Below are 71,197 nucleotides of genomic sequence, written 5' to 3'. Positions count from 1 at the left end.
GAAGGGCTGTAGCCTTCTAGGCAGTGTATGGCATATGGCAAGGAAATAGTGAATATTTATGTAGTCCGTGCCACATGGAACATCTTGGAATACCTTCTGCCTGATAGTTAAGGCACTCATTTGAGAAACTGGTATGCTTTTGGTTCATTACACGTTTTGTTTCAATACAGAAATTTGACTCTGCCTTAGGAAAATGTAGACCTCAGGTTATCTGCAAAAAGCCTCTTATTCATTCTCATAAAAATCCTCCTTTTGTTGAAAAGCTAGCATTGTGTTTTGTGGCACTACTTACTTTTAAGATCCACTGATTAGCAGTGGATGACTACAGTATTTATGCTTTTTTAAATGGAAATAAAATTGAAGATTGGAGAGGTAAAGACTAAATCCATCTAAATTTCAGTGTCTGAAGTATCTGTTTCAAATGTGCCAGATACTAATGGTAGAATCCAGTGTGCTGGTGTAGGGACATCCCATAGTGTTTCCACCTGAGATTATTTAGGCTTTATCTGAGTACAGTTGTGCCCAGAGTTTTCACTCCATGCTTAGAAGTGGAAGTAAACTGGAGTTCTGCTGATGAATACTTAAATAGCCTCTGTATGGTATAAGTAAAATACTTAAAATCATGTATTTCAGTATTTTGACCTAAAATATGATTCTTGGATTGTCCTTTAACGGACATAGCATATATGGTTTGATGTTTTGTTTTTTGTTGTCTGTCTTTCCATAGTTCAAACTCCCAGCTGGTTATGTGGGCTTGGTATTCCTTGGTTTAGCACTCTCGTACTCCCTGTCTTCTCCCCTCCTTGGACTCCTAAGTGACAAACTGCCAGTGAGTACTACCCTACTGTTTGTACAGGGTTAGTAAAGCAGTCTGTGCATTTGGTTAAAACTGGACAACTTCCCATATTGAAGTGGTGGATATAGGCCTGGTACTGTAAGGAGATCTGTCTTTCAGGTCCTTGCACATACACCGAACACTGTCAACTTGAAGGTCTCTTTTTGCAAGGTCCAGGTAATACAAGAATGTCCAAAATAGTAAAGGATATTGGACAAGTGTCATGTAGTTGAAATGTGTTGAGCTTTTCCAGTGGACTAAGCCCAAGCTATTTCCAGCCAATATGGAATACAGAGTGGGAAAATACATCCCAGTTACACGTGCTATTGACCACATCTAACGTTATCAGCTTTTGAGAAGAGGAGTAAAGATGTTCTAGTTAGATGTATTGACTTTGTTTCTTTAAAAATGTAATATCCAAATTAGAACAGCACACTGGCTGTGGTTCTTTAGCTCTTAAATGCACCTCAGAGAGACTTTAACAGTAATACACTTCAAATGGCCTGGTTGACAGCCACCACTAATTAATTGATCAAGGAAACCTACACTTTGAATGCTGTGTGTGAAGGACAGTGCCATTTTTCTGACAGTTTTTTCCTGACACAGACTAACAATGGCCTTTGTACATGAGAATTATATGCAATGCTACATGATATTTCTTATACTAAGGAAGAGTAAGACCTAAAATACGTTGTTAATAGGGAAGCACCATTACTCAGTATCCTAAAGAAATCACTGTATTAAGCCGCTGCTGCCAGTGATTGCACTGGTGGTAAGGAAACATGAATTCAGTATTTCTTGATGGTGTTCAGAACTGGCAGAGAAATTGTGAATTCCCAGTTTGTGAGTAATGATGGTCTCTACGGGAGTTGTACTTTTCAGGAGATGAAGATTTAGAAGAGCGGTATTAGGAAAGGCAAAATAGTTACATTATAAATTCATGTCTTTAAAATACATACCTCTTCCTTTTCATTCACAGTACCTCAGGAAGTGGCTGCTGGTATCTGGGGGTTTAATGACAGCACTGTGCTTTTTCATGTTAGGACCTGCTCCTATACTGCACATTGAAAGGTACAGAACTGCCGCTTCTTCAGCCTGTCCCCTTATGTGATTTTTTTGTGATAGCTGTCATGACCATATCATGTATATTCACAGATCTATAATTAGCACCTCTGACCATGAAACAGAATTTTTTAACTTCTAACATGTGAATACAAATGTAAAGCAGTGGAAGCGTCTGAAAATGGAAATTTTACAGCTTTGTAAAACAGATCCTTTTCCTTTGCTTTTTACTGTTACTGTGTTTGCTCACATTAATGTGAGTGGTGGGAAGAGCGCTGCTTTTTATTTTTGTTTCTTCTCAATTCTGTAGCATTTCTAGTGCAGCAAAACAAAGTTCTTTTTTTGGCCTTATTTTTCAATTTTCTCTATTTCATCAGTATTTCTTAACTCTGGGTTTTATTTGCATGGCTGTGCAGCAGTATTGATTTTTCCTCTCTTTGTATATAGCTTACTGAGGAAAATGCCGGATTATGCATGAATTACGCATTATGATTATTAATGCTTTGTTTTCAGCTAGCTAAGTAAAGACAACGTCTGTTGCACCTGAACACTGCATTACCATATCTCTCAAGTTAATTCAGAGCAAACCACTCTAGTATGTTTTCAAAACAGCTATACAGTCCTTTTATCTTAGGTTATGTACTCTGTTAAAGATGATGATAGGCTTGCTAATGTGCAGAATTATTCAACTTCCTCCTAGACTTCTAATTTTTAAAGAAGATCATACATTTGAAACTGGTGAGGTAATATGTTAGAGCTGGTGAGAAAAAGAAATCAGTAAAATCTTCATCATTATTTTCTTTAACTAAGTCTGTTTCATTATAATATATTAGGCTACACAATTTTAGGTGCAAAATCCTTCACTTGTGCAACAAACCAAGCCTGGAGCTTGGACATAGGTATTGCCGAGTTAAGCTCATCTGTCTACCTCTTCTCTCTGTGCTCCTCTTAAAATTAACTGCATGTGATAAGGAAATAATTTGAGCACACGATTTTCAAATTATTTTACAAAGTCTTTTTTTAAGCATAGAATTGTATTTTTCAAGTCATAGCTTTCAGTTAAATTAGAATTCTTTTTGGCTTTAAGAAACCTAGTTTTCTGGTCAGTCACGGAGAGCTGATACAACAGCCTTCAGTCAGATGGGGTCCTTACTTGAAAAGAGTCTTCAGCAGCTAACTTCTTTTAAATGCCTCTTTTTTTTTCAGTCAGCTGTGGATGTTTGTGCTAGTGCTGGTTTTGATTGGCTTTTCCCTTGGCATGAGCGCTATTCCAGTGTTTCCAGAGATACTGCACTGTGCATAGTAAGTAACTGGGTCCAACAGGTCTTTCATGTTACCGACAGTAGGAAACTGCAACTAATTTTCAGGGGTGGATATGAAGTAGAATTTTGGCATGGCTATTACCGCCGTTTTTGAGGCAAAAGCAGTAACATTTAAATGCTTCCACTACTCTTTTGTCTTAGTTGTTTTTTGACTGAGAACCCCGGTCATTATACTCCAAATGTAATTTTCTAAATGTGTACCTCAGTACTGTGAACACACTGAAGTCCATCAGACTTTGGGTCTCATAGCATGGGGTGACCTGCGCGTGGTTTCATATACATAGGATTTATTTCAGCTTCTGAGGACAATTAATAACAGTTTTCACTGGATTTTCAGACTGCATTGTCACTGCATTGTCTTTAGTAGCTGCACCTACAGGAGTCATACTTGCTTAGAGTGCACAGCCTGTGATGTGGCTTGGCAGTAACGACCTAGAAGGGTCTTGGTTTACTCTAGTTAATATGTTCCTTTTGGAACAAGGTCTTTCTGTCTTAAGTCACCCGTCACTGTTTTACACTTGCCATATGAAACATGGGGATTAAGTGATGGTGTGATGTTAGGAGTCTTACTTGAAAGACATCAGAGATGAGTAGTGGCACTGCAGTCCTCCAGAGAGGCAGCAAAGAAGAAAGTACTGGGTAAACAGATATGATTCCACTGTAAACTTTTGCTTGTTAACTATTTATGTTGTATGTAAATTAAAAGGAGGGAAAAAACTATATAAGGGAAGGCTATAGACTGAGACACAATAATGTACTACTCTAACTGGTCTGTCTTTCTGCAGTGAGAATGGATTTGAAGAAGGTCTGAGTGTGCTGGGACTGGTGTCTGGGCTTTTCAATGCCATGTGGTCCCTTGGGTAGGTACACAGTCACCTTTTTGTAAGCATTTGGTTGTTTTATGCTACTGTCACATGAAAGCCTGATGCGTTACAACCAGAAGTCTTGCACTGCAGTCATTGTGTTGACCTTGATTCAAAAGATTCTTGCTAAACAGATGCCTGGTGGACATATTAAAACAAAGCTTTTTACCCAACAAAGGAAATGGACTCTGAACTTATCTTCCCTGAAATGTATTGCCCTGCATATCAAAACACTTCAGTGATTAAGTGGATGTTAGCTTGCACTTCTGTGTGGTCATTTTTGTTGTCACTGAAGTATTTAATGCTTAATACAGGGAGAGGTGGACTATTAATTTTTTACTAAGCTAAGTCCATCCACATGGGATGGGCTAGAAGGTATCTGCTCCCGACTAATTCTGTTCTTCCTTTTTCATTTTCCACATTTCCTCCTTGTGTCTGGAATAGCATAAGGTAGAATCTCCTTTTCTCTTTCAGCCATTATTTAAAGTCTGTGTTTGTGCATCTGTGTGTTTTACCCAGTGGTCATCACAGAAATGAGTGGAAGGTGCTACTGGCTGAGTGACTCTTCAGAGTTGTCACTCAGTGGGAAGTGACAGTCCCCCTGTTGACAGCCACTTTCAGGATTTTTTTTTATTTGGCCTTGTAGTCCTCTGTGGCTGCAGGCGAGTTTCAGTGGTACAAACTTGCATCATTTTTTCCAAGCTAACTGAAGTTCTAGCTGCCCTGTTCATTTGGCATAGGGTTCAGTACAGATCTAAGTAGTATAAAGTTACCAAAGCGCAGCTTTATGCTGTTACCAAGCTTGGCTTTATGTGACTTGCTTCCAGGAAGTCTCTCGAGTTTTACAGAGTTTTGTCCCTTTCTATAGCAAGAGACTGTATCGTGTAAGACCATTCATAAAGTGACAGCAGCTGCATAACCTTTCATGGCATTCTTCAGACAGGCATGAAGGTGCAGGGCAGTTACACACAGCTCAACCTTGCAGTGACTGCGTCTGTCACAGTGTGTCTCCCCACCTGTCTATATCCATCAGTCTTTTGTCTTGAAGTTTGGAAGGTTTACATTTTGAGGGAAGGGATGGGAGTTTAAATTTCTTTTATGATAGAATTGATTGGTGTAGATGCCCTGTTAGAACATGGTTCGTAATGGGGCCTCTAAGGTGTTCCAGATACAGAAGAGAGTGCATTCAGCTTTCTGATGTGGATCCTATTTCCAGCTGAGGAGGTAACTAAACAGGTTTGTTGGGGCCATGGCAAACAAAGCATTAATACTTATTGTGGATTATAGGAAAGTTAGGTCTGTAGAAGACAATCTTTTTGTTGACAAAGGAGAGAGAATCAATGGTGGGAGGCCACAAAATGCCATAAAAAAGTTCTCTGAGAATGTGTTATCCTTTCTGTTTGGGATACCAATACCTCATTTTGATTTGTGGCAGGGCATTTGCAGGTCCTACTTTGGGAGGATTTCTAAATGAGAAGCTGGGTTTTGAATGGGCCTCAGCCATCCAAGGAGGATGGGCACTGTTAAGTGTAAGTAATTACACATTTTTTGCTTTTTATATCTATTGCAATTATGAGCTATTGCATAAGGTTATTATTACAATTGTAACTGACTGTTTCCTCAAAGGGTCTTGCAACTGGAATATTCTATATCACTGAGGCAACAAGAAGCAGGTATGCTGAGATATTTATTCTTTACTTTGCTTGTAGCCATATGAAGCAAGCCTTTGAAAGCTGTGCTTCCAGTTTTTACTCTCTACCAATCTGATAATTGACAAGATGAGCATTAAAAACACTGCTTAAATACTTTGTCTGTATCCTTTCCTAAATCCCTACTGACCTGAACAGAGACCTAAACCAGGCAATGCCTGTTCTACACAAGCAACAGGACTGTAGCATTGACGAGCAAACTCCACTGATGGTTCCTCTAGGAGGGTGTCTGTGATCTTGAAGTGGTTGGATGGTTGCGTCCAGAGAGTAGTGGTCAATGGCTCAGTGTCTCTGGGTGGAGATCACTGATGAGTGGTGTCCCTCAGGGGTCAGTATTGGGACCGGTACTGTTTAATACCTTCACCACCAACAACAGTAGGATTGAGTGTATCCTCATCAGATTTGCAGGCGACACCAAGCTGAGTGGTGGTAATTGACGTGCCTGAGGGACAGGGTACCATTCAGAGGGACCTCGACAAGCTGAAGAAGTGGGCCTGTGTGAACCTCCTGAGGTTCAACAAGGCCAAGTGCAAGGTCCTGCACCTGGGTCAGGGAAACCCCCAGTATCAATAGAGGCTGAGGGATGAATGGATTGAGAGCAGCCCTGCTGAGAATAACCTGGAAGGTACCAGTGGATGAAAAGCTGGACATGAACCAGCAAGGTGCACTGACAGCCCAGAAGGCCAAACATATCCTGGGCCGCATCAAAAGAAGCATGGCCAGCAGGGTCAGGGGAGGTGATTCTGGCCCTCTGCTCTGGTGAGATCCTACCTGGAGTGCTGCATCCAGCTCTGGGACCCTCAGCACAGGAAAGACATGGACCTGTTGGAGAGAGTCTAGAGGAGAACTAGATCAGAGGGATGGAGCACCTCTTCTACGAGGAGAGGCTGAGAGTTGGGATTGTTTAGCCCGGAGAATAGAAGGCTCCAGGAAGACCTTATTGCAGCCTTTCAGTACTTGAAGAGGTCCTATAAGAAAGATGGGGACAGACTTTTTAGTAGGGCCTGTTGTGATAGGACAAGGAGTAATGGTTTTAAAACTAAGAGAGGATAGATTCATACTAGACATGAGGAAGAAATTTTTTATGAGAGTGGTGAAACACTGGAACAAGTTTCTCAGAGAGGTGGTAGATAACCCCGTCCCTGGAAACATTTAAGGTCAGGTGGAATGGGGTTTTGAGCAACCTGATCTAGTTGAAGATGTCCCCAATTATTGCAGGGGAGGTTGGACTAGATGTCTTCTAAAGGTGCCTTCCAACCCAAACCATTCTGTGAAAAGATAGCCATAAAAGCAATAGTACATGGTTCTGCACAATAGTGGGGAACCAAATCCAGTGATCCATGTAGCTATTTCAATGTAATGTGTGGCTTTTTTGCTGTAACGTTGATATTGCATAGAAGTATCTGGAGAATATTAAACCTGTTTCTTCCCTCCTGTTCTTTTCCTTGTGCAAACAGTTCCAGTTCCAGCCTGCAAAATCCTGCTGGTAATAATGAAGAAAGAACTCATCTGATGGGCAGTGAAACATAGCCAGATATACTTTCAATTCTCTGTTTACTATTGTGGTTTAACCTAGTGTTGAGATGAGTGTTTCATTATTCTGGAGCTGGGGTACGTGATCCCTTAATGAACAACCAGTTGTGGTTTAGTTGTAGCTGCATTACTGTTTTGAAACACTAAACACTGACTGTCTTTCTTTTGGAAGTCCTCCGTGGATTGGCCGAAGTGATGAGTAACCCTCAGATGTCAGCCTGTTTAATTGTGTTCCATATACAGTGCGCCACTGTACGTGAAGAGATACGTTTTCAAATGTCTTGTTTCTATACTTGAGCCTGCTGTGCATTATTCTTGGGTAAAGCTACTATTTTGCTACCATGATTTTCTGTATTTTTTTAAAGAAAGTTCAGTATCTTGTAATACTTAAACTGATAACATAAAATGTTGAAACAGAATTTGAAATTACAAAGCATTAAGCACAATATTGTTTTCAATAAAGCAACTTTTTTCCTAAGTTTTGTGATTTTTCTTAGACAACAAGAGTCTAAAAGACTTTGTGTCTACCAGCACTTGTATTATCTCGAAAGTGGCTGAAAACAGAAGGCAAAAGTAACGAAAAGTTAGCATCTCTATACAGAATTAACTGACCTTTGGTCCTGGAGGAGACTTTGCATCATGTGTATGTATGTTTGTATTATATATGAAGACTCGGCTTGGTATGTATGAGATCTGTTTTACTCATAAATGCCAGCTGGAATGTTTGTAACTGATTGCCTCTGCAGCAGTAAATCTATAAAATGAGGGGCTACTCTTTTCCAACAATGGGGAAAAAATGATCTCCTCATCTCCTCTGGATGCTCAGCAGTAAAACACATTGGGAAGTGAGGTAAGGGTATGACTGGCACACTTCTCAGCCTTGGCCGTGGCAGAAGTCTTTTCATTTGTCCTTGAGGCCAGAACTGGGTCCTAGAAGGGGTTCTCTGTGGGATCCATTTTCCCCTAAATGAGAGAAATGGTCTAGTCTTAGCAATTTCCAATAATTTTCTCTTGTGAATAGCTACTGGAGTTTACATGACAAGTACTTCTTTCTTTCTCTCCCAAAAAGGGCTCTAGCAAGAGCTGCTCTGGTAGCCAGCTGAACTGTGAAGCATCAGGGCACCAGAAGCTTCCCCTGGGAATATCCTGGCAATACCTCCCTTTCCTTTTATATTGGGTGTTAGACTGGAACTAGGAATGTACACCTCAGCCTATTATGAAGTGCTGACCCTGCCAGTGCTGATGGTGAAGCAGGTGAGAAGGAGCTGAGAGGACTGGAGGTAGATGCAGATGCACAAGATGCAGATCTGTAGACATGAGACTTAAATTAGCTCTCTTTGTGGAATGAGTTGTTCGCTTACCTGACTTGTGCTGTTAGGACTTGAAGTGGCTAGGATTATCAGGAAGAGCACAAATGTCATTGGAATTAATGAGCTGTCCTGCAATGCATGAACTTCATCAGACCTCCAGTGGAAACTGGACAGGTTTAACGAACCCCTCTGGCTTTCTGGCAACACATCTTCTCCCCTCTTCATTCTTTCATGTGCACAATAGAGGCAAAAGAAATCTGAAGAGGAGTCCTGGTGTCCAGGTTTGTTGTTCAAATGGACTCACAAGCACGTTCTCCTGCCGTGATTGTCCAGGGGTCCTGGAACCATGGTTAAAGCAGAGCAGTGGCAACTCCTATGGGAAACTCAGCAACCCCTTGGCTAGGGCTGTGCTGGCCTCCTGCATGGCAGGGCTCAATGCCCTGCTGTAACGGACACAGCTGTACGATCTGTGAAGCTGTGATGAACTACACTGACCTAGATGGGAGCAGCCCTGAGCTGGGGTGGCCCAGGCAGTGCCCATGCGGCAGCACCAAGCTGGGGAAGGGCTGCCTGCCTCCTGCAGCCCGTGCCCTCGGCTTTGGGCAGGAATGTGGCTGTGCAGAGATTTCACAAATTCTGGCTTGTTTTCCTGCTGTGACCTGGGCTTGCCTTGAACTGCATTACTACAGCCATGCCACACCTGAATCATTATTTGCAGATCTGGCAGGTGATGTGTTTCTTCAGCTGCAGCACAGCGGTGACTTCGCCATGACTTCTCTGCCAGTGGTGTAAGGCAGAATTGCTCAATGCTGGCGGCTCTCTTGCCTTTGACACTTGTGAGACTTTCCAGGCAGGGTGATTGCATCCCCAGGTGTTGGCTTTCTGCCACTCTGGGGAATTCCCAGGTTTCATGCAAGACTTTCCCTTTTAAGGCCCCCATCTTTGCTTGCCCCTGACATCTCCTTGGGTGACTTGGTTGCTCCAGCCATGGGTCTTCCTAAAGCCTATGCCTCTGCTGTGCTTTTGGTGCTGCCTGCTCTGGAAGCCTGTGACCTGGACAGCTGCGTTGCAGCCGTCATACGAGTACAGCATGGTCTTAGAATCATAGAATCACTGAAGTGCCAGTTTCTCCTGAGGAGGCCTTGATGACGATAGGGAAAAATATGGCAATTTTGGAAGCAGCCTTCAAAGAAGTAGCCAGACATGTATTATGACCTCCTTAGAGACTTCATTTTGGTAAACTGACCATTTATTCCTTTTCTTAGTAGTATTTTTGGGCTTTGCACGTTGGTACCAGGGTGCCCATATAATTGTGACTCCTGAAGATGGCATTTATGGCTAGGTCTTCACAAGGGAAACAATATATCCTTATCTTGAGGATATCCCAGAGCCACAGGTGGACTGGATTCCATGTGCTGATCCTGGAAGATACTGTCCCTACTGTGCATGGGGGAACAATCTGATGGGAAAGACAGCTGCCTTTAGGAGTGGTGGTTGATAGTTTTAAATGTCTTCAAACAACTGCTGTGAAATGAAGGCAGGTTAGGCATCATGTAGTTGCCATTAAATAGCTTCAGTTGACATCTTTTTTTTCTGTCATTTTTGCTTGCTGTAATTCTTTTTATTTTAGTTAGTATACTTGTAAAGTTTGAGATTTATTTAAAAGAAAAACAAAAACTTAACAGAATCCACATCTTAGTAATGCGTTGTAGAAAAATAAGATATGTGAATATTAAGAATATTTGTGGGTAAGATACCAGCTTCTACTGAAAGGATATGCTGCACAATTTCAAATCTGTCTTTTTGATTCATGAAATGCTAATCTTTTTATTCTGTTACTTTCCTTAATAAACTGTACCATTTTTTGAAGCTGGAATACTTCATGAAAGATAACAAAATGCACCATGGAAGAAACAAATCCTAAGCTACCTCAGCACAGCAGCCAAATCAAGAGCTGAAGCAGAACAGCTGAGATTAGCCCATGTGTCGGTGTAACATCAACGCTGTGCCACAGGCCGGCAGCAGAAGGAAGACTTGAAGGTGCAAAGATTCACTTTCACTGCAGGGAAAGCCCTGTATTCCTCAGTTAATGGGAAGTGAAGCCAGGGTTTCAGCACACGAAGCTTTGAAGCGCAAAACCGCTGCCTTCTGTTGAATAACAGAAAGTGACAGTCTTGTATTAGATATGACTAATTTACAGCTATCATCCTTGTGATCTGTAGTCTTAGTGTTGGCATTTTTATGGGTTGACTGGTTTTGATATTTTACTTCCTTTCTTCCTTCCCTGCTGTTGAGGTTTGCTCCCTCACTTGTGCTGGTAAGACTGAGCTGTCTGGCAAGGGGTAACTCCATCTGTGTGATTGTGAATCTGAGAGATAAGAAGCCACGTAATTCCAGTGATCCAAGGTGCCCGAGTGATGGTCACTAGCGGTACAACACCAACGTTGTCTTTGGCTCAGAAGGGAAACTGGTGGCTTGTTACCCACAGTGTTCGGGGAGCACGTGATCCTCGGGTGATTAAAGATGTGAGAGACAAGCTGCTTCCCAGGCTTAAATGTATTTGCACGTAGAGTCAGGTGTCAGAGGGCAGTTGAAAGCCACTGCCTCAAGATATCTTTGTTACTGCTATTCTGAATTCAATAGCAAGCACTTAAATTAATTACAACTCAATAATGCCTCTATTTTTACTGCTTCTCAATAGGAAGCAGCACATGAGATTTTAAAACATGAATGTCCAAAACTTGCTAATACAAATCCCCTTCACTATAGATCAGAACCATGGATATTTGTGCTTGACTCCTCTTGCAGTGGTATCAATTGTCCTTTTCAAAATTAAGATATAGCATATTCACAAAACATATTCTCCATTAATTGTATTTAAGTGAATGAGTATTATATTAGTCTGATTTAAATGGTTTGATTTCTTTTCTAATCTTTTTTTTTTCCTTTCCATGAGCAGTACAACCTTTTTGTGACAGTTTAATTGCCCTAAGGATCCAGAATTTGTAACTATCAATACTTCCTTTGGCTATGTTGGCATTTTCACTCGTGCAGATATCTGACATTCTGTCTTGACCCAGCTGTGGTCTTGGCAAGCAGATTTCAGGCTGACTCGGTGCTGTTCCCAACTGCTTGGGGTAACACTCTTCCACTGGTGTCAGCTGTCCAGTTTCACTCAGCCCATGGGAATGAGCGTCAACTTTCTTTCAGCAAATACACTCAGCTCCACTTTAGTTATGGCAGATAATGTAATATTGCTCTAATTGATCTTGTTTGTATGGGCAACATTTATATCTATGTAGTGCAATTGACCTGAGCAGAAATTCCCATCAGCTTTAGGTGTGCATGCGTGTCAACAGGACTAGGACGAGAGAACTTGTACAGGTAAGAAGAAAATTAAAATGTGATGTATAAGAACTCAGAAGCTCTTAAGTTGACTAGAACACCTTTAGTTACTTGTTAAATGGTCGGTCCTGGGAGTTTACCCATGTGATCCTTAATCTGACCCCGCTGTAGATGGATGTTTTGGTCATGTGAAGGCCCAGACTTTTTCTTCTCCACTAGGTGGAAACCTAACTCTGAGAAACGCGGCGAGCCCTGCAAACATCGCCTTTGGATGGGAGACCTTGGGCCTTCATTGCAGGCTCTGGTTCCACTGTGTATTTCCCCTGAGCAGAGGCTAGAAGTCAAGCACAAGTGTTTTGGGCATGTGCTTGCAGAAGTGAGAGAAACTTCCTGGTGTGGCTCAAATGTAGCCCTAAACTTTGCCTTCTGAATAAAAGCAGATATGGGCCGTTCCTTTAGTTCTCAGTCATGGATGACCCTGTGTTGTACAATCCATATTCTTTATGAATAGATTTTAATCTGGGCTTTAAAGGTTTATGTATTTATGTAAAGAGCTTGCGTAAAGATGTGACTTTTTGTAATATCTTTCCCTTATAGATTTTTTTGACTTGACAGTGTTACCGTTCATTTTAATCAGAAATACTGATTGCTAATGCAGCTAAACCCAATGAGGAACTTGGTCACTTCAGCTACTTAAATCACATATAATGGCATATAATTATTACAGTAATCTTGTCACTGACAAGACATTGAAACATCAGAGTTTGGTCTACTTTCTATTGCTTTCAAAAAGCATCAAGTTAGCTTGTAGTCTGTGAAGGTGTAGTTTTAAAACAATCTGGTAAACATTAGACTAAAATTTGGCACATGTTTAATTAGCGAAGATTGCTTACTTGTCCCATATACTTGCTTTCAAATTAAAAGTTTTCTGGTGTCATGTTTGCAGGGAATGGTATTTAGGCCCCAGGTGGTCCAAGAGCGTATTATTACAATACAGAAATGGAAAATGGTCACCTTTTGGTGACAGAACTGAGTTCACACCCACGTCTCTCTCCTGACTATCCTGCTGATGTTTACTGGAAATTGTATGCCAGCAGAATCGAACAGCTTCCATTAAACAACCACTATTTCAATGGGGTCATTTACGATGGTATCTTCTCCTTCATGGAGCTCACCGAACCCGAGGGAAATTGTGCCATTTGCCAGCAGGACCTCTGTTGCCATCTCAGTTACAAGATGGCAGAGAAGTGGAAAGATGACATTTATGTTCTGGGTGCCTTTGATGGGCTACATGTTGTTGAGGGAAAGTATTATTTGTAGGTAAAGGTTTTCTGTTCTTATTTGTACAGTGGGAAGGCTGCAGTACTCTCTTTGCAGCCCATTTGCATTTGTCTTATTATTGACTGACATTTTTAGACCCCTTTGAAAACATTTGTTTTCTTCATGATGCATTTATGCATTTTGAGTTCATTAGGGGTGTTGATTCTGCTTTTCTCTCTCTGTTATGAATGATGAAAGTGAAGACCTTGCATTGACACTGTTCTATAACACTTCAGAGAGGTTTCCATATATGTGTACAAAAGGGAAGGAAGATTGTAGAGTTCTCCCTGTGTCCTTAGGGATGCTCTTGTCACAACAGAGAGCAGTTTTCTGCTCGGTGGTATTTACCATTGTGTTGATGTGATTCTCTAACATGCAGTTATCTAAAAAATATTGAGAAACTAAATGTGTTTCTATAACATTTGTATCCACATGGCTTGTCAGTGTTTTGGTTTTTTTTACTATTCTTTTAGATTTTGCTGTCAGGCTTTTTTTTAATGTTCTAGATCTTTTTATCTTTTCTCTATATCTTTATAGAGTATTCTCACTAGAGCAGGCAAATAAATATTGATTCAGTTCTTTAGGAAACTCAGCCAGAGCTGAAGTAACTTCCCTAGGTCACAAACTGTTCTACATCTATGACTACATGCATATGCATTATACATGAAGACACACATAAACAGCATGTATACACACAGACACAGGGGTCTTCTGCAGTGCTGGCAAAGAACTGCCTTTTTGCAAAGTTTCAAGTGCCACCCACAGATCCTCTTGTCCTAAATAAATAAGATGTATTGGATCATTTCTTCACCGTGACAGCTTTTCTTACAATCAGACCTAGCTCTTGATTGCTGAAAGCTTAGCGGTGTTTTGCCTTTCTGTATCCTCCTCCCTGCAGATATGCACGCTGCTCAAGTGCAAGAGCACGGACCGGAACACATGCGGGCAGCCCGTGGAGACGGCTCAGACCAAGTTTGAGATGTTCTCCCTCAGCGGCACGTTTGGCACCAATTACGTCTTTCCAGAAGTCTTGTACAGCGGGGTGCAGCTGGCCCCTGGGGAGTTTGAGGTAATGGGACACCTTGTGATTTGTCAGACTTGTAACACAAATGGTCCAAAAGCCACTCCAAGACACAGGGCAACTTGGTAGCTACCAGTGTCCTCTGTTTCAGTAACTGGCTTGAGTTCAAGGGAGCTTTGTTTCTGCCTGATATTCCTGGTTTCATTTGTACAGCAGGCCCATTTTTCCGATTCTCTTCTTCCCTGTTCCCACAAGTGCCCTAGAACCAGATCTTGCTCAAAACAGAAGTGCAGTTTTTCACAGACTTTGTGGTAGCTCCAAGTGAGCTACTGAATCTCTCCACTAGGTGAACATTAAGGAATATATTATTTTGTGTTTGTCATACAATTGTACTGCTTTGCTGATGTTCCTGTTTATTTTACTTTTCCATAATGAGGTACTAACTGATGGACATTTGGTAAGCTGGACTTCAAAGCCAGTTTTGAGTGTAACACTCTTTGGGAGGTGGTATGAAACAGACCCTTCACACACACAGCAAGCTTCACCATGATTTCACTGCAGATCCTTTAAGATCTCATCTGCTTGTTTCTGTAATGCTAATTAATCATATTGTTAATTAATGTTAATATCCATAATTATAATGGCATTCTATTTCTCAAGTTGCCTTATCTAACAGCATAATCAGTGCACATGGGTTTGTTGACTTGATTTTGCAGAAAAAATGAACTACTCCGCTGGGCAGTTCTGTATGGGTTTTTACATGACACAGTTGGTCGTCATAGGCTTGACCTTGACACTGGGAGATAATAGAAAGAAATTCCTTTGACTTCAGTGGTGTAGCGTTCAGGCACATGGCAGTGGGTTGTGGCCCAATAACAACTGATTTTTAATACTTTGAAGAAATTTTTGGTGGACACACACTCGCACACACACACTTACTTATCTTTTACTTTCAAAAAGAAAACAAGCCTCAAAACACCATTGCTTAAACAAAACAGTTACTCATAGCACACAATGTAACAAGTTGTAGTTGGAGGAGTCTACTTGAATCTTTCTGGCCACGGTTTCGAGGCTTGGAAAATCTCCCTTCCACAAAACTATTGATAACTTTATCACCTTTTTCAAGCAGTCAGGTGGGTCCATATAAAAAATTCTCAAAATAAGCGATTTTGCAGGTGCATATCTGTCTTCCTGTTAAATGGTTGCTTGTGCTGGTGCGAGGGAGAGTCAGGACTGTGCAGGCAGGTGTTTGGAAAGGCTACTGAACAGCTTGAACAGATGGAACACACTGGCGTGTGTGTGGGTGCAGACCCTGCGGACTGTACTTTCTGAGCAAGCGGACTGGTTTATTTTGCATGGCGCAGCCAAGATTTCTATGCAGTTAATTCTGTTGCTTGTTCTGCAGGCTTGTATTGAAAGAAAAACTTTGTTCACATTTAATCTGGCCAACATAATAAAAAACCAGACTTGCAGGATGCAAAATACATTGATTTTGAAGAAAGTGAATGTTGGAAAAACAAGGTTTTAGTCTGTAAGTGTATTAAATCATAACTATCTACAATTCATATAATAGAAGTAATGGAAAATGCTCATTTGTGGAGAAAAATTACAGTATTTCTACATTTTTGTCTGTGCTCCAGGGCATGGTGTCCTGTTACAGCTAAGTAATGTACTATGTGTTGTTGCTACAAATGGGCGGCTTCTGATTTCCTCACCCCTGCCGGCAGTCCCCTTTGCAGTGATTGCCTGGTTGCAGATGTGACCCTGCGTGGGCTTCTCCGTGGCGCGACTAACCCTTTGCTGAAGGAACAGCCTTCCATGCAGCCTTTTAGCACAAGGAAAGGAACAAGACCGCAATATAAAGTCTAACCTTTACAGCTGAGCTGATTGCACCCTGTTTCACAACAGTAAGTCCTCAGATTGCCACCATTATCGGGCAGCAGCAGAGACTGGGACGAGTGAAATACAGGGGTGGGGAGGGTGGACTGGGAGGATGGAGGCATGAAAAGTAAAGGGAAAGCAGCATGAGCTTTAGGATAAACTTCCTCTTCCTCTTACATTGCCTGCAGCCCTGGTCCACTGTAGTTTTGTTAAGTTTTATTCCGTGGGTTTGTTTGCATGTTTGACTGGCATTAGTTCCTTGTTCTTGAGTGAACTCCCAGCTCTGCAGGCAGTAGCAGTGGTGCCTGCTGATAGAGGCAGTCAGGGATGCCTCCATCCCTGTGGACTACAGACCGCCCCCCCCCCCCCCCCCCGTCCTGGCAGTATGACTTGAACTTTGCTGGGCAGTACCCCAGCCCCGCACTTGTAACTTTTTCCACTCAGCCCTGCCAGGGTAGTTACCTTTCTGGGCTGACTGTTGCCCCAGCTGTTGCTAAACAAGGGAGCATTTACTGCTTCCTCCTTCAGACTTACATCCGGTCGTGGTTAATGTGACTCAGTCCATATTTCATTTGGTAAGAAAAACAGGGGGGAAGGGAGAAGGCTTCCAAGCTACATTACTTAAATTATTGCTGCAATCTCTATTGCAGCCTTTTAGAGGCTCGTATTTAAGGGTCCTGAATGAGCATGCTGTATCTAGTAATGGATGTAAAGAAGTCATTAGAGGTGAAAGTCACCAGATGCAAATTGATGTTTTTAATGGTTGAAACCCTCGATCAGTGCTACTTTTGCTGGGAACTCTCTGGTCCTTGCATTCACCTGCATTTCAGTCTTCTCTGAGACAGCTTTGCTGTACCTGAAGGCATGCAGCCTGTTCCGCTTCCCACTTTTCAGAAAACCTTTTCAAATGAGAATACTGCAACTGCTATAAAGTAAAAAAAATGGAAAATGTCATAGCAAAAAATGCATGTGAACTGAATTGAAGATTAAAAATTAAGGCCTGTCAATACACAGCATGGTCCTGGGGACAGGGGAGGTGAACAGAGGAGTAGGCTTGCCACCGCACCTCGTGAACTAGCCTGCTATTCTGCTTCAGGCTAGCAGCAGCCAGGCAATGAGGTACTTACCAGCCTGACTTCAAAGGAAAACATTCCCTCCAGATGCATATTTTCTGGTGGAAGGCTGTTAGAAAGTGATGTACAGCTAGACAAAAGTGACTAGGAGAGCCACTGGAATAAATGCAAGGGACAGTTCTGTTGCTGGAATTTTCAGTATATTACACCTAAGTACAGTGAGATGCTAATGTGATGACTTTGATCTAAAGAAATCCAGGGAAGCAAGCTGCACATACTGACAGGAACTGCATAGGAACTGGGGAATATGAAGACACTAGACCAAAGCAGTTTTTAAGACCCTCAGTTTTACCACTCAAACTTCACGGAAGACTAGCTCCAGGGGTGACATATCCACCTTTCACCTGCGTATCACAGTTGAGCCAACATAGATAGTTGTCTATTACAACATAGATAGCAAGTCTATTGCAATTAATGATGGAGAAAAGTGTAAGAAGAAAAACTGGACGGTTCTTTCTAGCCATGTGGTTAATGATTTATTTTTATATTGGTGCAATTAGTCTTGGCATTGCCCAGTTTCTTAGCCTCGTTCAGTTGCAACATCCTTACTGTTTACTGTTACACTTTCCCGTATGTCACCAGGGATGCTTGATTCCAAGGTAATGTTTTAACAGACTAGCACTTCCTCCCTCCTTCAAAGTTACATTTTGTCCCTCTTTTCTTTTCTATGCATGCTCCTTTTGCACTGTTTGTCCGTGACTCAGACCATTTTAGGAGCTGTGAGGCACCAGCCATGCTCCCCTCCCAGCCTCTCCTGCACGCTGCAGTGCTTGCACTCGCAGCCCTTCAGGCCCTTGCCTCCGACACCTTCATTGCAGCCGTCTATGAGCACGCGGTCATCCTGCCAGATGTCACTGATGAGCCTGTTTCTCCCGACGAAGCTTTGGCCCTGATGAACAGAAACATGGATGTCTTGGAAGGAGCCATCAAGGAAGCCACCCAGCAGGTACTAGGTGTATTGTGAGCGTTGCTAATGTTTTCTTCTCCCACTGTCCCTCCTGGTTATCTGCTGATGGGTGAATTCTTAACGGAGCCTGTTGTGTCAGGGCGCCCACATCATTGTGACTCCTGAAGATGGCATTTACGGCTGGCTTTTCACGAGAGAAACCATCTACCCCTACCTGGAGGATATCCCTGATCCAGCGGTGAACTGGATTCCTTGCACCGACCCCACAAGGTGATTTCTTCTGCAGTGATTGATGTGGTTCCAAGCCAGTGTCTCATGCAGTCATGAGCTGCTCCCAATAAATGCCTAAGGACTGCTAATGCTTTTGACATGACAGTAAGTTTCAATTAAATTTACATATGAAGATAAATCACATGCTAAAATATATAACATGTCCCTGACTAATTGACAAGGGAACCCTGTTAATAAAAACAACTTGGTTTTTGAATTAGACACTCAAAAGAGAAATTCAAACAATATACAAATTTGGGTTACTGAATGTAGAGGAAACATCTTTTTTTGCACTTGGAAAAGCTTTGGTGCCAGAATATGCTTCTTCTCATTCTGCTTTCAGGTTTTTTCACTCTATTTTGAATAGAACTGATTGTAAATTTTTAATGCTAGTTTTTATTTGTTTTGTTGGTTTGTTTGTGTTTTTACAAATGCAATGTTCAAACAAAAGCACACATACCGTTTTTGTTGACAGCCAAGAACTAGTTTCTGAGTGGCTAATAACAGAGGTGATGAGGTCAGTAGTCAAAATCCAAACTTTTCAGTGATACAGACCCAGAAACTTTTAATCTTAGTTTTTCACAGTTAAGATAGGATGAAGTAGGAATTGCTAAAGTCTCTGTGCTGTAGAACATGACCTGTCATTCAAGCATCATATTCCAGCAGGGACAAGCTAACCTATAATTGAGTGCTGGACTTCAGATCCATACAGCATGCAGTAAGTGCTCAGCCATGGCACTACAGCTGTGGTCTGCCTTTTTCACCACAGCTTGCTGCACCTGCCCGACAGTGATGTGCTTACTGCATGTTACTACATCTGCAAGGATGTAATTCCTCAACGGTCCCAAGGGGAGGATTCACAATGGGGAGAAGTGCAGGATGTGCAACTTTTTACTGAGACAAAAGCAGCTGAAATATACAGTCAGTGAATGGGGGGTGTGGGGTGGCAGCATGTCTAAGCAGGTCTTTATTCCAGTTAGTTTTTGTGAAGGTGATCTATGTGTCTCTTCACTGTTCTAAATCAGCATTTTCATTAGCCGGCTTGTGGGAACATAATGTCTGCCATCACAGCCTGGGATCACCTATTCCTTGGTGCTATATGTGTATTTTGCATGATGGCCCTCCTCTATGGCCCATGCACACATTGCAAAGCCATATGCATCACCACCTTACAGGAGGGGTATGTCTGCTCTCTTTCAGGCCTGGTATGGGTGCCTCAGAGGTGCTGCCAGTTTATGGCACGTGGCCTGTCACTTCTTGAACTGAGTATCCCACTATTGTTCATGCCATGGCTAGGGGACTGTGTGCACCCATCCGTGGGAGGAAATTAATTGCCTTGACTGCATAAGCTGTACTATTCCACAGCTCAACGCTGCTTGGTGTGTCGAGAGCCCAGAGCTATATACCTCAGGTGCTGTTATGCCAGACGCTAAGGTGTTCTCCGGTGTGACACCAAGTTATTCTTTTCCTCTGCCCAGCAATTCCTCTCCTTCCCTTTCCCAGCCCTAGGGTTATCTGCTTGCTGCAGAGCGTGTTCTGGGTGCGGAGGGGTGCTGGCGGGCAGCCCAGGGGCAGCATGGCCCTCTGACACCAATGGGAGGGCTCCAGGACCTACCCCAAGGTGCAGGAAGCAACCTGAGAGAGTGCTGCAGCAACTTTGTGTATCTGCCCGCCCTGCTGTGACTGCAGCATCGGAGGTGCTGCCCATGTGCCCTCAGCACTCTGGTGATGGACACCACTGGCGGTACAGATATTTACAGATATATATACATATATTTATATATAAACAGATATACAGATATAGGGTTTATTTGTTTGTTTTTTCTTTTCCCTAAAATGCATTAGATTTGGTCCAGCACCAGTGCAGGAACGCCTCAGCTGCATGGCCAGGAATAACTCCATCTATGTGGCTGCAAACATTGGGGACAAGAAGCCGTGTAACTCCAGTGATCCTGGCTGCCCAAGTGATCGTCGCTATCAGTACAATACTGATGTCGTCTTTGACCCAGAGGGGAAACTAGTGGCTCGTTACCACAAGGTAAAGTGGCCTTGGAAAGTCAGGAGCTATTTTTCCACAACTTCTAAATTGTGTCAGTTTGGCAAGAGAATTATGTGCCAGTCATTGTCCCACAGCAGATTTTTGCTTCTGTTTATAATTTAAAAGAATCTCTCTCTTGCTGTGAAGTGTTGACTCCAAATTTGCATTTGCTGTCATGTTTCTCAAAACAAGACTAGAATGAAAAATGATTTCTCAGGTCCAGTTTAGTGGCTTATGTGTTTGGTTGACTTTCTCAGCTTGTTAACACCCTATTACTGGAAATCCTGCTGCTTAAGCAGCTTTAGGTTTCAGTGCCAAGTTTTCAAGAGACTAGCCCTTCCCATTCCAGGATTTTAAAATGTTCATCTGCATCTTATCTTAGGTGAGTAGTCTGATTCAAGGAAGACAGGCTCTTTCCTATATTTTTTTCCCGATTATGATTCAGCACAGTTTTTGCATAGCAGGATTTATCATGGAAAAAACCCATGGACCTAAGTCAGGTGTAAAAAGAGATGAGAGCATTGAAACATTTGCACCCAATGAAAGTATCTTCTTTCAGTTTTATGTGCCTACCTGCAAACTTTGTTAAAGTTGTTTGGCGGCCATGTGCCAGATACCATGCCTATGTGGCCAGACTGAAGTCAGTTGTTTATTTAATGTTCTTCAGGCCCAGGATTTCACCTGGTTCTTCCCAGATTATGCCAAGATACTTCTTTGTGAGCAGACCGAGTGAGGGGGACACTAATAGGCTGGTCCCTTGTGTGCCAGCCTGGCATGGCCCAGGGGTTGAGTTACAAGTTCAGTAAACTTGAACCTCTTTCCTGGCTCGGTGCACATGTTTATTGTCCAGGCCACCTGGAGATTAAAGAATTCTTTTAGTAAACATGAAAGTGAAGGAAGAAGGAAAATGCTGGAAAGCTGAGAATGTTGCAAACTTAGATTATTCTCTTTGCTGAGATCATCTACCTTTCCCCCATCACCACAGCCTTTGTTTTCCTCTCTGCTTTGCAGTCTCCCAGTACTGTCTTGTGCTTCCTGCTGGTGCTTCGTGCTTCCGGTCCTGTACGTCTCCAACCAAGGTTGCCAATCCTGTCTCTTGGCACCAGATCCTCCGTGCTCCTCTTCCATTACTTCTCTTCTGTGTGTCTTTCAGGTCACCAGAATTATAATCTAGGTGGGGAGAGTGGAGATGATATTTTTATGGGGGTTGCAGGTGGCTGTCACTAACAAACCTGCAGATAGCTGGTGGCTTTCCTAGCTATATGCCAGGACAATATGTCTCCCGATAGCCACCTTTTGGGCACTACGCTGATCATAACAATTTTAGCCTGACTTCCCACATGTGAAGGCTTCAAACACAGGTCAAAATACTTCTCCAGTCATTCTGAACAGTTTTAGGGAGTAACTCCAGGATATTCCAGTGCCTTTAACTGGTTTCTCTTTTTTTCCTTCCCCTACAGTATAACCTCTTTATGTCAGAAACTCAGTTTAATTACCCCAAAGAGCCAGAAGCCATCACCTTTGAGACCCCCTTTGGGAAGTTTGGCATTTTCACTTGCTTCGACATCCTTTTCCGTGAGCCTGCCGTGGTCCTGGTGAGTGAGTTGCAGGTGGACACCGTGCTCTTCCCGACAGCTTGGATGAACGTCCTGCCGTTTCTGACTGCAGTTGAGTTTCACTCTGCCTGGGCTATGGGCATGGGTGTCAATTTACTTTCAGCAAATACTCACAACATCAGCTTGGCAATGACAGGTAATTAATTCTTACTCTGACTGAAAAATATTTTCTGAAAAAAACTGAAAAATAACCATGAATCTTTATTCCCTGTTCTGCAACGTGATTTTGCAGAGGAATACGATGTGTTTATCTGCAAGGTGAAGAGTCTAGTTACCAAATTTTAAACCCAACAAAACCTGTTCCTACTGGTGCCATACAAGGCACAGCAAAACTTGTGGTGTTTTCCTTTCTTCACTCTAGCTTCTTAGGATTTTCTTTTGTTTCTTTTAATGCCTCTAAACAACTAGTAAGTTACTACCCCTCATACCTGAGTAGAAACTTCTGAAACTTAGGCTCTTTTCCTCTCCACCTCTAAGTCCGTGACTGAATGCCACACTGTAAATATACTTGTAAATTGCATACATGTCTCCATTTATTCTAGTCGAATGAAAGACTTAGTTGTAGCTATATTTGACACAGTTGTGTTAAAAAAACAAATTTTCAGACCTGTTTCACTAACATTGCTAAGAAGCCTGAGTTTTATAAGAGCATAGCACTGATTTTCTAGAGCTTAGCTCATGGTATAATATATTTCAGCTAGACCAGTATCTTCACTGAGCTGTGAAACCACAGTATTGGCTTGAGGCTTCTCATTTGAAATGACTGACAGGCCACTGCTTGTTGTCCATTTTAGGTGGCTTTTCAGCAGTGATGGGTATGACAGATCTTTGATTTCCCTCTGTTGCTTGGCGCTGGTCAGGCGTGAATTCCCTATGTAGGGGCAAGTCCTCAGCCAGTGTGAAATGGGGCTGGACAGCTGTTATCTCCTGTGTTCACCAGAATGGTCCTGTGATACTTGCCTGTGTTGTGTTTTGGATGGTCTCAATTGGTAAATGGTCCTTTTACATTGAGTAGCCGAGAAGAAAGGAATTCTTAACTGACTCTGTTGTGTACAGGAGAAAAGAGAACTGGGGACACCATAAACACAACCATAACATAACATCCTCTGCCTTTGGCTATACTGAGCAAACCTCACGCAGGGAAATAAATGCTATCTTTTGCCAAAACATGAGCTCTGTGTAGTGCGTTGCTAACGATCACCTTTGGTGAGACTAAAATTTCTGTAACATTTATAAAATAGTGGATAAGCTAGCAGTAGGGACAATTAAAAGCACAATATGAATTTTTTTAATTCTTTTTGGACTGACTATTGTACTCTCCTCAGGGAGTGGTATTTATGCACCAGACGGAGCCAGAACATACTACTACAATATGAAAAGTGGGGATGGTCACCTCCTTATTGCTGAGCTAGATTCGCACCCTCGCCTTTCTCCTGCCTCCTCACCTGCTGTCAGCTGGAGCTCATATGCTTTGAGCGTCAAAAGATTCTCACTGAACGACCGTGATTTCAGTGGACTCATCTTCCATGACCGGTTCACTTTCACTGAGCTCACTAAGCCTGAGGGGAATCTCACCGTTTGCCAGAAAGACCTCTGCTGTCACTTGAGCTACAAGATGGCGGGGAAACGAGAAGATGAAGTTTATGTGCTGGGTGCTTTTGATGGGCTTCATGTTGTTGAAGGACAATACTATTTGCAGGTAATGATTCTTTGGAGGGGGATTACTTATTTTAGGAAACTTTACAGGGAGAAACCTTCAGCTCTGTGTGGGAAAAAGACAGTGACTTTCTCGTATGCTGGAGTCCTGGTGTCCTATTTGTTAGCGATGGGAAGTAGTTGCTGAAACTTCCAAGCCTGCTTACCTTTAAGTCCAACAAATACAGTGGAGAGTATCTAAACCTCTTTTAAGATCCCAGAGTGCACTCACTGCCTTTTTAGGCATGCAATATTGGCTGAATTTAGGTCCTCTTTTGTGATTATCTGCAGTAAGTGTTCTGAATCATCACTGTAATCTTCATCAAACAGTTCCTGTTAAAAAATCAATTTATCATATCTATCTTTATGAGTTGCTTTGATAATTTAGAGTCATAGAGATGTTAACTTTTTGTCATTACCCAAATCATAGCAATGTAATTTACAGAAATTGCATATGACTTCCACAGGAAAAATCCACTCTTCCTCTCTTTCAATCAAATGTTTGAGAAGACAGTGAGTTACATTCTGGTTGAATTTGCTTAAAGCCATATTAGAAAACATTCTTTGCCTTCCTGATTTAGTTATTGTGCCCAGCATGTGTGTGCCAGATTATTCTTTTTTTAGTTACTTCTGTCTGTCGGCGTGGCCTTTGTTTATCAGCTGGTACAGACTCCCGTATATGGGGGGAGGTCTTAGCCAGAAAACAGCTCATCCAATACATTTAAGAAGGCAGCTTGAATAAATTCAGTTCTTGGTGAACTCACTTGAAAAATTTATTTCAGTGATTGTGGAAGCAGCACATCGTCTCTACTAATACTGAATTTTCTAGAGGACAGGAATTTTTACTCTTCCTTTTTCCCTCAGTAGTTTTTTCATTCCCTCAGAACGTGCTGAGAGAATTTTGTTCTTTACTTCTCAGCTTATTTGTATTTCAACACAAAACCATACTTGCTGATGAATAATACTTCTGATGTTTGCAAATATGCTTCTTCTGTCTCCCAATACCTGACACATAGAAAAATTCTATCACCTGACAGCAAAACCAGCCAACATCCTTTGAATCTTCACAGGAGTGTTAGCCCTATTTCATATGTCTTCATGATGTACATAAATATTTATCAGCAGGATAAAAGAGCTCTTACGGACAAAAGGAAAACATTGCCGTTCCTACTTGCCTTTATGTACTGCAGCCACTAACACAAAACTCTAACAAAGGATGCTAACTTCATCACTTAGACATATATTCACCAGGGTTTGCATAGAGGACATCAGATTCAGATTTCCCATGGACTGCCAGGCTGTCAAATGAATTGTCGTTAGCAACGTGTACAAATACCAGTGAGAGAACCTGTGAATACAGTTGAACAACGTACCCATGAGGAGGACTGTGTTTCATGTGTCTAAAATTTCCATTCACAGACTTTTCTTACTAAGACATGTGGGAAAGGAACCTTCAAACAGGAAAACTGGCAATTGGAAGAATTACTGGAAGTGACAGGACTGGGTTTTAGGGATGAAATAAATTGCTCTGGCAGAATTTTACATCAGAAACAGGTTATTTCTAACTACTAAGGCAATGGAGGTCTGGAATACCCCCAGTCAGATCAAGGGGTGAAAAAATAAGCTACAACTAAAAAGAAGTTGCTTAAAGATTATGAAAGAGATCCTGTGATAGTCATGTGCTCTGACACACACTAGCTTTGATGACACAAGACTTTCCTACCAGAGTATTTCTGTCTTCCTAAATATGTTGTTGTCTTCTCCTCCCTGCAGATATGCACGCTGCTCAAGTGCAAGAGCATGGACCGGAACACATGCGGGCAGCCCGTGGAGACGGCTCAGACCAAGTTTGAGATGTTCTCCCTCAGCGGCACGTTTGGCACCAATTACGTCTTTCCAGAAGTCTTGTACAGCGGGGTGCAGCTGGCCCCCGGGGAGTTCGAGGTAATGGGACACCCTGGAGCTGTGTCATGCTAGGTTCTAAGTTCTCCGCAGGTGATGGGATAAATTCTCTCAAAACAGCCAATAGTGAATAATCAAATCTATTAAATACCTTCTAATGAAGTGACTGTTCTCAGTAAGAGATATGTTCTAGGTACCTTCTTCCTATTTTATCACATTTTTCTGAGCTCTTAGCATGTTTGTATGGGTACTGCTCTAATCATGTCCTTCTCTTACCTTTTTCAATTAGGTATTGAATGATGGGTGCTTGATAAGTAAGACAAGACCAACAAGACCAGTTGTCACTGTGACACTTTTTGGACGGTGGTATGAAAAAGATCATCTGAAACAAGACCCACAACCATCAGCTTCCCCATGATATTACCGTAACTGAAGCTGTACACTATTAATGTTGTATCCAAATGAGATACAGCATCCTCTACTACAACAATCCCATCTATGTTTCTTATTTATAGTTTCACAAGCTTCTTATCAATGTACTTAGTTTAGTAATAACACAGCAATATTATTTTATTGCTACCATTTATTGAGAAGTATCTATCTTTATATGATAAAATTAGTAATCTTTTATTAGTGCAAAAAAACAGTTGTAGTTCTCTCTCTGTTTTCTGGATTTTTATTTTTATAGCCCTCAAAAATGCTGTATTGTGGGCCAGAGGATACATTCTTATTAAAATAGCATATTTTATAATTGCAGATTATTATGAGACCAGTAAATAAACAGTGAAAGGTATGATTTGTGGCAGCTCTGTGCAAAAAAGCTCAGCAATGCTTTGCCTCTGATACAACTACTTATGCTGACCTATGCAAGTCTGCTCTTTTACCCCACTTATACAATTTTTTTCTATTTGTGTTGCTTTGGTTTTATTGCCATTATGCCATTTCTCCATGTCATGTGGCACATGTGTTTTTCTGATTGACTGGATACCAAGCAAAAATGAATTCCAAATTAAATATAAGAATAAATGCAGTTTATTATAATACAATATAATAAAGGAAAATAGCATGCCATATGATAAAAGGAAACAGTACTGGTTATTATGCACAATATGATAAAAGCAATAGGAGGGAAGCATCAAATCATTACTGCAAAGCGTTACAGAGACTAAGAAAAGGACACATCACCAATTACCACCTTAACGCCATTCCAGGTCCACACTCTGGCTGCGAAGCCTCACTGCAGCTGGTGCCAGGAGTCTCTTGGTAACTGGGAAAATTCCTACATGTTGCGTCCACCCGTAGGTGAGGCTTCTGCCCAGTCCCAGACCTTGCTCGCCTTTATCCTCAGTGAAAAACAAAAATAGTTTACACACCTAGTGTATGTAAACTTGTAAGTTTAGGCTAAGTGCAGGCATGCAGTATCTCATGATTCATAAGGTTCACACATGCCAGGGACATTGGCAGACACCCAAGCGTGGTGGAGTTACTGACGTGACACAGCTGCACACAATATTTATGTGTGGATGGTCCTGCTCATATCTTGCTTGTTCAGGGGGCTCAGGACAAACACCACCTGCTCGTTAAAGTTGTCCTTGAGCTTCCTGAGCTCACCGTCCAAGTTGAATGATTCCTAATTGAAGACAAATACTTTTTCATAAGCAGTAATCAATTTAATAATTTTCAACACAACATGGCAACACAAAATAGTGCATCATGGAGACTGAGCAAGGACTCCAATCAAAGAACCAACCCTGAAACAAAACCTGCCACCACTTCTTGGTCAGAACCCAACATGAATTATCATTTGATTGAAATCTCTGTTGAAGCAAAACTTCGAACTGAAATATTTTGCTTGCCAGTTCTAAACATCAGCTTGTCAACACCTGCTGGCTGCACTCACTGGATGCTTTTCAGTGCTGAACTGTTTGCAGCCAGTAAAGATATCACTGAGTGGCCTTGTATCATATAGCAGCTCTTCCTCCCATCTTCTTGATTTCTTTCTGGTCATATAACACCAACGTATGTGAAATAAGGCTTTTCCTTTGCTTCTTCATGATAATGCTGGGTGGTGCTGCCCTGCAAATGAATTTGCTGTAGGGATTAGGGGGTTCAGATTTCTACTTAAGACCAGCTACTCCTGGTGAGAAGACACTCTTGACATCTTTGCTTCCTCTTCTCCCCCAGCAACCTGTGCTTTGTTGCTGCTGCCGGACCCTAGTGACCTTCCTTCAGCATATCAGCGTATAAAGATGTGCATGTTTGTGGCTGTGTCTTTAAGAGTAGTCAGAAACTGCTGTTAGTTTAATTTATCTTTCCTTTTCCCCACACTGGCACCATTCCTGGTCTCAGTGCTCTCATGGTGTTGTCAAGATCCTCAGTCCCATGTACCTCTGTTATGGAACTGGTGAGATGCTGGGAGTGCAAATACTATCCCAACTCCAGCACTGATTATGCATGATGTCACCATATGACCTTTTCTGTTTTCAAATGTAAATAGGTACTCACATGTGACATTAGCATCATGTCTAACACAACAATATTTATCAAAAGCCCCAGAGAATGTACTCTGACTCATGGAAGATCAACTTCACTGCTGCGAGAGCTACGCATTCTTAAAACCTTGTTCACTGTTGGGAGTCAGTTACTGTCTGACTGCAGACTGACCGCAGTACGGCGAGGCATTATCCAGTGTGATCCTCTTCCCATGGGTACAGACTCAGTGCAGACACTGTACTTGTTCCCTGGGAACCTGGTGGGTGATACTGCAACTCTCTCAGGGAAAGGATCTGGCTTTAAGGGAGGCTATGGCATGGAAGGTCTGCTCTTGCAATGCAGAAGGGCTCCAGCAGGAATGCAGAGCCAGTCTCAGAGCTGAGGCGCGGCTCCTTCAGGTTTGTTCACTGCTGATACTAGTCCTCTGGCTGAGGGAATGTGTGTGCAAGTAGTGTGTGATCCCAGCCCTGAATCTGGTGAGTATCTTGAATTCAGGATTCAGTTCAAGGCTATTGTACTTTAGGTATATTTGCATGTTGAGTATTTTCCTATAGAAGACTGGCATAAGCCATCATGACACTAAACTCTTTTTGCTACAAAGATTGTGTAACATATATCGTTGTGAAATGTGTTATTGTGTCAAGTGAGTCAAGCATACAGAACGTAATCTGATGCAAATCTACCCATTATCCACATAGCAACTCAGTCTGCATAAAGACAAGCCTGTGTGTAACCACCGATAACAATTCATACTTCTCTGAAGGAAATGCAGTAAAAAAGCGTTTCGTTACCTGACAGCTGACCTCAGAACCAAAGAAGGTAAGAAACCTGGGCAACTAGATACAAGTGGTTTTTGTGCATGTGCAGCTATAGTTTCAAGATTTCTGCTGGAGTGATCCGTAGACATAAGAAAGCAGGTTGCAATATGTGAGATTTAGAAATTGCGGCTCCCATTCACGATGCTTTTCCAACGAACACCTTTGGGGACAAAAGATCTTTAGAGCTCAGCTACTGTGTGGTGTGCTGAACAGGTTTGCTCCTGGCAGCCCCCTGCAATGAGGAGCAGCCCCCAAAGGCCCTGCAACTCTGAGCTGGTGCTATGCTGAGCTGGGGTGGCCCAGGCAGTGCCCATGCGGCAGCACCAAGCTGGGGAAGGGCTGCCTGCCTCCTGCAGCCCGTGCCCTCGGCTTTGGGCAGGAATGTGGCTGTGCTGGTCTGTGCAGAGATTTCACAAATTCTGGCTTGTTTTCCTGCTGTGACCTGGGCTTGCCTTGAACTGCATTACTACAGCCATGCCACACCTGAATCATTATTTGCAGATCTGGCAGGTGATGTGTTTCTTCAGCTGCAGCACAGCGGTGACTTCGCCATGACTTCTCTGCCAGTGGTGTAAGGCAGAATTGCTCAATGCTGGCAGCTCTCTTGCCTTTGACACTTGTGAGACTTTCCAGGCAGGGTGAGACTTTCCGGGCAGGGTGAGACTTTCCGGGCAGGGTGATTGCATCCCCAGGTGTTGGCTTTCTGCCACTCTGGGGAATTCCCAGGTTTCATGCAAGACTTTCCCTTTTAAGGCCCCCATCTTTGCTTGCCCCTGACATCTCCTTGGGTGACTTGGTTGCTCCAGCCATGGGTCTTCCTAAAGCCTATGCCTCTGCTGTGCTTTTGGTGCTGCCTGCTCTGGAAGCCTGTGACCTGGCATATGAGTACAGCATGGTCTTAGAATCATAGAATCACTGAAGTGCCAGTTTCTCCTGAGGAGGCCTTGATGATGATGGAGAAAAATAAAACTTCTGGGTGAAAGTGCATAGCGAAGAGGAAGATACTGTCAGGATGAAGAATATTTTCTTTGGTTTTTACTGTGTGGTAAACGTTTAGCCAGGTCATGTCCCTTCACCCTTATAGACACTCCACAAGTTCTAACAAAGGTTTTTTTATGAAGCACCTGAAACTATATCAGGTATATTCTATTTCCAAAATACTATGCAAAAATTGCTTTCCATGAGAAAAAAACCTGCTTTGTATGGGTATGAGTGATTTCAAATGGCTTATTGTGCATAAAGTGACTTTTGTAACAAAAACAGTAAAAACCCCCAAACTGTTGTTTTAATTCTTTCTCACAAAAAAGCAAGGATGTTAGCCCTAGGCAAAGAGATCAGCACAGTTCAAGGGTTAGTTTATACAGCGATATGAGCCTGGGAGGGAGGACACTCTCAGGGCAGCTGCTACAACTATAGTAATCCATTGGCCAAAGGCAGGAGGCACGGCAGGACTGCATGCCTCATACACATAGGTGGATCAGCTGCACTCTGAGGCATGAGGGCTGTACTTCATGCAGGTGATCTGCCTTCAGCACTGGCTAAATTTTTAATTGATCCAGCCACATGCAGTAAGGTTATATGGAATAGTGTGCCCTGACCAGGGGAGTCTGGGTTCACCTCGAGATGGGTTTGGAAGCGCCTCTTCCGCAGAGCTCCTTGTAGATCAGCATTGCTTCTGACACGCTCTCTTAGCCTTTTGTTCACCTGTTATTTACAGCATTTCAAACTGGAAACCAGGTCCAATTCCTAGAAACGTTTCTTTGACTTCTTACTATAAATAAACATCCTGATTGTTGGCAGAACGATACTGCACCTTTACAGATTACTCAACAGAAGATTATTTCCAAAGCAAACTTATTAGCCTTTACTCCTCCTATTTCTACCCGGGTTTTAATCCCTCTGTTCAAACCAGGAGCTGTGAGGCACCAGCCATGCTCCCGTCCCAGCCTCTCCTGCACGCTGCAGTGCTTGTACTCGCAGCCCTTCAGGCCCTTGCCTCCGACACCTTCATTGCAGCCGTCTATGAGCACGCGGTCATCCTGCCAGATGTCACTGATGAGCCTGTTTCTCCCGACGAAGCTTTGGCCCTGATGAACAGAAACATGGATGTCTTGGAAGGAGCCATCAAGGAAGCCACCCAGCAGGTACTAGGTGTATTGTGAGCGTTGCTAATGTTTTCTTCTCCCACTGTCCCTCCTGGTTATCTGCTGATGGGTGAATTCTTAACGGAGCCTGTTGTGTCAGGGCGCCCACATCATTGTGACTCCTGAAGATGGCATTTACGGCTGGCTTTTCACGAGAGAAACCATCTACCCCTACCTGGAGGATATCCCTGATCCAGCGGTGAACTGGATTCCTTGCACCGACCCCACAAGGTGATTTCTTCTGCAGTGATTGATGTGGTTCCAAGCCAGTGTCTCATGCAGTCATGAGCTGCTCCCAATAAACACCTAAGGACTGCTAAATTTTTTATTCTATTAGAAATCCCAAGTGTCATAGAATGAGATGCATCAAAAAGAACTCTTAATTAAATGGGATGGGAATATGTAAGGGAAAAGTATTGCGACAGTCCCACTTTAAAAGTTGCAAAAAGAGGAAAATGAGGAAATTCTGGGCAAAATCAGTATTTTTAAAACATGTAAACTTTATCATTTCAGATCAATTGTGAAAATCTTCTGTAAGTATAAGCTAGTTTATTATCATGTCAGATGCACAGATTACACAAAGTGCTTCAGCCCTCGGCTCATTTGGCTGGGTCATTTCTAAACCAAGTTGCACAGAATATTTATCTAGAACCGAAAGAAGCCTGACTTTTAGAAATCCAGCCACTAACAGTCTGCTGTATTACACAGGGCTGCTCTAAATGTTTGCCAGCAGGGGACACAAGAGGGCCAAGTTCGGGTCTAAGGGGATTTTTATTCCCTTCTGAGGCTTTGCGAAGCTGGTTTTCAGGGGTCTTAAGTTCTGTAAATGCTGTGGCCACATTTTACTAAAGGCTTATGAGCACCGAGTCTTAACAAAGGCTAAAATAGTCTTTTGGAAACAAGGCTTGGATCTGGCTGAAAAAATATTTTAATGTTATTTTACGTTTATGCCAGTATACCATTTTATTCTCTCCCTTGTTTTCTGAAGCTGTCCATATCATTGTATGTGTCTTAGCTGGGTATTATATCCACGCAGAAAATAACGTAACATTGTTAAGGGCGTGGGAAATAGGAACACAGGGAGACCATTTTTTAAAGATAAAAGAGACCAGCAATTAAAAAAATATGCTATGAACAGAGAAGAAAATGAACAGAAACTATGATTTGATCTAGCCCTTTTTCAGGACCTGGAGATTTGCACTCAGAATAGTAATTTTGAATGCATTTCTTCAATATCTGAACTTAAACTTGTAAAATTATTTGGGTTTTTTTCTTTCACCAAAAATGCATTAGATATGGTCCAGCACCAGTGCAGGAACGCCTCAGCTGCATGGCCAGGAATAACTCCATCTATGTGGCTGCAAACATTGGGGACAAGAAGCCGTGTAACTCCAGTGATCCTGGCTGCCCAAGTGATGGTCGCTATCAGTACAATACTGATGTCGTCTTTGACCCAGAGGGGAAACTAGTGGCTCGTTACCACAAGGTAAGGAGGCCCTTCAGCATCAGCATTATCAGTATATTTTTTATCTCTGGTACCGATTTCAGCTGGTTTATACAATAATTTTACATTACTGTAGAGTGTCAACCATTCCAGGATGTTCTAATGCAAGGTTCTTATGGCTAGAAGGAAAAGCAGGCAAGTGTTTGTTTGATCAGGCATTAATCCCAGGAGCACTGCAGCCGCAGAGCGCATGCTGGATACCAAACACCTATGGGCTACATTTATGATAGTAAATGGGAAATAATCAGTGACAATATTTTCCATACTCATAAATATTAGCTGGTCCTCGGTACAGTTTTATCCAAGCCAGATAATGCATTTTCAGGGGATACCTTGGCAAGGTTTAGCAGTTAGTATTGACTAGACATCACTTCCAGGAGGCAGCTGGGGCACAGCCACCCTGTTTCACAGAGAGAGAGGGTTGGCTGGATGGATGCAAACCCACTGTGTTGGTCAGCTTAAGTATCTCAACACCCAGCTTTGCCTTAAAGCCTAAAAGTAGCTGTTCATAATCTTGCCTTATTTTTGGTTTCTGAGATGCCATTTTCTTCACCTGCAGTACAATCTGTTTAGAAGAGAAACTCAGTTTAATTACCCCAAAGAGCCAGAAGCCATCACCTTTGAGACCCCCTTTGGGAAGTTTGGCATTTTCACTTGCTTTGACATCCTTTTCCGTGAGCCTGCCGTGGTCCTGGTGAGTGAGTTGCAGGTGGACACCGTGCTCTTCCCGACAGCTTGGATGAACGTCCTGCCGTTTCTGACTGCGGTTGAGTTTCACTCTGCCTGGGCTATGGGCATGGGTGTCAATTTACTTTCAGCAAATACTCACAACACCAACTTTGCAATGACAGGTGAGTTGCATTTGGGAAAAGGGAAATTATCGTCAGAGTATTGAATTCAGAAGCAGATAGAAATGTTTCACAAATAGTGAAGTCTCTGGAAAATAGTATTTCATTCAGATAAAATATCTTCTTGATGTTGTATTGAATGTAGCAAACAGCTTCAGGCAAGAAAATGTTGAAGGTACTGGGAAAGGTAAAATTAGAAAGTCCATGACATGAAATTTTGATGATTTAAAAGTGAAAATTTATTTCAAAAATAGGACAAATTTTGACCTAAATTTTCCTCCTCTTGTTTAGAAGCACCATTTTTTGTTTAAAAGTCAATCAACAGTCAAATGGAGAAAAAATGTTTTAAACAGCACTTAATAACCTAAAACCGAAAGGAGGATTCCTCTTTTATACTGAATAAAACATTTTCAGGTTTCTGTGGCTGCTGAAGAATTAAAGAAAATTTATGTTTTTGTTTGATATGAATATTAACTGCCATTTTTCCCCCTGTAAACTGAGAAAACATTGCTGTAGCTGATGTAACTCTCCCCTGAAGCCAAAGTGAAGGCTGCAAAGGAACGTTTTTGCCCGCCTTAAATAGATTGAGCTGAGTTTAGGCAACAGCCCTGTGTTTCCTTCCATGAAACATAATTACCCCCATGGTTTCCTTCTTTGGCAAATATGCCACTCTTAGTGCTCTGATTTATATTTAAATGAACCTAAGTTCTAAAAAAAAAAAAGATGGTCACGTGTCAAATTGCCATTTAAGGCTCAGATTCAGGATCCAGGAAAGCATAAAACCTGTGAAGTTTAGGACATGTTTTTAAACTCTGATGGGTGTTTTAGTGGGTCTGTGCTTTAAAATTCTTCCAATATTCTCCGTAACATGGTGACTGAAAATAGCATCACCGACAAAGCCCTCCAGTTTGGCATGGAGGGCGGCTGGCCTCCCTGCTAAGCCGTGCCCCCGGGTGCCAGCTGATGGAGGGCTGGTGGGTGTCCTTGGCAGGCAGTGGGCTGTTCACGCCAGAAGGACCGGCCGCCTACCATTACGACAGCGAGACTGAGGAAGGACGTCTCCTGCTAGCAGAACTGAGCGCACGCCCCCGTCTTTCCCCCACCTACCCCCCTACCATCAACTGGAGCTCATATGCCACAAGCATCAAGAAATTTCCAGAAGAAAAAGACACTTTTCTGGGAGCTGTCCGGCGGGATATATTCACTTTCAGTGAACTCAGGCTCAAAGCTGGAAATCACACAGTTTGCCAAGGAGACCTCTGCTGTCATTTGGTCTATCAGATGTCAAACAAGAGCAAAGATGAAGTTTATGTCCTGGGTGCATTTGATGGGCTTCACGGTTCTCTCATAAAATACCATTGGCAGGTAATTGGTTTTGTAGGGGTGTGTGGTTTGTATATACCTACATCCTAACCACCCCAAAGCACTTGTCCATTAACTGCATCATGAGAACTTTTCTTGCTATCAAATCCAGCTCTTGACTGTTGAAAGCTTAGCGGTGTTTTGCCTTTCTGTATCCTCCTCCCTGCAGATATGCACGCTGCTCAAGTGCAAGAGCACGGACCGGAACACATGCGGGCAGCCCGTGGAGACGGCTCAGACCAAGTTTGAGATGTTCTCCCTCAGCGGCACGTTTGGCACCAATTACGTCTTTCCAGAAGTCTTGTACAGCGGGGTGCAGCTGGCCCCTGGGGAGTTTGAGGTAATGGGACACCCTGGATCTGTTTGACACAAGGTTTTCCAGACTGTGGTGCTGGACACTGGTATAGCAGCAAAGTCGTATCCAAGAACCACATTCTTTGGTTCTGCAGACCATAACTCAAGGGGACATTGAAATGCATGGACTGAATTAATCCTTACTGATGAGAACATATAAATGCTAAGGTCAAGAATCTCTTCAATGTTTTCTTTAGCAAATACGCCTTTTGACTTCAGGTCCAAAGTCGATAAATAGAAGCTTTCAAGGAGTTATTTTGTACAGGTCTCTGCTGATGGGCATTTTAAGAGACAAAGAAATCAAATACTCTGAGAAATTGTCCAAGCAAGAAAAATTACTATTGAGTATCATGCATGAGCAGAGATCCTATGCAGTTAAAAATGTTAAAAGGGATTTTTGCAGGGTTTGTAGGGTTTATTGTTTTTTATTTGAAACTTCATAATATATTTTTGCTAAAATATGTTTTCATTCATAAACCTTAGTTTATAACATATTTATAGATTCATATATCTTAGATTTAGATAAGAGGCTAGATGAAATAATAATTTATTTGGAAGAGGTATTTAATAACTTACAAGAGACAATGAAGACAGTGAAAAAGACTTGATAATTTTTAGGGGAAACAAGAGTGACTTTTTTAAAAGGTAGAGAATGGAAAAGCATTGCTCATCCTACATACTTGTTTCGAATGGCACTTCTGTAAAAGCATATAGATCAAAGTATTTAATGGTATGCTAAAATATGATCATGGTCTAATTTAAAAAAAATGTTTTACATTTTCTTAAGAAAATACACGCTTTTTTTTTGTCACAAAGGCTCTTAAATGTTGCAGGTGTTCACAGTCTATGAACAACACTGATTTCAAATTGGTCTAGAGAATGTAATTAAGAAAAGCAACATATGGCCAGTAGCTTGAAATTCTCTACTTCTATCTGGAAATCCTTTTGGCATCTACAAATCAAAAAACTTTTCAAATTACTGTCCTAGATATGTATATAACCTTCATTGACATGCATGAGTAACTAATGAGAACCTTACAAATCAGTTATTCTCACTCTTACCTTCTTATGATGTTGAGAAAATGTTTTGGGTTTTTTTTCCAAAGATAAAGCTGGAAGAAGCTTTAAAGACCCTCAGGTCCAAGGAAATGTAGAAAGCTATGGCAAAGCCAGAGACAGTTCTGGTTTGTTTCATTCTCAAGATTGTCTTTTAAAAGAGCTGCATCAAAATATTCAACATCTAAGACCTATCCTTTCTGTACCATGCAATATTGCAACTCTGTAAGCTGACTATTGGTGCCATTCTTTCTCTTTTCAACTAGGTGCTATGTGACGGACGTTTGAAAAGTAAGCATGGCACATCGAAACCACTCATAACAGTGACCCTTTTTGGAAGGCTTTACGAAAAGGACCTGCCACACCCTCTGCGAACCTCCCAGTAATGTAACTCCTTAGGTGTTACACACCCACCATAGACAGGAGGTGAATTTCCTGCAGTGATCCACCTCCTCATGAACCATTGCAGTTATCCTGTATCATTCCTGTTCTGCAATCTTGCACTTCTGCCCAGCAGCCATGGTGGTTGGGTTTATTTAGGGGAAAGCGATGTGTTTCACCTTGTGATGTATAATAGCACTTGAACCACTGCAATTATTTTTTTGCATGAATGCTCTGTCACATGAAATCCTTAATTATAAATGTTTCCCCCAAAGATATCATGTAGATTGCCAGAATAACACTAGAAAGAAGGTTGATACTGAAATGTGTGAAATGTGAAGTTTGCCAGTTTGCTGCAGAAAAAAAAAATCTTCCCCAAGGAAGCTTTTGTCCCTTTTGCCCCTTCCTGTTTTTCAGACTGTAGGACCACTAAGTGTCTGTGTTTCTTAGCCCTTACACATCAATCAATAGGGCCTTCCTAATACTCGGTGGGCCTTGGCTCCATTCTGACCAAAGGACTGTACAATGAAGAGAAACCCAAATTTAAAGTGGTTTTAGGTACAGCCTTAGAGAGAGAAGGTGGCCCTCCACAACCCACACAGGCGCTGAGTTTGGCTGAGCCCCATAAAGCATCTTCAGTTCTGTAATTTCTCTGAGCTTCCACCACTTTGTGCATTGGAGATGTATGCAGTGTCTAATGCATTTCAGATCAGATTTAACCATATAAACATAGCATGCCAACACTTTCTTCTGGGTATTTGGAAAATGTCTTCAAAACTGTGAAAACATAGGAAATAGGTAATGTTGTAGTACCTGAAACATGTACTACCATGTAGTGTGAGACGGGCATTATTTGGGACTTCTATAATGATAAATGCGAATGTAAAACCTGGCAGTCCTGGGTCTGATTTCTATCGTGTTCTGCAGCAAATGGGCCTCATTTGCACCACATGTGCTTTGGAGTGGTCCCTGACTCAGTGCTTGTCACACAGACTTTTGCGTCTACGGCCTTTCACATCACTGGCTTACAGCCTGCACCATGCTTAGCACTGAGCTGTGCTAAATGTGGCATGTAAGGAACACTCTGTGGCTTCCCCACAACCACCACCCACCACCCCCAGCCCAATGTATGTTGTCCAAAAGATGCTGAAATCACATAATTTCTGTTTTCCTATGTGCTGCTGCTGCTCAGCAACAACTTCGGAGGCTCCTTCCGGGACATGTTTCATCCTGGAAAGAAAACAGCTGAGCTTGTGTGCAGGGGAGGGACTGTACCGCGTGGGAGCAGTTATTCAAGAAAGGCAGGGCCTCCAGGCTGTGCTTGCTGGTGCCTTGTCCAGCACCTCACTTTTCTCACCTGACTTCTTGTAATCCAGACTAGTCTTCCATCAGAGAGGGCTTTGGTCAAGAGGATTTCTGACCAACCTGTGGCAGTACTAATTCCATGTGACTGTTTTGTGTGTATGGGGTCCAGAATTTCAAGAGGCAGATGGCCACACTGAAGGATGAGAGCTAAGCCTGCTTCCCGAGCCAGTCCAGTAGCCTCCAGGAGCCCCTCGTCCATAATGGGCAATGGTTTGGGAAGGGCAAACGAAACTGAACACGCTGGTTATGAAGGTCTGCAGTGTCCCCCTATTGACTGTGCGGGTCTGTTGATTTGCACTGGGTTCAGCAGTCAGGCATGTACGGTGGAAGGTGTCTCTGCAGCAGAGCAGCCAGGAGCTTTGTCCTGGAGGTGGCCCCCTCTGTGGTGCTTCCCCATCCATCCTCAGTGCTGCTCACTCAGCTGTCTGCCCTGGGAGGGCTCAAGGAAATACTCTGAGAAAGGCAAAAGCTACCATGATTTGTAAACTCCACTACTGAAAAAGACCCTAACACAGTTTTTAACTTGAAAACATAATTTTCTCTGTTGCCCCTGAACCCTGCTTTTTTCCTCCACCCCAGAGGATATACCTCTCATACCTTTCTGTTCCAGTCTTCCTTGCTCCTTCTCTCATACCTTTCTGTTCCAATCTTCCTTGCTCCTTGGGACAGCTCAGGCCTTGGCCAGCGGGTAGGGCTGGAAGAAAGAGAAAGCTCCATTGGAGGAAGGCTGCTGCCTCCTGCAGCCCTCTCACCTCGCAGGTGCTGCAAGAGCTGCAAAATGGGGCATGGAGCCAGCACCGCACCTCCTTCTCACGCAACCTGCCACTCACCTCCTCCTCCCCCTTGGCTGCCCTTCAGGCAAAATACACTTTTATTACCTGGCCTAGAACTGCTCATACGGAAAAGGAAAAAAAAAATAAAAAAAAAATAAAAAAGAGGAACCGCTACGGGAATGGCATGTGAACACTATTTGACCTTTGTTTTTGTTGTAACAGTCAAAACTCTCGATTAAAATCTTTTTTCACTGGTTGGCATCAATATCTTTACATGCTAATCCACAAAAAAGAAGAATCTGAGTACATTTTAGAGAGAAACACCTCACGGATGCATCAGTGGCACTCTGGAAACAAAAAATACTTTGCAGGTTGCTGGTACTCTAAATGCTGAGTATTTAATGTACTCCAAATGGATGTGGAATTTATAATAACCTTTCTGGACCTGAAGAAGAATACAGTTGGGAGACCTGGACTGAATGAAATTGTAGACAGTTTATTGTTAGTAGGTTAATCTTTCTCCTGTCAGGTTAACTTTCCCAAAAATATCTCTAGCAGAGGAGTCAGTAAGAGTTCATTAGTGTTAATTAAATTGGTCCCCATGGGAGCTAACTAAATTTTAAAGAAATATTTCTCTTCTATTCAAGGGCAGACCTTGTGCCACATTCTGCTTCCTTGTCACTATTCAGGCTGTAGTAATTGAACATAAAAATCTCTCACACGTTGCTTGCTGGCAGTTCTGAAGTTTAGAGTACTTCCCAGATACATGCAGAGCTGACTGTCTTAGGTTAGCAGAGCTGGAAATGGGTCTGATACAATTGATATTGCTAGTTAAGTAGCTTATAGGCTACCAGGAAAGGACTCTTGAGCCTCACCCATTGGGGGTGCAGAAGTGCAGGATTTCTTGAAAATTGCACTAAACTCAAATCTGAAGAATAGCTGACCTGTAGTTTTCAAGATTTGCTGCCCACTTGCCTCTCCCTGAGAGGGTGATGAGGGTGCCATACAATGGACCACTGAGGAGTTCATTAATCCCTCTCTCATTTCTGAAGGTAAAGCAGAGGATGAAGTTACATGGGCTGTTGCAGCAATCTCATAATAGCTCCATCATTTTAATGCATAAGAGCCATGAACCCTGCTTTGGGGTAAAAGTTCCCTGGAAGGAGTGCAAACACCAATCAAATCTTCAGCAGAGGAACTTGGTGGTCACAGTGACTAGATGAAGTTGTTTTAGGAAATGTGAGTTTTTGTAATAAAGGCCAATTTCAAATGATGTAAATTACAGAAATAGTCAGAATACAGAAGCAGAGAGATAATGAATGTCAGATAAAGCAAATCACATTCATCTAGAACAGTTTCTGTTGAATTCACAGAAGAGTAACAGACTATACAATTACTTTCCTATCTGCTAGGTGGGAGTTAGAAAAGAGAGAATGTTAGCTCATCTTTGGGGGGCAGGGTGGAGGGAGGCAGGGGAAGTCTTTTCTACATTTTCCTTATGGGACAGAATTTGATTTTCTGAAAGAACAGGAGTGTTTACTGACTCTCAGACAGATATGCCAGAGGAGAAGAATCAGATTAATTTATATGTAATTCACGTCAATGACTCCACCTCAAAAGCTACTCCAGATGGTATCCTAATATCCCATCCTTTTCTGAGCTGGAAAAGCCTACTCTTCACACATCAATTTTTCTTCCTTGTACGTTGATGCTGGCCAAAGCAAACAAGACCCACCTGTCCACGGTGTTTCTGACCACATAGAGAGAAAAACAACACCTTAATAGTTTTTATTGGTGCAAAGCTTCAGACGAAGATAGAAAAATACCATGTTAAGAAAGAAAGGTATGATCTAAAAGTTACAGCTGACTTAAGACTGGTAACAACTTTAGGTAAACTTTAACTCGGAATAAAATCAAATGTACTTTATTGTACATATTGAATTAAAGCAAGCAGTCCTTGAGCAAAACCAGTGTCAGAATCTTAATCTGTTTTTCTTTTAAAGAGAGCAGGACACTACAGCCACATCCTTGTATGCATATTTTAGTCATCATAACCTCAATTTATCCATTAAATACTGTAGAACAGCAAGGTGCAGTCAGTGATTTGCAGCTGTTAGACCCAATAACACAATACTAAATGTTTATAAACAACTTGTGTTACCATAGGTGAATTACTAGCAGTATGGGACACTGTTCCTAGGTACACTGAATCAGTCATAGAGTGAGTGATAGGCAGAATGCCCATGACCTGAGTTTGAGTTGATGAATTCATACATTTCTAATTAACCAAGAACCAAATTTTAACCCCACCTCATCCAGACAGTGTTTGCAATGTCACTGTCTGCCATCAGGGCAGGAAAGCTGAAAAAGAGGAATAACTTGCACAGGCCAATAAAGACAGCAGCAATTACTGTAAGTCTTACAACAGCTAATACAGGAATACTTCTCAGTGGCTTGTGATGGACTATGAGATGTCATGGAACCCAACAGAGAAATAATTCCAGCATACCTTCTAAAAATTAATCTCTTGATGCTGTAAACAGTACCTGCTACTGAAGCCACGGATGATCATAACAGCATTACTAGTGTTGCCTACCTGTAGGTCAGGCACAGCTAGAAATGAAGAGTCTTGGTGAAACAAAATTTAGCATATTGACAATATGTTAATTTCTCTTACAGTTTAGAAAAGAATGAATTAGCAGAAGCACTTGTAGCCTCCCTGTGAAAGTATTAAAATGTTTCTTGTAGCTATTCATTACTATAAAGTTGTAAGTGAAATACTCTATTGTCTGTTCAGATATTCTCATGGCAGCAGTGAATTTCCACTACAAGTATGTACAATGTAAGTAGTGCATTATAAATACATAATTTTAACTTTACCTATCCATCTTCATTTGCTGCTTCTAATGTTAATTTTGTTGAACGCATAGTCTAGTAACTGTGATGGTCTCAGGATGCAAGAACAGCATGGAACATAGGAAGCAGTAATATCTTTTAATGTCAGAAAAAATAGAGAATCTTTAGGAGAGCCCTTTTCAGAAAAAAAGGAGAATAAGTATTTGCATACAGTCGGTTGCACAGCTCACAAACTGCAAAACATAATAACATAAAACTTCATACACACAAAAAAATCCCCACAACAGTACCTTAGAGGTAATCCTCAAGATTGAGTGATGACATCTGTAACAGAAATTTGTGAACATTTGCTTCTAAATGAGTGTTAGGAGTATGAGACATACTTGAATTTATCAAAGTCAAATACATGGAAACATTAAGGTCAGTTTTTATAGGATGGTTATTTTTCTATTCTACAACTCACTTCGCTGTGTTTTCCAGCCATTTGATACTGGGTTTTGTGCACTAAAAAAGGACTATTCAGTTATAGTTTTGGGGTTCTTTTAGGAATAGACATTGGGTTTTTTCAGGCACAACTTTCTTGGTAATTCATATCAAATTTACAAATGGTTTTGGAAAAATTTAAACCTCAATCTGCAAGATTTATGAAAATCTCAGGCAAAATATGATAGCAACAAGCAGTTTAAATGCATTAGCATCAACTCCGTAAGGTTAGGCAAAGAGAGTACAATGAACTTTATGTCTATGTCATTGCTAAATTACTTACTGACTCTAGGATACACTCCCCCATACTTGTGAAGAGACCTTTCTGAGTTTTTCATATAGCCTTTATTACTGTGCTGGCTAAATGCTGCTATCTAATACCTAAATTTCTTCTTTTCTTTTTTTCATTTTATCTCCACTGAGAGCCAGAAATCTTGACTTAATGCTCTTTTCATTGAGGTCCAATGAAGTCAAATGGGGGCAGTGACTTTTTTGTACTATTGCTAAAATCAGTGGTGGTACATCAGTTTGCATCTGCTGATTGTGCATGTGCAGAGACAGAGATGTTCTGCATCTAGTTATGAATTCAAACAGTCGTATTCTGTGTTTTTTATAGTGTGCTGTGCATGGAGGCTCTCACACCACTTGACAGGGTTTGGTTGAAGCTGGAAGTTAACAACTCTGCCCAGGAGAGATTATAGAGACAGTAATCTGTAAAGGTCCTACCCTATCAGAAGTTAGGTGTGCTCTCCCTGTAAAAAAAACAGTATCTTGGTTTGTCATCCAGCTGACAAACTGTAGAAAAAAATTTTCAAATATGAACAAACCTTTGTTTTCTTCCTATCCCCTACTTGGTTAGTAGTTGCCTTCTCCAGTTTTCTGAGAGATGTTCTTACGCTGAGTTGGCTGCAATAGCTAGCATATCAAAATTGTGAAAACACATTATAATTAATTTGCGGAAACTTATTATTCAAGAGAAGAATTATGCTTGCTTAAGTCTAAATCAAATATACCTGACACTGAGATATAAAAGGGAAGAACAAGCTGTAAACACAAGATCATTAATGGACAGCGATGTACTTCCTGGTAGCTAGACTGAAAGACAGAAAGCTTTTGGCAGGTGTGGGTAAAAATACACATGTGGTGCCTTTCATAACAGATGTCAGCTATACCTCAAGAGTATCAGATGGCTGCATGTTTTAAGGACTACAGCTATAAAAAAAAAAAAAAAAAGGTTAAGTTTGATCAATCATCATTACCTAGCAACAGGCTTAAACATTCATTTTGTTGAAGACTTTCTGAGACTATCTGTAATGATTCAGTGGTTTCCAGTAGAGTAGCCACACTTTCAGACCAGAATGTGACATTTCAAGACCTTCATTTCACCAAGAATTGTCTCTCTTGCTCAGCCTCATGTCCCCTGTGCCACCTTGCCGTACTTTCCTATCTTCCAAGACCACTCCAATCCCAAATCCCCAGGGAGAAGTTACAACCTGAGTTCCACAGGTTCTGCTCAGGGCTCAGAGAAATCTCAGGGGACAGGAGCTGGAAGGCATGGCTCTCCGCTAGCATGACCCGCCAGCTGATGCACACAAACTGACCCAAAGTGGGTCGGTTCTCCTCCTTGGGATTACTTCTTTCCAGAAGGACTCTCCTCCTTGGATTCCACAGCAATACTAAAACTCAGACTGGATATGTGGAAGCTGGTTGACAAGCAGTGCTTTTAAAGGCAGCAAGTTGTAGTGTGGCCACTGCTGATTTGTAATTTGGCCATATTTAGGGACAGTTCCTCTGGTACGGTGAAAGATACATAAACAGGCAACCAAGACTTCTTAAATCCCTGCTGCAAAGCATATAAACACCAGAGCATCAGAAATAAGAGACAAGCAGAATTTTTCCATTAGGAGGAAACAGTATCTTTTTAACCAGTCTTGTTTTCAGATACTGTTGAAGTATTTTGGTTGGATTTTTTTTAAAATATCCAGTCTGGGATACACAAATCAAATCTTCAGAGATAACTGAAATTGCTAAAGTTTGTCAACGTTACAGAAAATTGAAAGGAAAGAGAGAAACACTGGGCTATCTTAAAAACAGTTCAGTGCTGTCAGCTCCATCTGTGCCTTGACCATAATAAACATTTGTCTTTATTTTGTATGTTTATTTCCATGAGCCTGGCTTTAACTTAATTCAGATTTTTGCATGTGTTAATAGTTTGTGTCAGAATAGATTTATTATCTGCTTATCTTTCCTGAATATTTAATATTTACGTCATCTAGTTGATGACGAGATTTTTCCAGCAGGCTGTAAACCAGAGTCAGACCAAGTATGCAGCTACTCAGCTGGGAGATTCGCGTGGGATGAGTCAGTATCACGCTGTATCCACAGGCTGCACCGGTTCGTGATGAGGAAATAACTCCTGAGCAGGTACTGTCTCCGTGTCACACAGTCTGAAATGCTAGTCTGGGATATTATTTTGTTTCAAAGATGAATCTTCTGTGGTTAGTGCTGAAGATAATAGTGGTTATTCTGCACAGATCACTGGGTTCTTTCTGTAATGGACAGCAACAGCACCAACAGCAATGAGGTTTCGGTGGTGGCTGAGAGCATGATTTAAAAAGCAATTCATTCCCAATAGCTGAAAGAGAAACATAGCTATTGGGGCAAAACTCTTTTCAGACACAACTATGAATTCAGAGTAAGGCTCTCTGCTTTCTGTGAAGTTATTCTGGGACCATAAGGATGCAGAAGGACAAAGCTGGGATTGTACCTGCTTACTGGTCACTGCCTCCCTCCTCCATGTTCGCCATTGTATTGGAGGTGATGCTTGGAGGCCATCAAATATCTACAAACTAGCTACGGTCCTAAATTCACTCCCATGGGATTGGTGGGTGCAGGGGAGCATTGGTGAGGCACAGGGGACCTGTCCTACTGCATGGGTGGCTCTGCTCTGTACCTGCACGTTGGCTGGAGGATTCGCTCGCCCTGCAGAGAAGAGAGGTTAGGGGCTGCTCCTGCCCTCCGGGGGTCCCTGGCACTGCAGTCTGCCAGGGCAGCTTTTGCTGCTGAGCAGAGGCAATGGATTTGAGTTATGGCATTACTTAGCAGGCCATCAAATACATAGACCACCTACCACCCCCCACAGATATAGTTTCTTGGCTTTGGATGGATGTGGTTTGCTTTGCCATAAAAACATTATTTTCTTGGATTCTCTTATTCCTCTGTGCATTTCAGAGATTTGTATTTTTATTTGGATTTACAGACCACATCCTAAGCACTGCAATTGGAGAAAGAACACAAACATTGCATTACTTTGTATAAACAGCTATTTTTACTTAGCAAGGAAAAGTGATGGTTTCCACTGAAAAGCAAGGATACAAACCATGGGAAAGATCGAGAGGTCAATCATCTTATGTAATATTCTTTAAATTTCTCTGGTATAAGACTGGGCTGAATTCGGATTGCCTTCAGTGGAATTGCACCAGTTTTGCAGCAATAGTATTCAGATTAGCAGTTGGAACATCTTCTCATTTAACATATAATTAAATATTTATTTTGAACTAATAGCTCATTGGGAATTTGTGCATCTTCCCCCAGATTTCAAACGTATGAATGGGAACTTAAGAAGATACTTTTTTGTAATGCTGTACTTTTTTTCCTGAAAACTGCATAAATGGTGAGTGGAGTTACATACTTTCAAAATTACTCTCCAACCATGGGGCCACATTAAAGCCTCTGGTAGTTTTAAATCCATGGTTCCCCTCTCAGAAATCCAGGTTTTAAAATGAACCATATGAAAATGAGAAACTTTGCTCTGTCTAATGGGTATTGTAAAATGATATTTTCTGCCAGATGACCAAACTTTACCCATAGAAATACAAGCTGAAAGAATCACAGTAGAAATCAATGATGTCCTGCCTTCTATTTCTTTTCATGGTAACAGTTCCCATTTTTGAGCCCCGTTCTTTTCCTTCCCATTTCCAGTGCCCCTTCCACAGTTTTGCCTAATAAGGACAGGATCACTTTTTAACACATTGTGCAAATGGCTTTGGCAAATTTCTGGCAAATGTGCTATTTCCATTCCCTTCTGCACTGTTTTCCATTGTAATTATTTTATGTTTTAAATATAAACAAACAAGAAGTGTAAATGACCTAAAGTATGCTAGATAGTATGACATCTCTTTTTCTTGGTTTTCCTAAATCTGAAAACTTATTATTGCAGAAGCATAAATTTTGCAGAAAAGAAAGCCACAGCAACAATTTTGTAGACAAGTTTTCACTTTGCGTTTTGATGTATAACTGCTTTACTATATTACAGATTCAAAAGACTGTCAAACACGATTTATAAGTGCTCTGAGGTCTCCCAAAACCAGAGCTTGACGTATTTCTTTTTGATATTATAAACAGAAAGTTTGAGAAATTTCTTTACAATCCACATCAGCACTAAGCCACAAGAAAATGCCTGTTTGAAGCATCTGCACCAACAGCATGTAAACTTGTTACTAAAGTGTTCCTTGTTGCTCTAAATTAGTTGATGATTTGGCCTGTTTAATTACTTGATTGTCTTGATAACTTAGAAACTGCTACTTTACATTCATCTAGTAAATATACTATTAAATACCACCCTCCCCATGCTCACAGCTTCCTCTGGGTCCGTGGTTCATTCCTTCCCAAATGCGTATGAGTCTTACAGTACAAGCTGGTGCATTCAGAGGTAGCGAATGCTAAGTGCTGTGCCTGTGGGTTGGTGTGCGGTAGAAGGGCGAAGGGCATCTCCAAAACTAGCCTGTACAGAGACATGCTGTTGTGCCCTCCAGCAGCTTTGGCCGTGGGCAGCCTCCTGCTGCCATGGGGCTGCTGAAAGCACCTCCTGGGCCCCACACTGGTCCTGTCCCTGCCACGGGCTCACCAGCCAGCCCCAGCCCACTCTCTCCCCTTTGCTTTGCAAAGTACATGGTAGGTGTTTTGCAGCTTTTGGCCCTGAGAAAGTTTTGGTAGGAGCAGGAAGGCTGGCCAGCCCCACAGGTGAGCCTTTTCTTCTTTAGATGTGAAGTCAAGGTGAGAGCCCAGCCACACTGCTATCAGGAACAAAATTCACCCTTAGTGTCACCAGGTCCCTTTCTCCACCTTTTTTCTTCTTAAAGTAGATTTAATTTTTTTAAAGCATATAGGCATTACTGATAGCCAGCTAAGGAGCGAACACGGCTGGCTCCAGGGACCTGCGCTCCACTGGCTGCTTTGAACTTCCCCTCCACCAGCATATTCCAGTGTTAAGTGCACAGCACAGGCACAGTACAGGCAGACAAGATGTGACTGTCATGCTGCCCTCCGATAAATACAATAACCCTACAACATATGGGTTTGTATCATCGGGTTTTGGCTCTTCCTCTTTATTCTATTTCACCACCCTGAGCACTTCTAACCCTTCCAAAGTCCTCAACAGGTTTTAAAAGAAGCAGGTTGCCTCCTGGAGAAACATCACATGTTGAGAAGAACGGCAAGTTGTTTTTGCATCTTATTGCAAGCCAGAAACTGGAGGGAAACACTCCCTGACTGGACTCAAAATGTGGTTGTGCGGGGAAGCAGAGCAAAAACCCAGACTTCATAGCTGGCTGCTGCCTGCCACCTGCAGCAGAGCAAAGCTGCTCAGGGCAGGGGAAGGCTCCCCAGACCCAGAGGGTCCCCAGGGCTTTGGCTGGTTGCTGCCAGGCAGCTGCTTTTGAAACAAACACCTTAAGCAGAGCTGCCTTTCCAGATCGTCCCCTTGAGTCTTGGCCACCATGTCACCCAAGGGAGAGGCATGGCAGAGCAGTGTGTGTGCATGCATGGGTGGCCTTTAACTAAGTTCCCATAATGAGCTGGCTGCCAGACTTCTGTATGAGTTTTGTACAGAGTAAGGCAACATGGACTTGTTCCGCTAAATTTTACCTTCTTACAAAATGTGTATGTCAAGATGGTAGTTACCAAGGCCTAAACCTTCACTTTTCAAAGAGAAGTGCCTGGCTCTGAGGGAAGGCCTACAGCCAGGAATCTCAGAAGCGAGAAGGCCTCTCTCAGAGCCCAGTATCTGAGTGCCTAGCATTTCTTTGATATTTCCCCAACCCTGAGCGATTGGACCTGACTCCTCTTCTTGATGTACCCTCTTTACTCTCTCAAGTAGCTTCTCGCTCAGCCTGATGGTTGTTTCTGCACTTTTTTTAGTTCACAAACTCCCTTTCTGTAGCAAGGAGAACCTTGCATCGCAACCTCCCAGTCCCTTTATGAGTGCAGCCTCAAGAAAAATAAAGGAACTGAGTGGTTTGCATTAATTTTCATTTTTGTGCACATAATGTAATGAAGCAGCTAACCCAGGTTATGCAGCATAGTTTGCAAGAAGTAGTATCTTAACCTACCTTGTTGCATATGTCCCTGAGGCATCCAGGGCTTTAGCTGATGGTCACCATATTGACAATCTTTTATGTTCAGCAGTATCACTGTTTTAAAAGGCTGCACAGTCCTTTGTGGAGCAAAAAATTGATGTCCTCATCTGTTACTCTAATACAGCCAATAATAGGTGTTTATTTTAAACACCATTTTAGTAGGTGTATCTTGCAAATAGCTATTAACTGATTAGGCTGTTAGATTAAACCTGTTTGTTCAGTAGAGTAATCGGAACTAGGCTGGTAAATACACATCATGTCACTCCATACACGATATACCTTTTCAAGGAAATCTTACATGTTGCTGTGACGTACCTATACTTAGGTATTTTGCTATATTTTAGAAGCTTACAGAAGAGAGACTACATGGTGGGGTTTTTTCTGTGTCTAGATGATCTTAGGCCACTCACAATGGGACCACAATGTTTGATCAAACAAACACATGTACTTCATATTAGTTCAATTTACCTATAAATAAGGCCTGTTAAACAAATATGAGTGTCACAGCCACAATTTTGTTCTTAAGTGGGTGGCAAAATTAAGTTTGAGCTACTATTCACATTAACAGCTGCTCCTGAGACAAGGAGCCAAGAACGCAGTTCATCACACCCAATATCCTCCAGCAACATGCTGGGGGTTTCTGGAAGCTTCTCCGGCTGTGGATCAAGTGCCTGTCCTCTCAAAATTTGGACTGTTATGATGGTGAAGAGGCTCATCTGCCTTTTGAGATGGTCTTTAAAAGAAAGGAGTGCCACTCAATCAGCAGAAAACAAATGAGTGTCAAGAGCAGACTTCTACCGAGCATGAAGGGAGAAAGGTAGGATAACAGGTTTTTAAAAGTGTGTTTCTTCATATGTCCATTTTATTGAATTTTAAACTTTGTAATTAAGTGTGGAAGGGAAGCATTCTGCTTTCTTGTTGAAAACTTCTTTAGTGTTCAGCTCATTTGAACAGTTTGCCACATGAGTTTTGATTTGTTTTGTTTCCGTTTCACACAAAGCCACACACTTGATCTGAGTTTGCTCAACCTTTTGGTTGCAGTTTCTTCTTTCTGTTTAACAAAAAACCAACATCCCCTGAAAATAAAGTTTTTTAAAAAAGACAAACAGTTTCCAGGGGGGAACATATTTCTTTAGGCTATACAGTTTCTCTGTGGAGAACGATAGAGAAGCTATTAATCTTTTAAATCTAAAAGAAAATTAGAGATAGCACCTTAATTCTTTTGGGTTGGCTTCATAGATTGTTTTACCATATTTGTTTTATTTATTTACAGATAGAAAAAATGAAGGTCAAAATTTCTGTGACACATTTACAACCTGAATAGACTTAAAACTTTTACAATTGTGCTCAGTATATACACTTATACTGCTGTTTAATTATTTCTGCTGTGAAAATTGCAAATTTGGGTTAATAAATATCCAGCTGGCTGTGCTTTCTCTACCTTGAGTGTAAATGTGCTGAAAGAAGAAATGACAAGTAGGAAAAGAAACATGAAAAGACTTGACCAAAAGTGAAGGAAAAGGTATATGAAATGTTAATTAAAGTGAGGTGAAAAAGAGCAGAGATGATGTTAAACATTAGTAGGCAGAGAAAAGAGGAAGCAAAAGGCATTCCAAACAGTAAATAAATATACTCGGATGCCACATATCCTGTGCTCCTGAGAGTACTCTGGATGCACCTTGTCCCTGGCACTCGGGTGCCACTGCCTGACACTACCTGAAAATCCCTCTGTATAGCACAGCCTATTAATGGTAGCTGTCAGAGTTTTGCAAGCTACAGTTTATTGTCTATATTCAGCTTCCATTTAGCTTCCAATGGCATGGTGTGCTTGTAATAACATTTGTTTCAATATGGGAAAAGATTAATTTTTCTGTTCTGTTCTATCTGGAATAACCAGAGGAAGCAAAGTCCCAGAGCAAATTGGTTACATTAGTACTGGCTGAATTGCCATGTCAGTATTTGTCTGACTCCAAAAACCATTTTATACTATAATGGTAATGCTATTGAATAGCATATGCTAATGTTATTTATTTTTCACAATAATACTATTTTTCTGTTCATTAAAGGAAAACCAGATCTTTCAACAATGAATACTGCTTGCCCAAGGGCTAAGCACTTTCATTAAATGCTTTTGTAAAATGAGAGACTCGCAAAAGAGACATGCTACTGCATACGCAAAGACAGCAGTATTTGGGTCCTAAGATGCAGACTAAACCAATGCTCAGAAAATGTTTCTCTCCACGTTTGTGCCTTAGGTAAAAACAGTATTAACATAATAAATGCACATAACATTACTGAACTGCTAGCACTGAAATAAACTAGAGCCCAAAAGATATTTGCTCATTCAGCAGCTAGTACTTCAGATTACTCAGGCTCTTCCATTACATTTTGGCAGCAAAAGGGCAGAAATTTTATTTTGTCCTCTTAAATCTTTTCCTTATATCTCTATTTACAGCTAAAGCCTACAAGAATTTTACAGTAAGATAACCTGGTGAGATAGTGACACCTGCCTAAAAACTGAGGTCTTGTGTAAACTTTTTAGTTTTGCCAGTGTCCTCATTTCAGCTGGGATAGAGTTAATTTTCTTCCCAGTAGCTGGTACAGTGCTTTGTTTTGGATTTAGTATGAGAATAATGTTGATAACACACTGATGTTTTAGTTGTTGCTAAGTAGCGCTTACCCTAAGTCAAAGGCTTTTCAAGTTTCCCATGCTTTGCCAGTGAGGAGGTGCATGAGAAGTCGGGAGGAAACAGAGCCAGGGCAGCTGACACCAACTAGCCAAAGGGATATTCCATACCATAGCATGTCATGCTCAGTATATAAACTGGGGTGGGGGTGGGGATGGTGGTGGGTGGGGACTGGGGTGGGGTGTCAGTGGGTGGTGAACAATTGTACTGTGCAGCCCTTGTTTTTCTTGGGGTTTATTCCTCTTGTTTTATCATCTCCCTTTGCATCACTACTACTACTACTACTACTACCACCACCACTACTACTACTAGTGCTATTTACTTCATTTCAGCTATTAAACTGTTCTTATCTCAACCCATGGCTTTTACCTTTTTCCAGTTCTCCTCCCCATCCCACCAGAGGTTGCATGGTACTTAGTTGCCACCTGCAGTTAAATATGGCAGCCAGGCTGCACAGTGTGTTCAGGTATCGCTGTGAGGTCAGGGCTGGAGGAGAGGCCAAGTATGGGCTTCTCAGCTCTAGCCTTCTGTTTTATACTTGTAATTTTTAGATTTGCGTAATAAAAAATAAGTTGAGGGAGCTTCAGAATCTAAAATTGCTGGTTTTCAAGAGCAAACAGAGATACAGGACTCCAACAAATTTTGATTAAGAAGACTAGGACTGTTTAAACAGGAAATAATGAAAAAGATTTCTCATCCACCCACTAGACAAGACATTGCCCAGTGTAGTCCTCTGGAAGCTACTTGTGTGAGGACACCCCATTATACACTTTGTTTCATCAAATGACTTCCACATTTCAAGGGAAGTCTAATCTAAAAGCGTAATTCTGTTAAAAGTATAATTACAAAATAGTTTAAACCTCCATAAATAATGAAATATGAATTCCCTACACATTCAAGGAAGTGAAGGTGTTTACAATTGCCTTTTTTTTCCCTCCCTGCAGCTCTCCCTGTATAGAAAGGAAAAAAACAGTTGTAAATGTATCTCAGCATTAGGAAAAACAGTACCCGTGCTGCATGCCTACGTGGATTTGAGACCTCAGTAAGGATGCAACTGTGCTGTGAATCTGTAAATGGCTCTTGCATAAGGAGCAGCTGGTCAAACAGCATCCGTGTTTCCATGTATATCTTCATGGTTTGCATCATTCTGGCCACAGTGGTTGGAAATTTGACGGTTATCATCTCAATATCACATTTCAAGCAGCTCCATACACCTACAAATTTCCTGATACTTTCTATGGCTACAGCAGACTTTCTGTTGGGACTCATCATCATGCCTTGCAGCATGGTGCGTTCTGTTGAGCACTGCTGGTATTTTGGAGAGATCTTCTGCAAGATCCACACAAGCACGGACATTATGCTAAGCACAGCTTCCATCTTCCATCTTTCCTTCATATCCATTGACCGTTACTATGCTGTGTGTGATCCTTTGAGATACAAATCAAAGATAAATACTTTTGTTATCCTGGTCATGATATTTGTAAGCTGGATGGTCCCTGCTGCTTTTGCTTTTGGGATGATCTTTCTAGACCTAAACTTGCGAGGGGCAGAAGAGATTTATAGCCATGTCCATTGTGCAGGAGGATGCTTTGTCATTTTTAATGAGACTTCAGGTGTTGTGGCCTCTATAGTGTCCTTTTACATCCCTGGATTTGTTATGCTATACATCTACAGGAAAATATACTCTATAGCCAAGAGGCAGGCAAGATCTATTAATGCAATTAGCCAAAAAAAGATGAGATTTGAAATGAAGCAACACATTTCACTCTGCAGAGAAAGGAAAGCTGCCAAGACATTAGGCATAATAATGGGAGTATTTCTCATCTGCTGGAGTCCATTCTTCTTCTTGACAGCAACCAACCCATTTATGAATTATGTGATACCTCCTATTCTCATTGATGCTTTGGTTTGGTTTGGTTATTTGAATTCTACATTTAACCCAATTGTTTATGCATTTTTTTACATGTGGTTTCGCAGGGCATTAAAAATCATTCTGCTTGGAAAAGTTTTTCAGCGGGACTCTTCCAGGACTCATTTGTTTTTAGAGTAGCATGTTTTAAATAGTTGGATTCATGGCTTTGCATTTTTGCCCGGAGGCTGAACTCCTGCATGTAAGAGCTAAAAATTAAGGAAACACCTGTTTCTTTACTCATTTACCAAGTTTGGTTCAAGGAAATAAACAACTATTGCGCTTTACATCTTCTTTCATACCAGACTGGGATTCATATGTAATGTTTCAGTTCTAGTTATTTATATGCAATGCACAGAAGACCAAGAGTTAAGTTTAAAAAAACTTACAGCAGTTCATATCCCTGCTCTTCATCATTAAGAAATTATTCTGATAAAACAGATCAATTTCTTGAACAAGGTGTGTTTATATTACAATATTTGTGTTTATTTATCATCCTCTAGAAAGAGGAGAATTTTTTTCCTATTGAATTTCTAGACATCTTTGAGTAATAACCCAAACTTTTAAGTTTGTCCCTTTCCTTCAGTATGTGTGCAGATGTGCCCATAACCAGCCATACCAGCAAACTCCATGGAGGGAAGATCAGACAAAGAAAAGTCATGCTGCTCCTTCTGTTTCCATTTCAACTAGTGCTTGTCACCTATGAGTTTGTCACTTAAAGGCTTTGCTGCTTAATGAGATCAAAAGCATGTTTAACATGGTCAAAAGACAAGGAAAAATACGAGGTACAAAATGAAAAGCAATAGCAAAAAGCAACATTGAACCTGACAGTGCCAGAAAATGATGCTTGTCTAATGAATGTTTGTATGTAAAGTATTTGCCAATTTACATCTCACAGAAATTTTTTTTGGTCATATTGTTATTCTGTCTGATGGCAATGCTGTGACAGCTGGTGAGGAAAGAATATAGAAAATTGTTAAGAAATGCTATGGTTGGCCTGAATGGAGGGTGAATGGGTCAGGGTGGCTGTGGAAGCATCAGGAGGAGTGGCAGAAGAAGGACTATAGGAATGGACCTGGACATGCAGGCTGTCACGGTTACATCTGTGGGCAGCTTCTCAGGACACCCAGACTGGGACATGAAGGACAGGTGAGTAGGTAAAAAACTAGCACATGGTCACCATCTAAAGAAGACCCACAGACTGTTATGTTTTTGAATTTATGACCTGGCTTTTCTGGAGTTAACAGATCACCAAAGAGAAGGAAATATTACCTATGGCCTGACCTTGTGACACCTGGTTCGACTATGAAGGACCAGTTCTGGGAATGGAGACGAAAGAATTAGGACCTGAGAAGACACTATAGAGAGAAACTGATGACTCTGTACTGAAATAAGAGCTATGCTCAACAGTAGATGATGTCCTCCGTTCATGTTGCATGTATAATTGCACGTTGTATGGGTATTTTGTCTTTCTTTTCTGTGCTTTGTAGAGCACTGAAGCATTCTGTGCTGTAAAGCTTAAAAATTGAATGATGCTACATTTCAGCAGAGCAAAATATTGGGATCTAAAATTGATTCACCATCATCTTGTATGTTTGCACTCTCCAAAATGACATAAAAAGGAAGAATGAAATATACACTACATCAGCACACATGCTGTGGAAGATAACCCTTGTTAGTGACAATATGACTACTTTAATACTTTATCTCACAGAAATAAGGTAAGTTAAGATAAAAAAGTCTATCTTTCTGATAAATTAATGGGTATTTCTCATCTTCCTTCATCCCCAGTGAGGCTGACATGATGTAGCTAATTTTCTCATGGTCTGTGTTACCTTCTGAAACTGCATGATCACTTGGACATCTAGATCTCTCTTGAAACTGCAGTTTCAGAAGTGCTGTCAGGTGATACCTCCTTTCTTCTGGTGGTGTTACAGATTAAAGGAAAGTGATCTTTCCCTATGAGGAATGTTGCCCATCTGAGGCTTTTAAATTATATTTACTAAGTTCAGTACATATTAACATAGGTCCTTTAGGAAGTCAGTGGAGTGGAGAAGTTGTTTCTTTTCCTTTATCTCCTGTCTATCCCCCTGAAAATCTGGAAACATTACTGTGTTTCCAGAGAATTTCACTTCTACCAGAGTTCCCAGCCTGTCAGTCTCTCTTCGTAACTTGCTCTGACATATTTCTGGCATTATTTGCTTGTTGCAGCAAGAGTTTGTGAATGAATATGATCCCAGCTTGCCTGCAGGATAGCCTCTAGGTCAAATAGAGCACAAGCCTCTGCACTCTGTGTCTAAACCCTAGGGCAAATCTAATCCACTTAAAACTTCAAAAATAAAAATAATAATAAAAAAAAAAGAGACCCACACTCTTGAAGGCTGATAGCCATCTAATGTAAATTTATACACCTAAAAGTTAGGCATTACATCTTCTCTAGTCATTAGTAGTTCTCTTTATACTCACTGTAGAAAACCAGTTGCTTTCACAGCGTGTTTTGTCTTACCATTTTTAGGTAAGATGAATTGTTCCTGCAGATATTCTTTCTCTTCCGACTAAGAGGGATCTTTCAGTGACTAGAATAGATGTTTTGATGTTTTTAGATATAATTTTTGGGTAGCTGAGATGAGGATCACTCAGTACAGGTGAATCCCACACTATGGAAAAGTTGGCATGAACCAGGGATTCAGAAAATGCTCGCTTCAAAGGCCAGGGTTTGGGAACTAGAAGTTAGATGTCTTCTCAGCTCTTGACTAGCAAGAGCCCTGAAATGAGATTTTAGATCTAGGCAGTGGTTCATGGAGCTACTATTGAAGATTTGCCTGAATAGCTGCAGCTCAGAGATGATGGTGGGATGGTGGATTGTGAAGTCCCAGAGGCACGCTATAGTTTCCTGTGTCCTGTCCTGGAGAACATCAGGAGGTAAGAAGGTCAAAAATTGTCAGGTCATTGTGAGGAGATGACCTGCCAGGGAGGGTGTATAGGGGAGACCTTGGGTGAGGGGAGTCTCAGCCATCCAGTCCATGTTGTACAGAAGTTTGGAGAGTGTCATGGTTTAACCCCTTCCCCCTGCTTGCCCCAAGGTTTTATTGCTGAGCACATCACATGATGTGCGGTATCCTTTTCATCATTTGGGGTCAGCTGTCCCAGCTGCGCCCACTCCCAACCTCTTGTGTGTCACCATTCTACTCACAGACAAGGTCCTGAGGCTGTACGCAAGATCTGCTCAGCAACAGCTAAAAGAGGGGGCTGTTGTCAACACTGTTTTCATCACACATCCAAAGCATAGCACCACAAGTGAATATGAAGAAAATTAACCCCATCCCAGCCAAAACCAGTAGAAAGGCCATCTCAGCATCGTGGCTGCACAAGATCACCACAATCTATTTAGTGTAAATGGAAATAGTAGAAGAAATTTTCAGTGTATAGACCAACAACTCTCCTGCAAGCTAGTCTAGCCAAGATGTCACTGATATATATTCTCTGCAATAGGAACAAGGGGCTTCCAGCCACAGACAGGTGGTGACCTTCATGCACACCTAGAAGGCAGTTCTCCTTGTTCTTAGTAACCTACAATTATGCCAGCTTTGTCCACAGCCCAGTCAGAAAGTTTCTGAAATAACTTTTTCCTCTGGTGTCCTATTACCTAACGGTGGTACTTTCTCAAAGAGTCTCCTTGCCTTCTGTTTACAGAGTGCCTTCTCTAGCAGAGCAACTTTAATGAAGTCCCAGGTTACTTTCTCTCATTAGCTCTAATCACAGGCAGCGCAAAGCTATTTCTCACTGCGAGAGGGATGTACAAATGAGATGTGTTAATGAGGCTGCAGGGACTCTATTTGAACCCAAGACTTTGATAAATTAGGAGAGCACAAGAAAAATGCCTCATACTATTGTCCAATCAGATTATGAGTTAGGTCTGGTGAAGTAGAATGTACCTTACTGCAATCTCAAAGTAGCATCATGTAAATGAAGTGCAAAGGGTACTGTCAAATTCCTTATCAACACATTTAATTAGTGGCCTTATTAAACCTTCCCAGATGGCCAGCTTTTGCAAAACAAATGAGTCTCCAGTGGGTGATTTCATATGTTTTAACTTCCCTGAAAACTTGTGCAAAGCAATTACTCCAGCATGATGAAAGGCTCTGTTTCACCAGTAAACCTATGTCTGTTCATTTTGCCACCAGTGAGCACCGTTTGCAATGTCACCTTCCTCTCATGCTTTGTACAAAACTGACAGTAAATTTCAGAATCACAGACTGCCACCTGTCCCCTCTGCCTCGGTGCCTCTATCTTGTGGTTTGGTGGTTGTAACATGGTGTGGCAGCCTGTGCAATGCCACCTGCTATGTACGGCCTCATGCATGGTGGTCCACCTGTGGCTGAGGCTCATGGTCTGCCCCTCAGACACGAGGTGCAGCAGGACAGGGGAAGAGCAGGAGCACCCACTGTCCGAGCAGGACCCTTCTAGAAGCCTTACAAGGAAAGCTTTGCTCCAAAATGGAGATTTTAAACTAGATAGATAAAAACATACATTAGTGCAGTGTTCAAACAAGAAAATTGATCTCTCAAACTGTGTAAATATTGCAAAGTGTATAGCTTTCCTTAAATCATTAACTCATCTAGGTTGTGCACACTGTGCACTCTCTGTCCTTTACAATGCATAAAGAGCCATTCAGTAAGGAGGAAAGCACTAGATACAGTTAAACATAAGATTCTTAGTGTTCTACAAAAGTATTTTACTTCTGTAGTTTTTCTGATCATCTTAGTTATGTACAACACTACTTCCACACTACTGCATCTAAAGACCTAATGCAGAAAAAGACTATGCCTATCTGTAAGCACTTTTTTACTAGCCTGTTTCCATTAGACATAGCCTAAATTTTTAAAACTTCTATCATGAAATGACTGGCCTGGTAGATGAGAAGAGAGCAGTGGTTATTGTCTACCTAGACTTCAGCAGGGCTTTTGACACTGTCCCCCATAAGATCTTCATAGAGAAGGTAATGAAACGTGGGCTGGATGAGCAGAGAATGGACTGAAAACAGGCTTAACATCCAGGCCAGGAGGGTGGTGATTGGCGTAAAGTCTAGTTGGAGGCCAGCAACTAGTCTAGTGTAGCCTAGAGATTAATACTGGGTCCAATTCTGTTAATGATCTGGATGATGGGGCAATGTTCCCTTCCAAACTCAACTATTCTGTGGTTCTTTGAAATTAAATTCCCATAATACTTAGTGAGTCTCATAATGTTATGTAGTCCTGCACAACCAGATTTTTCCAACTGATTTCCTACTTCGTAGGTTTTTTAACGAGATCTTTTCACCATCATGCTGCCACTTTAACTCAACCAACTTGCATTGGTAATTGAAAATGTTTCTATGTGATGACTATGCAATAGCTTTTGTAAAGCATTCATTTGCTAAGGGACTGAATTCACAGGTAGCTTCGGCAGTGGCAACTCCAGAACCCACTCCTAGATGTCTTGATCTCTTATTTCCCGTAAGTATAGGAAAAGTCAATCTCCTTAAACAATGCGTACTCACAGCATACTGACTAAAAGAGATCTGTCAGTTAAAGAGAGATCACTGAAAACAGAGTGCATCCTATATGCTTCGGACTTTCTCCGTTACCAACAAGATAAAACAATTCTTCAAGAAAATTTGAGCTTGTATTTTGCTCTCTATTGCTGTCATTTCTGCTTTACTTAAGCGAGCCCAGAGGAATAAAAGCAGTTAGTAATAAGTAACTAAATAGTTGTCTCCAATCAATAATTAAGGACAACATGGAAATTGTGAGGTACAACATGAAGGAAACTCATATATTGTAATAAAACTAAACTGTTTTATCGGTGAAAATAATGACTATGACAATTTTCTCTCCACACTGCCTTTGCAGCACAGCAGTGCCTCACTCAATGACAATTTTTAAGGTCTTTTTTTGTAGTCTTACTTTAATGCAGTTTAAAAGTTTCATTTAAAAGACTTCAGTTCCTGTACACTTGTTAGCAGGTTTTAGACATTTCATTTCTGAAAGGTAAGGTGTCAAACTATTACCCCACCACTGCCCTCTGTCCCATGCTGAAAGGAGAACCAATGGTGAGGCACATGGGGGGCTGCTTTCTGAAGGTAATGCTTTTTCAAGTGCAGTCTCTTTCCACAGGTTGCTTTGTTTTAATCCAATATAATTGTGTCTGCATAGATTCCTCCTTTAGTAACTTCTTTTAATAAAGGATCATCTGTGTGAAACTTGCGTATCTCTCACTTGATTTCTTAAAAATAAAATTACTAGACATGCCTGTCTCAAAAATACTGACAGATCTCCAAGATAAAATATTTCTGCTGTACACACTGACAAAATGTTACCATATGTGGAGTCTGTAACTGATTCTTTGTAGATAATCCCAAAGATTTAGATTTTATTTCCAACAGAAAATTTCCTTGTTTGTCTTTAAAGCATCTGCCATAAGCAGACTCCTTTAAATGTTCTTATTTTTCCCTTAATTCATTTTGAAAACCATATTTATTTTCTGCCCTGTTCTTGTGGCATACTGCAGATCATAATCAATAAAAATCCAGCCTCTGCTGAATAGTGATCATTTACCCTTGATTTGTAACGCATCTTCAATACACTTGCATAAGGGTCAGCATTAAGTCTGAGTGTCCACCTCTGACCACTTACATTAATAGTGAATTAATTTTGTCTTTTCTTGTCTACACTACATTTCCTAATTTTTATTTCTTTATAAATAACGATTACCCAATAACAGATGATAGATTGCCAACACTTCTTTTTATGTGTTTCTGTAATGTATGGAGAAGACTTTCTATATGCTATGTGAAAGCTGCAGATACAACCAGCATGAGAGAAAGTGCTGTTGTGGCCCATTAAATTACAAGATCATAATCTTCTTCAAGGTTATTAAATATTTCATTTCTAAGTTTCATTAGAAATGGTAATTATTAAGAAATGTGAAAGAATGTATTGGCCACTAAAATAGATATAAAACAGAAAAACTGTCCTTCACCTTTACCTTCAACCTCTGCTTTCAAAAACCCATTTTGATATGACTTGTGTCTACCTTAAGTCACCAAAATAGCTCCGCTACACATGAGGGTAAATGAATTAATAGAGCAAACAGAAATAATGGTCTTGGGAATACAGGCACTTGGCTTGTTTATCTCCTGTTGTTGTAAACTCCTAAATTATATACATATTTTTAGCTCAAACTTGCCTGGGAATTAAATGTAATGTAATAAAAAATAATAAATTCCCATCTTTCCTTAATCTGAGCCAAGTTACAGAGGGGATCTGCCTTTTAACAATTCAGCAGCTTTGCAGGACAAAACCCAGTAAAATGTCTACATAAAGAATCTATCAATGGTTTTATTAAAAAGATGCAGGTAGGACTAGCCTATAAAACTGACTGCCAAGAACTCTTCTTAATCCTTTGATGCTCTGTTTCTGTATTTTTTTCATTCCAGGGTGATACTTATTGGAAAAGCCAGTGGACTGAGCTGCTTCCCAAATTCCTTCTAAGTGGGTTAAATTGCTGTGGAGAACAGTATCTCTTTCTGCTTGTATCTCTAAATTTGCTTTTAGCCCAAAACAAGTTATCTGGAAAAGAGGTGGAAGAAATGGGTTTGGTTCTCCCTAGATAAATGAAGGGAATTTTTTGGCCCTTGAAAATACTCACTAGTGTATTCATTTATAACTACTGCAGCTGGACCACGGTCTGTTACAGGAGACAAGACTCAGTCTAGATCCACTCCCTCTTAGTTAGCAGAATTATAATGATAGAAAACAGGTGCATATGTAAGGAAAGAAAAGAACATTTCTTATCATACTAATTTTACAACCGATTTCCATCAGATGTGTTCATTGCTAGTGCTTCAAAATTGACGCAGGTGAGTTTAGCATCATCAGTAATTTGGAAAAGGGGGTTTTGGCAGCTGATATGTGACTCTTTGAGATGAGCATTTACGTGAGTAGTCCACTAACTGAAATGTCCAAGAAAGCTGAGGTATGTCAGCTCGCATAATATTTCTCATTTAGAAACTGTAAGATTGAAGAGGCAAATAATTCCTATATAGTATTTACAGAGTGAAATGAATGACTTAAGGGGTTTCTTCCTCTATGCATCTTTTTCTTCTAATACTTTAAAATTGCTAATATTGTCAAGTATGTAAAATACAAGACCCATAATTTACAAAATATGATAGAATGCACAAAATAAAACTGATGTTACTATATAATTTAGTTAAGAGGTAAGTTTACTTTCAGCTGTTTTTTTTAATATTACTTGCAATTAATTTTGTACTAGATTCCAGTTATCAGATTTCATGCCCCATTTCAGAAAAATAATTGGTTGCAGTTGGTCTCTCTTTAAGCCAAGAGAAAGTTTGCCTCTGAATTACTGCATTTCACTTAGTAATTGAGTTAATGCTCTTGGCTTACTTTATCTTGTATTCTCATAATAGGATTTGGAATCTTTTGGAAACATGTGAAAAATAAATCTGCTTATGGAACTGCATCTCCAATAGAAGTCTAAAAACGGATTGATTATGCTTTCTCCGAATATCTCGAAGGATTTGATGGATTGCTCTGAGTTTGGAAATAGATCCTGTCCTGAGAGCTTTAGGTCAGCAGGAGTACGAGGGGTAATGTATCTATTCATAACAGTAGCCTTCATTTTCACCATCTTGGGGAACCTGGTCATAATAGCTTCCATCTCGTATTTCAAGCAGCTTCATTCTCCGACCAATTTCCTAATCCTATCCATGGCCATCACAGATTTCCTGCTGGGCTTTGCCATTATGCCCTACAGCATGGTGAGGTCTGTGGAGAACTGCTGGTATTTTGGGATGACATTCTGCAAAGTTCATTACAGTTTTGACCTGATGCTCTGCTTATCTTCCATTTTCCATCTTTGTTCCATTGCCGTGGACCGGTTTTATGCAATCTGCCACCCTCTGCATTACACCAGCACCATGACTGTCACAGCCATAAAACAAATCATAGCAGTGTGCTGGTCAGTGCCCACTGCTTTTGCTTTTGGTGTGGTTTTCTCAGAAGATTATGCTTCTGGAATTGAGGGCTATGAAATGCTGGTTAAATGCTCGAGCTTGTGCCCTATTATGTTCAACAAACTGTGGGGAGCTGTTCTATTTACAGTTGGTTTATTTGCTCCTGCTTGTATTATGATAGGGATTTATGTAAAAATTTTTATGGTCTCCCGAAGGCACACATGTAAATTGAGCCAAGCACACAGGAACACAAAAAGTGATAAGAAAAATGAGCTTTCTAAGAATAAAGACAGGAAAGCTGCCAAGACTTTGAGTATAGTTATGATGGGTTTCTTAATATGCTGGTTTCCTTGTTTTTTTGCACTCTTAATTGATCCATTTTTAAATTTCTCTACTCCTTTACCTTTGTTTGATGCTCTAAACTGGCTTGGGTATTTAAATTCTTTCTGCAATCCATTAATATATGGCTTTTTCTATCCGTGGTTTCGGAGAACACTTAAATACATGTTAAAAGGCAAAATATTTAGCCCACAGTTTCGTACAATAAAACTTTCATCTGAAGATCAGTCACCATAGTGAATTCTATTACTGACAGCAGCTCTAGAAATGAAGAAGAAACAGTGCATTACTGGATTTTCATGGTTCAGTAAAAGCCTGAAATGCGCAACATGAATTTTGTGAGTCAGTCCTGTATAATTGTGTCATCAAATATTTCTTTTAATAAAATCAGACTCACTTTATATATTTATTTACTACTTGTGTTCACTCTTAATGCCTTGATAGGGTTTCAGAAGTTTAAGTCTTTCTAGAATCTCTTAATGCATTGATGTTTTTTTTTTATTTCAGAAAGTATTTGCATATATACATAATACAGTCCATAAACCTCATATTTCACTTAATCTTGTATACATGCAGCTAATCTTTCCTGAGGTTCACCACCGATAATCTCCTAAACTGGAAACGCCCCAGGCTAATATGGTGGCAGTCTTTGTCAATCTTTTGTGACTGGGACATTAGCAGTTGTATGGAGTCTGCCGTTATTCCAAAACAAATAGAATCTGAGCGTAATTTTGGCTTGAAGTTGATCTTTTCCCCTGAAAACACAGAATTGGGTTTTCAGCCCTTATCTCTGTGTGCTTCATACCCGGGGAGGAGTACTGGGGAACAAGAGCACTGCTCACACTCAGGTATGTGCTGCTCCTTTCTTTGTTTAGACATCAGGCTCCAGAGGTTATAAAATATGCTTGCTGACAGCCCGCCCCATATTCACCCCACCACAATTTCACACTGAACTGGAGTGTCTAACTGAGGTCCTTGCCATGCTGAGCTCCCTCTGAAGCCGGTAGGAGTCACTGCCAGGGTTCGCCAGCTGCACGCTTGAAGTAAGGTTGGCTGAATTGTCATTACTGAATACAGCTACTGCAGTCTTTTCATTGTGAACTGTACCTCTGACTTGCCTTTCGTGGTATGTGTACAGTGTGTGCTCCACCCTTATTAAAGTGTGACTACCAAAAAGCCACCCACATTTATTCATTTCTTGGCTTATCTGTGACAAGTATGACATGTGATCAGTATGGCATGGCAGTGATAGCTGCTCATTTTCTTTGCTGATGGTTCCACTGATGGATCTGTGATAACATGAACACGTTCTACTTTGGATGTGAAGAATCCCAGTTTAACCCCAACCCTGACACACTCGAGACAGCAAGGAGCTGGCGAGTCACAGCCCGAGCTGGGGTGGCGTGAGGCGCGCGCCGTCCCTAGTAAAACAGGATTTCCTGCCCCCTCGTGGAGCCCACGGGCAAAAGCAGCTTTAAAGAACAAGGTCGACATCTTATACTAACAGTGGTAAAATAAAAAAAAAAAAAAAAAAGGTTAAATACTTGGTCTGCAAAAACACCAGCTGAAAACCTTTTGAGAAACAGATTGATTTATTTTTGCAAGCTCTGTGTTGATTTGTATTTTATACCTTCACACTGCAGAGCACTTAACAAATATTTAGCATGAAGTCGTTGATACACTATGGCTCTGGAGGCAGGCGTGTTATGGAGGTGAAGAAAGTCAGCAATTACAAAACATCCTAACGGCAATTCACTGGAGACACTGCAGTTTCCAAAATAAATTCTTCAAGATTCAAGTTAAAGGTTTTGGTTTACAGGTATTAATTTTTCTATTCAAAATGAAAATATGCCAAAGAAGTCAGATAAATTCACGTAAATTAATGCTCAATAGTTAGTGTTCGGTTTTCAGTTATAATGATTTTTTGACAAAAAACCCTCACATTTTAATCAGCTTTAGTAAAAATCAACTAAATGATAGTAACTCTTTCAAGAAACTCCTGAACAAAAGTGCATATGCAACTGTAACTGTAACATATTAAAATAATTTATTTATTATTCCATTTATATAACCTAACCAAATAATCTTCCCACTGGATCGGTTGTGTGTCAGTCTTCACAGCTGCAACAGCAACAAAACATTGATGAAGCATTACAAAGAAAACTGACATAGAAATGGATGTGTAGTTTCTCAAGAGAGAGCCATGAATCTTTTTAGCTGTATATATGCCATAATCATTCTAGTTTTTCTTATAAGAAAAGAGAGGTGCTTTAACTTGTATTTTTAATTACACATTTCCACCAAAGTGCAGGATGGAGAAAAAGAGCATTTAAAGCAGCTTTGGATTTCAATAAGAGAAAGGATACTTAAACACCAAAAATAATTAATCTGGCAGTGCTCTGGCATGTAGAACAGAGCAAGATGGAGAGGCGGAAGAAGGGAGCCTTCTGAGGCAGGAGGGGAGAAGAAACCAGGCAAATATTGGTTTGGCTCTGATCGGGAGCAGCCTTCTCTCGTGCTGTGCTTGCAGGCAGACGCTGCAGCAGGTTGCAGGCGAGGCCAGCTGGGAGAGGGAACTGTGCCACTGGTCCCCATCAGCAATTTCACACCAGGTAGCTAGGGACATCTGAGCTCCATCCTGCGCTTGGGATCCTGCCCTCAGACACCTTAACTTCGGAGCCTGCCCGTGACCACAGTACGCTGACACTGCAGGTGCCTGGCATCAGCAGAGCTAAAAGCCAGATTTTGTCCCCTTGTCCTTCAGTTCAGATGCCAAGTGACAGAAGTGACAGAAGTGACAGAAGTGACAGTCAGAGCACTTGTGACTGTCACTTTTGTCTCTAGACCTGATGTAACACTATAATCATGGTGGTTTAAAGATACTTCTGAAGATACAATGTTTTAAATAAAGCAGGAGAGCCAAGTTTTGACACAAAGATGGATTTACGTGCTCAAGAACAACTTTTTCCTAAAAAAATTTTCCCCTACAGATCTTGTCCTTCAGTGTTTAAGCAATTTTGTTTTATCTGGTTTTCTTCCCCAGGACTGGCTGTGTTGCAATACTTTGGTGAATACTTCATGCTGCCAAATCGTGATTTCACCCAGCCCCTGGAGCTTACAGCTGGTGTAGTATTGCTTTGACTTGGTTAAGATTTTGGGGCCTAGAAATGCAAGATACAGTTAACAATCTAGGGCCTAAAAATGCAAAGTATGGGCTTTGCCCCTGTGCTACGCACATGTGCATGGGTGGAACTGTCCTGTCTAAAATGGGGGAAAATACGTCTGTGACTGCTTCCATCTGTCATCTCCAGCAATCCACTCTCCCACCAAGTTCCTGGCCTTCTCCATCGTCAAAACGGACTTTTCCTTAGTGTCATGTTATGCCCCACAGCACAGCCAGCTCTATTGAATCATGATGGCACCTTGGGGCTCTCTCCTGCAAACTCTACACACCCTGTGACGCAGTTGTATGTAACCTTGCCTTCTTGTCTGATTTCTCTCTCTTGCCTGTAATTATGCCATCTTTGACCCATTGCATTACATCACCAAAATGACCATCCCTATGACAGAATTAACTAGTCAATTTTATTCTTGTTCACCTTTAGCATGGTTTTCTCAGGGTTAAATACTGACATTATTGGAGAATATATGGCAGCTATTGCCTGCAGCATTTTCTGGTTTTCTCTCATACTTAACAAATGCTGAGGAGTGTTGACTTCTCCCTTTGCTTTCTCTTTTCCAGGCACAGTGATGGTAGAGATACAAGTCCACATATTTTCTGCAGTAAGAAAACATCAGAATTCCTTCAAAAACAGAACAAAGTAACAGAAATACCATGTGTAATCATGGAAATCTATGGGGTTTTTTGATTGATTGGTTGGTTGGTTGGTTGGTTTTGTTGTTGTTCTTGGCTGCCTTTCTCACAATAGTTGATCTTTTTATCAATTTCTTAGAACCTAAGGGTCTGTGCAAAGCCCCCTTCTGGCTGGATTACTTCAGCTCTGCCTGCACCCCTATCGTTTATGGTTTGTTTCATCATTTGTTTCAAAAAACCTTTGAAAATGGTCATTGCAGGTGCAATACTCAGACTGTGAATTTCAGTATACTTTACTGACTTCCTGTAAAAACTTGGTTAACTTGCCACATTCTTTAAAAATGAATTAGCAGCTCCTGGAATTATTTTCAGAAAACTTTGCAAATATTTATATGGGTTCTTTTATCTTTACAGTATTTGCATATACTGTTAAATAAAATAATAGGTAACCTATGGCTGGACTTACGTTCAGCAAGTTAATACAATATCCTAGAAATGTTGTGTCCGGATGCTAGGAAAGGACCCAGCACACTGACAACATGTACAGGATACATTATCCAGATTCTCTGCTGTGCACACAGAGACACAAACTACGTGGCCACAACACTGAAGAACCATTGTGTCCAAGGGCCAGAGCGAACTCTCACGTTTAAGCCACATGAGGTAATTATTTAGATGTTATTGTCTGAAAATTAGCACCCTAGTAATCCCAATCTATTTGCCAAACTTTCCAAAAGAACTAGGGGAGTGGAATGGCACCAAAACACTTTTTCCAGCTGAAAACACTCCATCATCTTTATCTACTCACAGGACTCCAGACACAGTCTTACAAGTGCTGGTAAATCAACCTCAGCCTGCTTTTATAAATGTAGTTTTTCATTCTGTAACTGAAAAATATTTTAAATGTGGTTAATTTAGGGTATGAAGCTCTAGCCTCTGAATAACTGCCTTTCTCTCCATCTGCTGCACTGCACTGCTTATGAAAATAAATTGTCATCTATGAAGGTGGGTATATTCCCTCACAGGAATTAAAGGTTAGATTTTTTTAAAGGGAATAAATAAAACCTAAATAAAAAATCTCCATCATGTTCACCAAAGGTTTCATGGGCAAAGCTTCAGTTCTGTCTTCCCAGAAGGTTACTGCCCCTTCCCCAGAATCAGGACAGCAAAGTGACAGTCGGGTGCTTCCATGCAGCTGCTCTGTTGTGTGTATACAAAAGCAGTGTGCTCCTATTTAGTAATGCAGAACATTCCAGTACATTTGGCTTTTCTAATGTTATTATGGGCAGAAAATTGATTTTTATTCCTCATTGTGACAATTTAGAAATCGATATCTCATTTGAGTAATGCTACCAACAGTGAAACACTGCCAGGTCAGCCAGGAAGCAAATGTACGTCTTCAGGGTTTGAAAGTGATGTTTGATGCTCACGGAGTAGCCTTGGACCAGAATATCCCCTCTAGTCTTGCAGCACTCACACCAGCCAAACAATGAAGAAATTGCGGGCAATTATATTGGCCATTTCTGCTTCCTTTGGTGGAAATTGCAGGGACTGAGTGATAGCTGGAGTCAGTGGTTTGGCTGCAGGTCAGTGCTGAGGAGGTGCCTTGAGCTGGCAGAAGATGGATGATGGGGCACGGGGGGTCACTGCTTTCACCTGCCATGTGCTCTCCCTCTCCTTGCTCAGAGTTTGGCCACCCCTGCCCATTTTGTGCCACTAAAAAATTGCCCAGTGTAAAAAGGCAGCTTTGCATAGGCCACATCCAGGTGGTTGAAGGCCATGAAGTTTGATTTGATGCTTGTCACAGGCTGGAATACTTGGGGGCTTGTATTGCTGTATTAACTCTTTTTTGCATTTTGTTCTGCCAGTGTTGTGCAGTACACCTTACTTCTCCCTCTCACTTCCTTTTTTACCAGCTCAAAGTGTTTTTCTTCTGAAATGTGAACTAAAAAGCCCTATTAAAACATTGCTTCTTTGGGTTAGATTATTCCCAGCTGACATGTGTTTTGCTTGCTGCAAACAACAGCAAAGGGAATCGGGAGCTCTGGGGAGGGGCTATATCGGTTGTACCTGCGGACCTCTTTTGCAGTTTTGGGATTACCTTTAACGTGTAATTAATGAATTATTCTTCTGCAGAGAACTCTTGAACCAGAATATATCATATTCAATTTTTTTCTGTGTGTATTTTCACTTTTTCTCTCATACCTTTTGCAATTCCTCTGCTGGATCACTAAACACTTAGCTCACTAAAAACTAGACTTTGGGGTCACATTTAGAAAAAAGCTTGTACAGAAAAAAATTACGAGAGAGAATGTTGTGAAGATGATGATCTATTGGGATTTCACTTTATTATGATATTAATAATTTCAAATTTGACATAAATGGAAAAAAAGGAGAAATAACAGGATAACAAGATCAATAAACTGAAAGAAAATCATTTTATTTTGGGTTAAGACAATCCTAGACTGAAACAAGTATATGCGTTGTTAATTTCAAAGATAACACATAATATATTTGAACCGCTTAAATCTTTTTATTAACTTCCTGAACTAAATGATCTTTTTTTCTACTCCTTCTCTAATCTACAATCTCCTCAGTTTTAATCCTTCAGTTGGAATTTGGACAGAGATGCTACAGATGGGGACAATGCCAGTGACAAGTTCTCTCTCCATGTTCACTTCCACTTCTAACACGGTTTAAGCTGCCACAGTTAACTTACAGAGGTACTGCTTCTGAAACTGCTCATATAGATATGTCCTGTATGAGTGCTTGAATGGACAGAACACAGACCAGTGTAAGCAAGACCAGGAAAACATAAAGCAAAAGTTACATAAAAACGGGACGCAGCAGGTGCAACAATTTCTTGTAAGTGCTACGGACAGGAATTTTCCATAGTTACAAAACTGAAGGTCAAGTGCTGCTCTCTGTGTAAGAAATACGAAGAAAAAATACAAACCACAGCCTGTGGAGATCCCCTGTCTGCACAGAGGTGGGGTGCACTACACCTAGCAGAATTTTAAATTTTAAATAAACAATAAATGGCCTGGGTCAGTAGTCTACATACATTTCCACCACTTTGCAGTAATGATAAAACACTCATATACAATATGCTGAACTTCTTCGGAAATGATCACTTCTTACTACTCCAAGGGAGAGCAAAAGGCTGCACTATAGGCTATATGGCTGTAATAACATGTGACAGAAGATTTGAGGTTTAGGTTTGCTAGCTCAATGTAGGTCATCTTGGGAAGCCCATAGCCTTCTCATACTGTTACATGCTATTTAGGGATCCCAGACTAACTCTTTTGGAAGATGTGAGGAAAAATTTCACAGCAAAGGGGCACTGATGATGGCCCTCTTAGGAAGTCTATAATACTTTGAAAATGTCTTGTTCTATTTTAAGGAACTTAGACTCAAAGGTTACTTAGAAGACTTGGAAGATCTTAGAGGTTATGTGCAGTAGTTTCAATAAAAAATATATTGGCTATGCATGTCTTCACTGCAGATCAAGCCATATCAGATAGCACATTTACCCTTCTTTTTGTGTGTGTGCGTTTTCCTGTGGATTACTAGGCTGCATAGTACATTCAATAAAAGTTCAGTTTGAGACCACACCCAGCGATTTTGCCCAAAGAAGAAAGGGCAAAAAAAAAAAAAAATCTTGAGTATGACTGGCATTTTTTATTTTATGACAATCTTCTTACTTTTGAAGTTGATACAGGTTAAAAGACCTACCTTGTCACTATTTGAGCCTTCTCTTAATCATGAATGGATCTCTTTTCCCATGACCAGATGAGAAAAGAGGGGAAAAAATACAAAGCAATTCCAACAAGTAATGTGTGCAGGAAGGGCGAGCTGAGAGTGTTTTGTTACATATTGTTCCCATTAGGGGTGGTTACAATCACTTTAGAGGCACCACAACAGCTAGCTATCTCGAAAGGGTAAGTATTTTGACAAGGATGTGATTTTACTTGGAATTTGAATGACAAAGTAATTGGATGAGAATAATACTTTATTGCATGTAAAATATAAGAATGAAAACTAATGAAAATGTCAGAGCACTAAGGACAAAACTCCTATTGTTAATATCGAAAGCTGTCCAAAAGCCTCTGACAATCTTAAAGTAAATGATCACTTGTTAAAATGTGGAAATAGGAAAAGGAGAAACAAATCTCTTGGAAGTTTTACAGCATATCTCCAGCTCGGCACATAGGAGTACTATGCCAAATTTACACCTTTTTTCACTGGGTTTTTTAGTAGTGTGGAAATGTCACCTTAAATTGTTGTTGAAGCAAAACTGAAAAAATAAAAAATTCTTGCTCTTGTAGGAGTTTTCAAATCCCTGTAGTAATAGCTGCTATTTGTGTCCTGGCACAAAACAGAATTATACGTAAACTGATGCTGACTTTCACTCTTTCTCATATTAAAAATTCAGTCTAAACAATTGCCTCAGCCTTATTCTAACAGTCTCTCTGCTGGGTGTCGGCTGCCTTTGGCAGAGAGTGACTCAAAAATGTCAAGAGTGAGGGGAGGGGAGCTGGGCAGCAGGCAACTTAACCAAAGAAACTCACAGTAAGGAAGATGAAGGGACAGTGGTCATTTTGGAGAGCTTGTAAAAAGCTAATTGCAGAGCAAGGAAGAAGACAAGCCCTGAGAGGTGTCCCATCGGAGTCCCTTAAGGTGCTGGTATGAACTTACCCTGACTGAGCAGGCGACAAGTGGAGGATCTGAGCACCGGGAAAACTTTCACCGATAAGTGAGAAGCTTGTTCTAAACCCCTGTATCCTGACTAGGATGAAAAATTGAGGACTTTC

At 41.2% G+C, this 71,197-nt stretch overlaps 4 protein-coding genes across 8 annotated transcripts in view; all 4 read left to right on the top strand.

Annotated features, from left to right (window-relative positions):
- The window catches only part of SLC18B1 (solute carrier family 18 member B1), an 18,000-nt gene extending 10,198 nt beyond the window's left edge, over window positions 1-7,802 (top strand). Inside the window, exons 8-14 of the mRNA XM_037393036.1 lie at window positions 728-829; window positions 1,815-1,906; window positions 3,104-3,199; window positions 4,005-4,079; window positions 5,518-5,611; window positions 5,709-5,755; window positions 7,249-7,802. Of these exons, the coding sequence (XP_037248933.1) occupies window positions 728-829; window positions 1,815-1,906; window positions 3,104-3,199; window positions 4,005-4,079; window positions 5,518-5,611; window positions 5,709-5,755; window positions 7,249-7,321 (579 nt within the window). The 3' untranslated portion in view covers window positions 7,322-7,802. The remainder of the gene's footprint in view (window positions 1-727; window positions 830-1,814; window positions 1,907-3,103; window positions 3,200-4,004; window positions 4,080-5,517; window positions 5,612-5,708; window positions 5,756-7,248) is intronic.
- An 8,245-nt stretch (window positions 7,803-16,047) lies between these two features.
- Window positions 16,048-37,617, top strand: VNN1 (vanin 1). 5 transcript variants are annotated; one of them, XM_037393033.1, is made up of 9 exons: window positions 16,048-16,227; window positions 18,049-18,280; window positions 18,381-18,511; window positions 20,357-20,549; window positions 22,010-22,036; window positions 33,308-33,572; window positions 34,561-34,934; window positions 35,101-35,271; window positions 36,608-37,617. In XM_037393033.1, exons 2-9 carry the CDS (start codon window positions 18,068-18,070, stop codon window positions 36,725-36,727), a joined length of 1,494 nt encoding a protein of 497 aa, XP_037248930.1. In that variant the 5' UTR covers window positions 16,048-16,227; window positions 18,049-18,067; the 3' UTR covers window positions 36,728-37,617. The 5 variants fall into 5 exon arrangements, with proteins under 5 accessions (XP_037248930.1, XP_037248926.1, XP_037248927.1 ...); XM_037393029.1 differs by lacking the exons at window positions 33,308-33,572; window positions 34,561-34,934; window positions 35,101-35,271; window positions 36,608-37,617 and adding exons at window positions 23,491-23,864; window positions 25,634-25,804; window positions 26,052-26,555 and having other exon boundaries at window positions 22,010-22,301; XM_037393030.1 differs by lacking the exons at window positions 33,308-33,572; window positions 34,561-34,934; window positions 35,101-35,271; window positions 36,608-37,617 and adding exons at window positions 23,491-23,864; window positions 25,634-25,804; window positions 26,052-26,555 and having other exon boundaries at window positions 18,039-18,280; window positions 22,010-22,301.
- A 14,677-nt stretch (window positions 37,618-52,294) lies between these two features.
- Window positions 52,295-53,352, top strand: TAAR1 (trace amine associated receptor 1). The gene has a single exon (XM_037392723.1). The coding sequence runs from the start codon at window positions 52,351-52,353 to the stop codon at window positions 53,350-53,352; it is 1,002 nt and encodes a 333-aa protein (XP_037248620.1). The 5' UTR covers window positions 52,295-52,350.
- Window positions 53,353-61,744: 8,392 nt separating this feature from the next.
- On the top strand, window positions 61,745-62,840 carry TAAR2 (trace amine associated receptor 2). The gene has a single exon (XM_037393016.1). It carries the CDS (start codon window positions 61,769-61,771, stop codon window positions 62,804-62,806), a length of 1,038 nt encoding a protein of 345 aa, XP_037248913.1. The 5' UTR covers window positions 61,745-61,768; the 3' UTR covers window positions 62,807-62,840.
- Window positions 62,841-71,197: the final 8,357 nt, after the last annotated feature.

Source organism: Falco rusticolus, chromosome 6 (genome assembly GCF_015220075.1).
Source record: "Falco rusticolus isolate bFalRus1 chromosome 6, bFalRus1.pri, whole genome shotgun sequence".
In the NCBI taxonomy this organism is placed as follows: Eukaryota; Metazoa; Chordata; class Aves; order Falconiformes; family Falconidae; genus Falco; species Falco rusticolus.
This window is presented reverse-complemented; position numbering and strand designations above follow the sequence as displayed.

Coding starts and splice junctions, on each gene's coding strand:
- VNN1 (XM_037393029.1), top strand. CDS start 18,068: ATGCTCCCCTCCCAGCCTCTCCTGCACGCTGCAGTGCTTGCACTCGCA. Junction 18,281..18,380: donor TCAAGGAAGCCACCCAGCAG/GTACTAGGTGTA, acceptor CTGTTGTGTCAG/GGCGCCCACATCATTGTGAC. Junction 23,865..25,633: donor AAGGACAATACTATTTGCAG/GTAATGATTCTT, acceptor TCCTCCCTGCAG/ATATGCACGCTGCTCAAGTG.
- TAAR1 (XM_037392723.1), top strand. CDS start 52,351: ATGCAACTGTGCTGTGAATCTGTAAATGGCTCTTGCATAAGGAGCAGC.
- TAAR2 (XM_037393016.1), top strand. CDS start 61,769: ATGCTTTCTCCGAATATCTCGAAGGATTTGATGGATTGCTCTGAGTTT.